The sequence below is a fragment of the Coenobita brevimanus genome, chromosome 64 (assembly GCF_032717465.1).
Source record: "Coenobita brevimanus isolate Jiangsu-jjx chromosome 64, ASM3271746v2, whole genome shotgun sequence".
Taxonomy (NCBI): Eukaryota; Metazoa; Arthropoda; class Malacostraca; order Decapoda; family Coenobitidae; genus Coenobita; species Coenobita brevimanus.
In genome coordinates, this window is record NC_137017.1 from 13,312,697 (window position 1) to 13,384,785 (window position 72,089).

The following is a 72,089-nucleotide window of genomic DNA, read 5'->3' on the forward strand; positions in this document are numbered from 1 at the left end:
CACTGAGGTGGTTTGGCCATGTGGAGAGGATGGAGGGTGAAGGACTGACGAAGAGAGTGTATGTGAGTGAGGTAGAGGGGGGAAGAGGGAGGGGGAGGCCGAGGATGAGATGAAGTGATGGGGTGGAGAGGTATATGAGAGAGGGGTGTGTGAATTGGGAGCAGGGCAGTGAAATGGCAGGGGACAGGGCGACTTGGAGGCGATTTGTTTGTGGCCACCCCAAACGGGATTGAGGCATCTGGCAATAGATAGATAGATAGTAATGCCTTCTACATGGAGCTGAGAATTTTTAAAAGATTGACAGTAAAATAAATGGATGTAAAGCCCATTTTACTCGTTACTCTTCTGTTAAACCTTCCCATTTACCTGCCTCCTTTTATAGTTCTGGATATTTTACATCCTGTGCCAAGGAAAACTATATTTATCTAAGCAGACGCCTTAATCCTGTAAGGGGTGGGCACTGACAAATCACCTACATGTCGACTGCCCTCTGCCCCAAAGAAAACTACACATGGATAATGATACCAATGACTGATAATTGCTACAGAACTGCAAAGCAATACTAACCTTCATTTCACTATGGCTTAACTTGATGTGTAGTACCAACTGCAGATATGTGGTTTAGTCCAGTCATGGATGGCGGCTAACTTGGTGAAGAGGTAGAAATGGCCAGGGTTGAGTCACCAGCAATGGCAATCCTTCTGCTCCTGAAAACCATCCACACCACATTACTCACTAACTCAAGGATACTGTACTTGTCTGTCTACCTATATATCTATTGCCAGACACCATAATTCCGTAATAGGTGGTCGTTTGGCTGCAAGTTAGTTATTTTATATGGAGGGAAACTAACCCACCACCAACCCACTTGCTGACACATAGGGAACATGTATGGGTTGGTTATATAGTTACCACCCAATGTTGTAAATGGTTTCCTGGCATCTAGGAAACTTTTTGGCTTGTCAATCAATGTAAAGCCACCTGAAAAAGAAAACAAGATTAACAAAAAGTGACAGAAAAGATGGCAGAAATAGGAAGAGATGAGGACAGACACAAAAAAATGAGAGAAAATGTCGCAGTCAAGCTCACCTGGCAACACACGTTTATATACGGTACTGTGATCCCTTGGTTATCATGCATAACTGGTACAAGGCTTGGTGTGTTATAAAGAACTTGCACAATAACAAAAGCACACTACCTATGGGATTTACCCTATAGTACTGGGCATCCCAAGTGCAATCCCAAATTTTCCCTTTGACAATAACACAAACCAACTAAATACATACATTATGATATGCTGTGTATCAGAAACACACACAGGCACGGTTAGATTAATAGAAAGTGAAGACACAATAAGGAACACACACCATAGAAAGACCTGAGATGGGCTTGAGATAAGGGGTTCTCATACTAAGGGGTGGAGAAGTATCATTACTGGCAGTAGAATGGATTTGGAAGATGTGCAGACTGGTCTGGGAGGAAGGCAGAGTCCCGGAGGATTAGAAGTCAGGTATAATCATTCCCCTGTACAAAGGAAAAGGGGAAAAAGTGTATGGTAGGAGACCTACTGACAGAGTTAGGGAAATAACAGAGGAATTAGTTGAAGAACAGGGAGGTTTTAGGAAGGGATGAGGTTGTGCAGATCAGATATTCATTCTTAGGTCTTTAGTGAAGAAGTTTCTAGAGAACAGACAGAAGTTGTATGTGGCTTCACGGATTTGGAGAAAGCATGTGACAGGGTGGATAGACAAGGAATGTGGAAAGTATTAGGAATACATGGAATAAATGGGAAGTTGTTGAAAGCCATGAAGAGTATGTAAAAGGGTGCTAAGGCTGCAGTGTATGTGGATAGGGAACTGAGTGAATTGTTCTCTTTGAAGGTTGGATTGAAACAGGGACATGTCATGTCTCCATGGTTGTTCAATCTGTATATGGATGGGGTTATAAAAGAGATACAAGGTAGGACAGCAGATGTTGGAGCAGCCCTAATGACAGAGGGCAGTGTGTGGAAACTCCCTGTACTGTTGTTTGCAGATGATATTGTGTTGTTAAGTGAAGATGAAGGGGAGCTGCTAGGCTTGTTGGATGAGTTTGGGGAAGTGTGGAAGAAACGGAATCTAAAGGTGAATGTAGGGAAGAGTAAAGTGATGGTCTTTGAGAGAAGTGAAGTCAGTGAATGCAGAGTGAGATTGGATGAGGAGGAAATGGAAAATGTGCGTGCATTTAAGTACCTGGGTAGTGTGATGAGTAAAGATGGAAGTTTGGAGGATGAAGTACTTGAAAGGGTACAACAAGGAAGAAAGGTTGCAGGTTCTTTGAGGGCAGTGATAAAAAACAGGGAAGTGAGCATGGAGGTGAAAAAGATACTGCATGACAGTACTGTGATAACAACTAACATATGGAAGTGAAGCTTGGACCTTGTTGGAAGGACACAAGTCAAGAGAGAGGGCAATGGAAATGAGTTATTTGAGAGGAGCATGTGGAGTCACATGGAGAGACAGACTGACAAATGAGGATGTGAAGGAGCATTGTGGTGTAGATGGGATAGGAAGCGTCACGAGAAGCAATCTGAGGTGGTTTGGTCATGTGGAGAAGATGGAGAGTGACACTGACGAGGAGTGTGTGTGTGAGTGAGGTGGAGGGAGGGCAAGGCCAAGGATGAGATGGTGAGAAGGAGTGGAGAGGTACATGAGAACGGGGTGTGTAAGCTGGGAGCATGGCACTGGACAGGGCAACATAGAGGCAATTTGTTTGTGGCCATCCCTTATGGGCTTAAGGTGTCTGGCAATAGATAGACAGACAGAGCAGCAGTAGCTGGTAAATTATTTTTTTCAGTTTTACAATCCTTTATTATAGCACATATTCTCACATTCATGCATCTTTGGAGTTTATATGATATCATACAAATACTGTGTGTTCTTCATTACTTCTGATAGTTAATGCAATTATTATATGCATTCTGTAACCAGGATTTGCAACACATTTCCTGTCACTATTGTATTTGTCACTATTATATTTGATTTCTGTATTTTCAACGATGTTTTTATTACGTTTCCAGGTGTCAAAAACACAATAATTGTGTTATGATTTTATGGAACTTCATAATTAACATCTGCACTTCTGGCAAACTCTGAATATCATTTAAACTCCTGTCTGTCAAAAAAAAAAATAATAATAATAATAATAAAAAATAATAATAATAATAATAATAATAATAATAATAAAATAAAAAAATAATAATAATCACAATAATACTTTCAGTATGAAATATTAAATTTTGCGCTTATTTACAGTTTCCAAGCATTTTCAGTGTTTGATATTGAAATTTCATTGACAGGTCAACTTGGGAAATATCAAGAAATAGGACCCCCTTTCCCACCCTAGGGCATAGTGCGGAGTGGCAACGTCCAGACAGCCCAAATTTGCCCAATCCAGTGGGTTATACTTCCACACGTTCATCATTCAAGCCCCCAGAATCCTGGCTCTATCTGATACGCTAAAAACATTCACCATGTTCTGTAGCTTCACACAAACGTATCCAACAGAGTCAATCCAGACGATACCACGCTAAAAAGGGGTGCCAAATCCCTGATCATGCACTTCTCCTCACAACATCCATCCAGCCAGCTCGATCTCTTGTCAGTTCCCTAGCCTCACAGACTTCCAAACCTCTCTTCCTCACACTCATCCACCATATCTCTCCACCTTCTCCTTGGCCTACCTCACCTCCTCCCTCCTTCAAATTCACTCAGCTATACCTTTCACCACTCTATTGTTATCCATTCTCTCCACTCAGTACACTCTCTTCGATTCTGGTGTCCACCGACTTCCTCACACCACATCTTTCACGAATCACATTATTTCATATCCATCCACCTTCGGTGCTCCACACACATTTCTTAGCAGTCTCATCTTAGTTGCTCTCACTCTTGACTTTTAATTTTCATGCCACATTGCAGTCTCATGTTAAAGTTGGCACTAACACTCCTTCATGTATGCCTCATGCAGCTGCAACTCTCAATCCTCTGTTTTTTATCAAGGCCTTCATTGTACCAGCTACTTTTCCTTGTCACCCTACTTTCAACTTCTTTTGGACATTTTCCTCTCTTTTCTATCACTGTACCCAAGTAACTGAACTCTTTCACCAATTCCAGTCTCTCTTGATTCACTGCAACATAGCACTGGGAGTAACCTTCTCTCTCAATAACCATCACTTTTCTCTTTTCTACATCTACACTCAAGGTGCAATGCTCACAGTCCATGATTCCAGTTGTTTCCTACCGTCAACAACATAACTTTTTGACCATTATTACAAACATGATGGTCACAAATGTGTTGTCTCCAGCATTATTATTAAGCTTGCTACCACTACACCATAATATCAATAAGAGTTCTGTCTTCTTTCCCATACACTGTCACTGAGAGTACCTTGTTCCTAGGGTTCTCAACAAGCACCCCAAGTTTGTAAATTTAAAGCTTTCCTTATATAAAGCCCTTCATCTTTCCAGTGATTAACACAGCTGCTTTATGTACCTAGTTCCTGTTGCCATTAAAGACGACAACGCAGTGACCTGGCTCATGTATTCCTCTACAAGAGTAGACAGAACAGTCGCAGACTCTTGTGTCTCTGCAAACAAAGGAAAAGTTCCCATCTGGAGGGAAGAACTACTGCTTAGATCGAAAATATCTGATTCTCCAATATCTGCCATGCTGCTTTGCGTCGTCAGCTGACCGGGGTGTTTGTTTACATTCGTCAGTACAGCTCGAGTACTGTTTTTGCGGGGCCACTTTGGCTTAACCCAAAGAGCGAAGCCAGGCTTGAGCCTCAGGCCTCACAAAAACGCTCCTTTAGTATCATCACTGATCACCGGTCCCTCCGGTGGCTGCAGCAGTCTGACACCCACAATGCCCAGCTCATCTGATGGTGCGAAACCCTGGAGGTCAACTATGAAATCTTGTACCCCCCCCGGCAAACTCCACACCAACCCGGATGCTCTCTTTCGGCTCCCCATCAATGCCGCCCAGCCAGAACCCAATCTCCTCCAGCAGTGGCATTGTAAGGAATGACCCCACTGGTTTCCCCAGCAACTATTCAAGACACTGTATTGCCAGGGCGACCACCTGCTTACTCCATCCGGGCATATCATCCTAGTCTCCAATGCCCTCCAACACCTGGACACTCACAACGGCATTCACCTGAGCATGAAAAAACTCCTGCAGGTCTTTAATGACACCTACTGGGCACCCAATACCCTCCACCCTCACCAAGGAGATTATCCGATTATCCAATGTTGCTGAGCGTGTGCCCTCAGAAAGGACATAACCGGTACCGCCGGTTTATCAGGTTGTATTAATGCCCACAAACCTCCGCAGTTATTGGTGATCGACATAGTGGGACCCTTACCCCCGAAATCAGGCTATAGGTACATGATCACGTTCACTGATACGTACTCCAAATTCGTCATAGCCTGCCCAGTGAAAGAACACCACGCTGTCGCAGTAGCTGACACCCTGATTCGGGAAGTATTTCCGTACTTCTGTATCCCACAAGCAATCCACTCCGATAATGCACCAGAGTTCACCAGTAAAATCTGGGAGGAGCTGGCCCACATATTTGGCAATAACATCTCACACTCGTCCCCTTCCTGGCCCAAAGGAAATGCCATATGTGAGCGAAGCCATCGTACATTAATGAATCAACTCCACACCCAAATAGAAGCCACCAAAGACGACGACTGGCCTGCCCATGTAAAAACTGTGCAATGGGGCATCAACTCCTGCCCCCGAGAGGATGGAAGTTCGCAGTATGAGCGAGTGTTTGGAGAAACACCCCTCCTCCTACCCCTTTGGCAGCACTTACAACCTCCCACTTCTACTCCCACATCTGACCCACTACACCATCTCAAACGACGACTAACCTACCTTTGAAACAACCTGGACCTCCGCCCCAACACCGCCACCAACCCCAACAAGCCAGGCGACACTGTTATGATGGCGCAGCTCCCCACATCCCACAAGCTCGCTTTGCGCATCACGGGGCCCCATATCATTATCCGCGTCCCTAACCCCTACCAGGTGACAGTCGAATATCATGGCACTTCCCGCACTCTCAAAAACCATCATGTACGCCCTTTTCACGTTCCTGCCTCCCCTGCCTCGGCCCCGTGCCCTGCCCCACCCATTACCCCCGTGCCACTTACCTCTTCCTCCTATGACTGCTACATCTCCCTCTTGCCATCTCTCTCTCCCTTCCCTTCCCCCGCCGCCTCCACCTCACCTCCTGCCACGCCGCCTCACACCTCACCTGACAACTCGCCAATGCCACCAACTCCTCGCCTCTCCACCCACCTCCTCACCACCCATCACACCGTCCCGCATGCCCAGCACTGCATGTCCCGTGCACGCCCCCACACCCCCTCAACCCACCACACCCCCATTCCAGCCATCGCCCACCACTGTCCCCAAATCTCCCCACCCGTCACTCACACACGCCCTCTCAACCCCGCCTACCCTGTCCCACACCTCTGACTCCACCTGCGCCGCCCACGCTCCAACATCCACTACCCTACCTTGTACCTCTTTTATTACCCCATCCATGTACAGATTGAACAACCATGGAGACATGACACATCCCTGTTTCAACCCAACCTTCAAAGAGAAAAATCCACTTAGTTCACCATCCACACGCACTGCAGCCATACATACATACATCATACATACTCTTCACAGCATTCAACAACTTCCCATCTACTCCATATATTCTTAATACTTTCCACAATCCTTGTCTATCCATCCTGTCATATGCTTTCTCCAAATCCATGAAATCCATATACAACTTCTTTCCCTTCTCTAGAAACTTTTCCACTAAAGATCTATGAATGAATATCTGATCTACACAACCTCTTCCCTTCCTAAAGCCTCCCTGTTCTTCTCCAACTAATTCCTCTGTTTTTTCTCTAACTCTGTCAATAAGTATCCTACCATACACTTTTCCTATTATACTTAGAAAACAAATGCCCCTATGATTACCACACACTTCTTTTTCCCCTTTTCCTTTGTACAAGGGAAAAATTAATTATACCTGACTTCCAATCCTCCGGGACTCTACCTTCCTCCCAGGCCAATCTGCACATCTTCCACATCCATTTTACTACTATCTCTCCCCCATGCTTCAGCATTTCACCACACACTCCATCAATTCCTGGGGCTTTCCCCAATTTAACTTTCTTCATTGCTTCCACAACTTCTATCCTACTGATTTCTTCCTGTCTTCTCACCTCCCTCCTTCTCCAAGCCATTCCCCAGCCACTTATACTCGCATTACTTCCATCCTGTATGTTCAACAATTCCTTAAAGTGTTCTCTCCATCTGCTCACTTTTTCTCCCTTCTCCACTAGTAATCTACCATTTTTATCTTTCACTCCCCTGCTAACTTCACTTCCACCCTGTCTTACTCTCTTCACCTCTTTCCAGAACATTTTCTTACAATCCCTCCACTTTACACTCAAATTCCTTCCAAATTCCTCATCCACTCTCTTCTTACTCTCTCTTACTAATCTTTTCACCTCTCTCTTTCTTTCTGCATATAACTCTCTCTTCCGCCTCTCAACTTCTTCCACACCCCTATTTCTCATCCATTCATTGTATACTTTCTTCTTTTGTGCCACAGCCTGTCTCACCTCTTCAGTCCACCATGCTGTTCCTTGCACCCCCCTCTGTCTTCTCTTCCTCCCACACACCACATCTCATCCATTCATTGTATGCTTTCTTCTTTTGTGCCACAGCCTGTCTCACCTCTTCAGTCCACCACACTGTTCCTTGCACCCCCCTCTGTCTTCTCTTCCTCCCACACACCACATCACATGCTGCATATATTTCTTCTGTAAATATCCTGCACACACCTTCCACGTCCCCCATCTGCTCCAATTCATATTTGCCCAATCGTTCCTCGACTTCTCTCTTATACTCTGCCTTTTTCTCATCCTCTTGTAACCTTTCCACTCTCCTTGCAACTACTCCTTCCTCTCGTATTTCCCTTCTTCTTTTCCTCCATCTTACTTGGATCCTAATTCTGGCCACCATCAAGTAGTGGTCAGAAAGTCCACTCCCCCAACCTCTATAAGCTCTTGCATCCATTACACATCTTCGCATCCTTTCATCTACACGCACATAATCAATCATTGCCTTCCTTTCATTCAGTTCACCACCCACCCTTCTCATCACTCACCATCTATACCTGTGGATCATTTTATGCCTGAAGAAGGTATTGGCTATCACCAACCCCCTCCCAGCACAAATGTCCACTAATGCACTGCCATTCTCATCTATCTCAGCAGGCACACCCCACTCACCAACTATTCCATCCACCTTCACATTTCCTACTTTACCATTCATATCACCGATCAAAAACACTCTCTCATTCCTTCCAAACTCTTCTACGCACACTTCCACATTTGTCCAGAACTCTTCTCTTACTCTGCTAGCACGATCTTGCGTTGGCGCATACACACACACAATTGCCCACATTTGTATTCCAACTTTCAACTTTACCCACACAATCCTTGACCCAACTGATCCATACTGTCTTATGCTCTTCTTCCATCTTTTACTCACAACTATACATACTCCTTCCTTTGCCCTCTCATTCTCACCTACTCCTGCACATATACCCCACCCATACTCCCATTCTCTCACACTTTCTCCTCTCCATTTTGTTTCAGTTATTCCACATACATCCACTTTCGCACCCTCAAGCACCTGGACAATCTCTCTCTCTTCACCTCATCATTCGCTTCTCTTACATTCCATGTAGTCATCGTTAGGTCAGTCCTTGTCCGAGGCTTCTTGTTTGTTTTTTTAGTTAGTTGTTTTCCGGGGAGAGGCACTAACCCTCCGCCAACCCTTTTAGTCGCCTTTTACAACAAGCAGGGATACTGGGGGAGTATTCTTGAAAAACCTCCCTACCCCTAGGGGAGTAGAGGAATTCTATCTATCTATCTATTGCCAGACGCCACAATCCCGTAAGGGGTGGCCATTTGACTTTGAGTTATTTGTTTTATGGGGAGGGGCACTAATCCTCCACCAACCCACTTGTTGACACGTAGGAAACATGATGTTATTCATCATGTGACCAACCAGACGGGGCTTTTGCTTGAAATTCTGGAGTCAGATGAAAGGGTAGCCGTACCAATGTTGTTGGACACAAGGTAAAATTGTTAAAATCCTCATGACCCTCTAGCATCAGGGAAAAACAACAGTAAAATTGTTCTGGGACCTACGGCTATGCTCTTGTTTCAAACAGTTTACTGTAAATGTAACTAGCCATGTCAAGTAACCTTATATGGGATCACTTTTATGCCTCGATAGGCTTAAATGAAAAACTTTACTAAAGTTGCTGCTAGATGGTGCCACCACAGGTATCAGCTGACAGCAAATTTTGATCTTCATTTCAAATGAACTTGTATGGGACCACATTTATGTCTCAATTGGCCACAAGCTCTTTCTTCTTCTCAATTGAGTTTGGGTTTGTTTACAAAATGGAAAGTCAATATCAGTCTAAAATGCAATATAGTGCCACAGGGGGTGACCTAACACCCCCAAAAGGAGCCCACAGAGGAGCAATGACAGCACGCCGGGACTCAGGGCGACAACGACATAAGTCCGCCCAGGCAGCGCACCCCTATGACCCGGAGCTCGCCCCCCGCCACCATAGCAGGAGTACAAGACTACCTTCTGGACGAGCTTTCCCCAACCAACATCGGGGTGGAGCTGTTACTCCAGCTCCAGTCAGCACCCCTGAGACAGCCGGTAGCTGCTCAACCCTCCTGAAGGAGACGGCCTGTAGCCGCTCTGAGGGAAAACAGATGGCCTGTAGCCGCTCCCGCCTTCATCAGGAGACGGCCTGTAGCCGCTCTGAAGGTGTCCTTCCCGAGACGGCCGGTAGCCGCTCTGAGGGAAAACAGGAGACGGCCTGTAGCTGCTCTGAAGGTGCCCTTCCCGAGACAGTCTGTAGCCGCTCTGAGGGAAATCAGGAGACGGCCTGTAGCCACTCCCACCTTCGTCAGGAGATGGCCTGTAGCCTCTCTGAAGGTGCCCCTGAGTCGGCTTGTAGCTGCTCCCTTCCCCAGGCCATGGCCAGTAGCCGGGCCTTAGCGACGGCCTGTAGCTGCGCCCATAGAAGGCCATGGCTAGTAGCCGGGCCCTACAGCAGGAGATGGCCTGTAGCTGCTATTCCGTCAGGTGCTGATTCCTGTTCAACCTAAGACTCCGAGGGAGTCCCCAGCCTGGAGGAGTACTGGAGAGGTCCCGTGACTTCCCCTGGCCTCTTCTCCCTGCAGCCGGATCTGGAGAGGACTCAGCTGACGGACCCCAATGTAGGCCAGCGCCGCAGCCCCTTCCTGACAGCGCCACCGAGCACCTGGGACCGCAGCCTTCGGGACCCCCAGACTGCCCCAAGGACCCCCAGGCAGGACCTCCCTACACCCAGATGCCAGAGAACTTCGTCCTCCATCAGGCGCCTGAGCAAGAAGTACAGGCAGTTATTCGGCCCCAGCCCTGAGGGCTGTACTCCCATCCCAAGTCCTGAAAGCGCGGGGTCATTCACCACCCGCAGCCCCAGACGAGAGAGGACGCCCCTACGCATGATCCCGTGGCCCCTGAACAAAGAGGCCCCTGGCAGAACCCAGCCCCGTCAGTAGTGAGGCTGGGTCACCTCTGCCGCCCTTGTACCTGACCACCACGATGCCCAGACCCGAAAGGAGTGACAGTGAAAGCACAGTGTCTGTGACCTAGTAACGTGAAGGCAGAACAGTGAATTAACCATATAAAGGAAGTCAGTGATATAGCAGGACTCACGTACGTTTGCGGCTGTGGTGTGGTCTGCACCTGTGTACAGTGTTGCCACGTTTTCTATACCGTTATCTCTCTCTCTCTTTCTCTCTCTCTCTCTCCTGGCGGGAAATGTGAGCCACCCTGAGTACTTTTGATTCTTTTATAAGTTATTTATAATTGTGCTTTCATTTGTTAATTTGGTTTTGTTATATTTAGTGATGCCGACAATGCATTCAATGCATGCCCCTCTCCTGCCTCTCTCTCTCTTTCTCTCTCTCTCTCTCTCTCTCTCTCACCGACTGGGTGTGGAAGTGTTGCCGCTCGGGAGTGAATAATTTTTTTTTTTTTTACTTCGGTATTGGCATATGCCTACTATTTTGTCCTACATATTAGCTTATGATCATAAATGTGATTATTCCTCGCCCTTAAAATTATGGTAAAAGCCAGTAAATGTGAGCATTTTTCCCTAGCAACACCTGTACAAGCTATGGTTGGGTCTACGGAGGGGTACGTACTTTATCTTAGGCCAGATGGGTGTGTAAGTGTTGCCACTCACAAGAATTACATGAATTATTTCTTTTACTTTGGATATTGGCATATTTCTTCTTTTTTCAGGCTCATTATCTTATATCCATAACTGTGATATTATTACCCACCCTAAAACTACGCTAAAAACCATTAAAAGTGACTACAATTTCTTTTGGCAACACTGTACAATATGTATGCCATGTTTCTGTGTTACTGTATAAATATTTTATGCATAATAAGATTACTGTTGATTCATCCATCAAAATACACAAGTGTAAGTTTTATTCATCTGAATTTATCGAATTTGTGATGCCTTGTACATAAATAGCTTCCGTTTCACATCGCAAGTTGGGGAAACGTGGCACCATTGTACACAGGTGCGGGCCACACCACAGCCGCAAACGTACGCGAGTCCTACTATAGAAGCACCAGTGACAATATAAAAGTGGTGGAGTGAATAAAAGTAACAGTGAAACTGTGAACACAGCCAAGCACTGAAATACGGGTCTATTACAGCGAATACCCTACCATCTGATAACGCTGCATCATACTAACATCATACACAGACCCCAGTGTTAAAGTAATAATTAGCAACAGTGAAACAGTACCACCCACTCCACAAATATATAAAACTTGGACTTTCTCAAATAATAGTATATAAACCTCTGCCCTAAGTGCTATTCACCTTGCCCAACCTTGACCAAGGCCTTGACCCGGATAGTATCCTACGCGATACTAATAACCCATATCTAGGCCTAAGAATTATAATTGCCCAGCGTATCTGTACTCGTGACATCTACCCGTTCCACTGTAGAATTTAGTAATACACGTGTAAGGTTGTTGCCTTGAGTTTTTGTGTCCTGCTTCTCTCCTATTTGTCTAAGCTCCGGTCTAGAATGAGAGCCCAGCTACAAACTAGGTGTTAGAGGGACGAGAAGCTGACTCTAAAACACCTAGCATAACATGTCAAAATACCTCAGGAGGAACACTGACTAACCATGACTAGTCATGCTCAAAATTCAAACTCGTCTTGACTTTTGGTGCTCACGAAAATGGGTATCAGCACGATAGTCAATATACGATATCAAGATTAGCTAAAATACATTGTGACTTTTAGGCCCCTTGCACACAGGCCACATTTCAGTGGACAGTGGCTGGCACTTTCTTGTGGCGAGAAATAAAACGCACGTGTTTCTATGGAAGCCCACACACGAGCCAATTTTTAGTGGCAGCTGCAAAAAAATGGTAACCGGGTCCATTTTACCCGCCATGCCACGGTGGCTTGCCACCGGTGACCGATGATGGCCACTTGGCGGTGGCACTGGCGGACGGACTGGCATTGTTGACACTCCATTTCCTATCCAAAGTCATGTGTCTACCCCAGGTCCTTTCCCTAACAAAGGCCATCTTGCTTCCCAAGGTTACCTGCATACACAAGATCATTCCCAAAATAAAAGTTACACCACACTTCAAAGTCGTTCAGAACGTGAAAGTCGACAGTTTATACCAGGTAACGTTATCAGTGTGTCCTCCCCAGTGCCAGACACAATGTCAAGTATTCCAAGCGAAGCTGAACAGTCTGAGTGATTCATTTATATATTTCGTTTATTGGTAACATGGTGGATTTTTCCTAGCACACAGTTTTTGATAAATCAGTGTTGCATGTTTTAATATCAACATGTTTGCCACTAGGTTTCATTTTCAGAAGGGCAAAACATGATGCTATTTTCTTAACCCGCGCCGTCCCGGCGACATGAATTAACATAGCAACATTGCAAGGTCCCTAATTTGCACAATTTTCAATTTTCACGAGTGATTTTTGGCACGTATACACAGGACACCTTCCTCTATTCCTCTACAAGATGCCAAGCAGGAACAATGTCTTACACCGCATAACCTCTCCCCCCCCCTGCACGCCATTGTCTCGGCAATTCACCAGTTACCAGTGACCTGGCCAATAAAGACAATCAGGGCCAGAGTGATTCCCCAATCGATGACAATGTGGAGGACAAAGTTTACATAGCATTAGAGGAAGAAACAGTCAGAAATGATGATCAGGTAATGTGGGAAAAAAAAGGTCATGAATGGTGATGCGTTAGTGAGTGAAACAATGCTTATAATGCCTATATTACTGTTTGAAAACCAATATATTCTTGTACTACATATAAATTCGTACCAAGTAAATAAATAAATACTGTTTATGAGTGGATAAAATAGTTACCCTCCCATAGAACTCGTTTTCTTTGGTGCCAGCCTGTTAGAAAACCCAGTCAGGTAAGGAAGTACTCGTACCTAAATCAGGTATTTTAAACCTCAGGTGAGCGATTTCTCTATGAATTTTCGATGTTTCTCACCAAAAGCGGATGTTTGAGCAAAAAAAAAAAAAAAAAAAAAAAGGTCCAAAAATGTTGGGATGGGGCGGGTTAAATATATGTAGAACGTATTTCTGTGTTATAAAGTTTATTTCATTGTAACACAGTGGCGTATATAGGTCTGTGGAAAGGGGGGGGGGCACAGGGGTGAATCCAGAATTTTGTTAAGGTGGGGGGGGGGCAAGCAAAGCGAGCCTCTACAGCTGGGGGGTCTGGGGGGGCGGTGTAAGCCGCCCCAGGAAATTTTTTGGAAATCAAGCACTATTAGGGGCATTTTGAGGCCTCAGGAGGGATACATTGCACTAATCTGATATTCAATGGCAAAACAATATAAGGAAGTTTAAGTATCTTGGCTGAAACAAAAATGAGCTGTTTGAAAAATATTTAAATAGGGAATTCTACAATACCCGGAATGTATAAAAAAAAAAAAAAAAAAAAACTGGTAGATCATATGCAACTGTTGATTCCTACATTCCTGGAAGCTGCAATGTTCATTTTTATATGAAACATTTAAATAATTAAACCAAAACTCGCATTAATGACTTAGAGAGAGATAGAGAGTACGGTATATGAAACATTGAGCAAATTAAACTATAACTCACAAGAATGAAGTTGAGAGAGAGAGAGAGAGAGAGAGAGAGCTTACTAAAGTCGTGTGGAAGTTGATCATTTGAAATCAATCTATCTATCTCTATCTATCTATAGCCCGACGCCCTAATCCCGCAAAGGGTGGCCGCAGACAAAACGCCTCCAAGTCACTGTCACCCACCATTTGACTCCCCTCCCCCCAACTCACCCCCCCCTCCCTCATATACCTCTCAACTCCATCCCTCCACCTCATCCTCGGTCTACCCCTCCCTCTCCCTCCCTCCACCTCACCTACATACACCCTCTTAGTCAGTCTTTCATTCTCCATTCTCTCCACATGTCCAAACCACCTCAGTGTATTTCTCCTAATCTTTTCAACCACATCCACATCTACCCCACAACGTTCCTTCACTTCTTCATTCGTCAACCTGTCCCTCCACGTCACTCCACATGCTCCTCTCAAGTAACTTATTTCCACTGCTCTCACTCTTGACTTGTTCCCCTCTTGCAATGTCCACGCCTCGCTTCCATACATCAGGGTAGGGATCACAATACCATCATGCAGTGACTTCTTAACTTCCATACTCACCTCCCTATTTCTCATCACTGCTTTCAGTGTACCAACAACCTTTCTTCCCTGCTGTACCCTTTCACGTACTTCATCCCCCAAAGTTCCATCCTTACTCATCACACTACCCAAGTACTTGAATGCACTCACATTCTCCATATCCGCACCATCCAACCTCACTGCACACTCTGTGACTTCATTCCTCTCAAACACCATAACTTTACTTTTGTTTACATTAACTTTCATCTTCCTCCTCCTACACACTGTCCCAAATTCATTCACCAAACCTTGCAACTCCCATTCATCTTCACTCAACAATACTGTATCATCAGCAAACAGCAACACCGGAAGCTTCCAAATCTCACCCTCATTCATTAGGGCCACCCCCACATCCACTGCCCTACCTTATACCTCCTTTACAACCCCATCCATATATATATTAAACAGCCATGGAGACATTACACACCCCTGTTTCAGTCCCACATTGAGATCAAATGACTCACTCAGCTCACCATCCACTCGCACCGTAGCCCTAGCTCCCTCTTACATACTCTTCACAGCACTCAACAATTTCCCCTCCACTCCATTTATTCTTAATACCTTCCACATACCTTGCTTATCTATTCTGTCATAAGCTTTCTCCAAGTCCATGAAGGCAGCATACACTTTCCTTCCCTTCTCTAGATACTTCTCCACTAAACATCTTAGAACAAATATCTGATCTACACACCCTTTTCCCTTCCTAAATCCCCCTTGTTCTTCTCCAACTAGCTCCTCTGTCATATGCCTAACCCTATCAATGAGTATTCTACCATATATTTTACCAGTCACACTAAGAAGGCAAATACCCCTATGGTTATCACATACTTCTCTCTCCCCTTTTCCTTTGTACAGAGGAACAATTATACCTGATTTCCAGTCCTCTGGAACCCTTCCCTCTTCCCAAGCCAATCTACACAACTTCCATATCCACTCCACAACAATCTCACCCCCATACCTAAGCATTTCACCACACACTCCATCAATTCCTGGGGCCTTTCCCAGCTTAATCTTCTTCATCGCTTCCACTACTTCCGACCTACTGATCTCTTCCTCCCTCCTCTCATCTCTTCTTCTCCCAGCCATTCCCCAACCACTTATACTCACACTGCTCTCACTCTCTACATTCAACAAATCCTCAAAGTGCTCCTTCCATCTCCTCAATTTCTCTCTCTTCTCCACCAACAATCTATTATTCCTATCTTTCACTCCCCTACTATTTCTCCTTTCACACTGCCTTACTTTCTTTACCTCCTTCCAAAACAATTTCTTACTCTCCCTCCATTTCACTCAGATTCCTCCCAAACTCTTCATCCACTTTCTTCTTACTCTCCTTCACCAGTCTCTTAACCTCCCTTCTCCTGCTCACATATACCTCTCTCTTCTCTCTCTCATCTTCTCCCCTACCTCTACTCGCCAGCCATTCACCATATGCCTTCTTCTTTTGTTCCACAGCTCGTTTCACCTCATCATTCCACCATGCTGTCCCTTGCACACCCTTGCATCTCCTCCTCACTCCACAAACCGCCTCACACGCTACGCTTATCTCCTGTGAATATCTTACATACTTCTTCCACCCCTTCCATCTGCTCTAGCTCATACCTTCCCAATCTTTCTTCCACTATGCTCTTATACTCTGTCCTTGAAATTAAGCAGCCTATTTTTAAGGCTGAATTCATTGATTACTTTTATATGTATTTAGATCTGCAGATATGTAGGCCTACTGGGACAAAAGGGGGGGGCCATGGCCGAGTGCCCCCCCCCCTATATACGCCACTGTTGTAACATCTTTACACTTGCAAAAATACAATGTCTCATTTATTTTATGAAATGTGGTTAATTTACTCACAAGTTTTCTCATTAAAATTCTTGCGCAATGTGTATGTTCACCTTAAGATAACTGCAAGTCTTTCTTCTGTTGGTACACACTTCTTCATGTTTGTGTTCAGACGAAAAACTGAAGGCCCAGTTGCAGTCAGCAGGTAATAATAAAAAAAAGCACAGGTCATTCTAAAACAGTTTGTAACTTCTCTGGGTATGCTTTTAAGTCTTCAAATAGGGTATAAAATTGACCCCTGATAAGCCTATGGCTGATTATTGGATGCACCCAGTACTTTCTTCTACGTCTTTCTTTTCTTATTTTGAGAAGCACAGCGATGACACATGCCACCTCCTGCCTGTGGCTGCCACGAAAAAGTGGTCCGTGTGCAGGATGTCATAGCATCCCTCTCCACTTTTTAGTGGCGCCACGAAAAAGTGGCAGCACTGTCCAACGAAAAGTGTCCCGTAGGCGGGGGGCCTGAGGCACCCCACGCACGGGCCACATTTCAGTGGACGGTGGCTGCCACTTTTTCGTGGCGAGAAATAGAATGCACGTGTCTCTATGGCCCCCCGCACACGGGCCACTTTTCAGTGGATGGTGGCTGCCACTTATTTGTGGCGAGAAATAAAACGCACGTGTTTCTATGGAAGCCCGCACATGAGCCAATTTTTAGTGGCAGCCGCAAAAAAATGGTAACCGGGTCCATTTTACCCGCAACGCCACGGTGGCTCACCACTGGTGACCGATGGTGGATGCCGTTAATTCAAATAGCAGCTCGCACACGGGCCACTTTGTGGTGGCACTGGCGGACGGACTGACATTGTTGACGGTCCATTCCCTACCCAAGGTAATGTGTCTACGCCAGGTGCTCTCCCTAACCAAGGTCATCTTCCTTCCCAGGGTTACATGCATACACAAGATAGTTCCCAAAATAAAAGTTATACCACACTACAAAGTCGTTCAGAGCTTGAAGTTAGCGAAAGTCTAAAGTTTATACCAGGTAACGTTGGCAATGTGTCCTCCCCAGTGCCAGGCACAATGTCAGGTATTCCAAGCGAAGCTGAACAATCTGATTCATTTAAATATTTTGTTTATTGGTAGCATGTTGGTGGATTTTTCCTAGCAGTGACACAGTTCTATCAGTGTTGCATGTTTTGTTAATATCAATATGTTTGCCACTAGGTTTCATCATTGTCAGAAAAGCAAAACATTATGCCATTTTCTTAAATATCTGGGGAACGTATTTCTGCGTTATTAGTTTATATCAGTGTAATATCTTTACACTTGCAAAAATACGTCTCATTTATTTTATAAAATGCTAATTTACTCACAAGTTTTCTCAATCAAATTCTTGCGCAACATGTATGTCTATCTATCTGTCTATTGCCAGACGCCTTAATCCCATACGGGGTGGCCACAAACAAATCGCCTCCACATCACCCTGTCCCCTGTCATTTCACTGCCCTGCTCCCACTTCACATCCCCCTCTCTCATATACCTTTCCACTCCATTCCTCCATCTCATCCTTGGCCTTCCCCTCCCTCTCTCCCCCTCCACCTCACTCACATACACTCTCCTCATCAGTCTCTCACTCTTCATCTCTCCACATGGCCAGATCACCTCAGTGTGTTTCTCCTAACACTTCCTATCACATCCACATCCACACCACAACACTCCTTCACTTCTTCATTTGTTAGACTGTCTCTCCAGGTGACTCCACAGGCTCCTCTCATCTAACTCATTTCCACTGCTCTCACTCTTGACTTGTGTCCTTCCAACAAGGTCCAAGCTTCACTTCCATACGTTAGAGTTGATATCACAATACTGTCATCTAGTAACTTTTTCACTTCCATGCTCACTTTCCTGTTTCTTATCACTGCCTTCAAGGAACCAGCAACCTTTCTTCCTTGTTGTATCCCTTCAACCACTTCACCCTCCAAACTTCCATCCTTACTCATCACACGACCCAAGTACTTATGTATCGGTACATGGCTAGCACTAAATATCGTGCCACCGCTAGCACCAATAAAATGTATCGTCGCACTGCTGGCCACCAATTTAATGTGGCCGTTATGGAGTAGCAGTTGACTACATATTAAGTGTTCTGCTGTTTAGTATAACTAGACCACCGTGTTGGATCGACGACACTGTCTGTAGCACACGTCAGCTACTCACCGTCACTGCCCGACACTTCCCACCAAAGGTCCTCTGCCACGAGAAGGTGGAAGCTGGTCTGTTATTAAGTGGTAGCGTAAGGTGACAGAAATGAGCAGATTAAATCTCTCTTTATTGGGTACAGAATAATATAACTGCGACCCGAGAGATATGTAAGAGCGATACAACCTCCCTTTAAAACTGTAAAATGGCCTCTGACGCTGTACACTCACCGAGCCGACTAGGGCGTGGTGCTGAGGTCAGCTAAAAAGTGAGGTGCCGAGCATTACATATACTCTGGGCTTATGCAAAAAGTAGAGATAAATGACAACTCTACTAGCACATTATACACCTCTATAAAATGGCATTAAGTACATTCACATATGCCAACATAATACATGGTTCCCCAGGACTTTACACTTACGCACTATTCATATATCTTTTCACTTCTCCTAACCTTCATTTTATAATTGAAACAGGGTGGCACTTGTGGTCTGCCATCCACCTTCTTCTATACCACAGCTAACAGCGAAATGATATTTGGTTGTTCATCATTCACACTTCATTACACACTGTTAATTATGACTAAACAGCTTTAAAAATTATTATGTAAAATGTGTGATACTACAACTTCATATGGAAAAAGATGTTGACACCAGAACACTTAAACGTACTCACATTTTCCTTTTCTTTATCATCCAACCTCAATGTACATTCACTGACACCTCTCTCGAAGACCATAACTTTACTCTTCTCTACATTCACTTTTAGATTCCGTTTCTTACATTCATTCATTGCCAGACGCCATGTATCCCAAACGGGGTGACCAAGGGCTTAGAGTTAATTGTTTTACAGGGAGGGGCACTAATCCTCCACCAACCCCACACACGTAGGGAGAACGTTATGCCAACAGCATCTGGTGTTCCCAGGTGGTCACCCATCCAAGTACTAACCAGACCCAACGTTGCTTAACTTCGCTGATCGGACGGGAAGCGGTGTACTCAACGTGGTATCTCCCGAATTTATCCACCAAGCCTTGCAGCTCCCCTTCGTCTTCACTTAACAACACAGCATCATCTGCAAACAGCAGTACAGGGAGTTTCCAAACACTGCCCTCTCTCATTAGGGCCACTCCAGCATCCACTGCCCTACCTAGTATCTCTTTTATAACCCCATCTATATACAGATTGAACAGCCATGGAGACATGACACATCCCTGTTTCAACCCAACCTTCAAATAGAAAAACTCACTCAGTTCACTATCCACATGCACTGCAGCCTTAGCACCATCATACATACTCTTCACAGCATTCAACAACTTCCCATCTACTCCATATATTCTTAATACTTTCCACAATCCTTGTCTATCCACCCCGTCATAAGCTTTCTCTTAATCCATGAATGCCGCATACAACTTCTTTCCCTTCTCTAAAAACCTTTCCACTAAAGATCTAAGAATGAATATCTAATCTACACAACCTCTTCTCTTCCTAAAGCCTGCCTGTTCTCCAACTAATTTCTCTGTTAATTCCCTAACTCTGTCAATAAGTATCCTACCGTATACTTTTCCTATTACACTAAGAAGACAAATGCCCCTATGATTACCACATACTTCTCTTTCCCTTTTTCCTTTGTACAAGGGAATAATTATACCTGACTTCCAATCCTCTGGGACTCTACCTTCCTCCCAGGCCAATCTACACATCTTCCACATCCATTCTACTACTATCTCTCCCCCATGCTTCAACATTTCACCACACACTCCATCAATTCCTGGGGCCTTCCCCATTTTGACTTTCTTCATTGCTTCCACAACTTCCATCCTACTAATTTCCTCCTGTCTTCTCGTCTCCCTCCTTCTCTTAGCCATTACCTAGCCCTTTATACTCGCATTACTTTCATTCTCTATGTTCAACAATTCATTAACCCGTCACGTCCCGCGCTATTTCTCACCTCTGACACCCCCCAATCCTAAGGTATTTTCAATTTTTTTTTTTTTTTTGGCTAAAACCTCCGCTTTTGGTGAGAAACATCGAAAATTCATAGAGAAATCACTCACCTGAGGTTTAAAATACTCGATCCAGGTAGGAGTACCTCCTTACCAGACTGGGTTTTCTAACAGACTGGCACCAAAGAAAACGAGTTCTATGTAAGGGTAACTATTTCACACAACTCATAAACGGCATTTATTTATTTACTTGGTACGAATTTATATGTAGTATGAGAGTATATTGGTTTTCAAGCAGTAATATAGGCATTATAAGCATTGTTTCACTCACTAACTCATCATCATACCTGATCTTCTTTTGCCACATTACCTGATCATTATTTCTGACTGTTTCTTCTTCTAATGCTATGTAAACTTTGTCCTCCACATTGTCATCGATTGGGGAATCACTCTGACCCTGAATATCTTTACTGGCCACGTCACTGGTAACAGGTGAATTGCCAAGACAATGGCATGAGGGGGGGAGGGGGGAGGTTATGCGGTGTAAGGCATTGTCCCTGCTTGGCTTCTTGTAGAGGAATAGAGGAAGGTGTCCCTTGCATACGTACGAAAAATCACGCGCGAATATTGTGCAAATTAGGGACCTTGCAATTGCACGACGTACCAGTATGTCGCCGGGACTGGCAAATGCAAAATGTTGCAACGTACCCATACGTCGACGGGACGGGGCGGGTTAAAGTGTTCTCTCCATCTGCTCACTTTTTCTCCCTTCTCAACTAGTAATTTGTTTCGTTTTTACCTTTCACTTCTCTACTAACTTCACTGCCATCCTGTCTGACTCTCTTTACCTCTTTCCACACCATTTTCTTACATTCCCTCCACTTGACACTCAAATTCCTTCCAAATTCCTCATCCACTCTCTTCTTATTCTTTTTTACTAATCTTTTCACCTCTCTTCCTTTCTACATATAACTCTCTTCCATCTCTCAACTTCTTCCACGCCTCTGTTTCTCATCCATTCATTATATGCTTTATTCTTTTGTGCCACAGCCTGTCTCACCTCTTCATTCCACCACGCTGTTCCTTGTACCCCCTTTCGTCTTCTCTTCACCCCATACACCACCTCAGAGGCTGCACATATTTCTTCTGTGAATATCTTGCACACACCTTCCACGTCCCATATCTGCTCCAGTTCATATTTACCCAATCGTTCCTCCACTTCTCTCTCATATTTGCCTTTTTCTCATCCTCTTGTAACCTTTCCACTCTCCTTACATTTACTTCTTCCTCCCGCACTTCCCTTCTTCTATTTCTCCGTTATACTTGGACCTTGATTCTGACGTGTATGTGCTTTTTTATATTTACCTTAAGATAACTGCAAGTCTTTCTTCTGGTGGTGCACACTTCCTCATGTTTGTGTTCAGACGTGAAACTGAAAGCCCAATTGCAGTCAGTAGGTCAACAAAAGAAGCATAGGTCATTCTAAAATAGTTTGTAACTTCTCTGGGTATAAAATTGACCCCTGATAAGCCTATGGCTGATTATTGGATGCACACAGTACTTTCTTGTACATCTTTCTTTTCTTATTTTGAGGAGCACAGCGATGACACATGCCACCTCCTCAACATCTATGATGGAACTGCCTGTGGTTGCCAAGAAAAAGTGGCCCGTGTGCGGGATATCATAGCATCCCTCTCCACTTTTTAGTGGCGCCACGAATAACTGGCAGCCACCATCCACTGAAATGTGGCCCGTGTGCGGGGGGCCTATGGAAGCCCGCACACGAGCCAATTTTTAGTGGCAGACGCAAAAAAATGGTAACCGGGACCATTTTACCCGCCACGCCACGGTGGCTTGCCACTGGTGACCAATGATGGATGCCGTTAATTCAAATGGCAGCCCGCATACGGGCCACTTTGCGGTGGCACTGGCGGACGGACTGGCATTGTTGACACTCCATTTCCTATCCAAAGTCATGTGTCTACTCCAGGCCCTCTCCCTAACCAAGGCCATCTTCCTTCCCAAGGTTGCATGCGTACACAAGATCATTCCCAAAATTAAAGTTACACTATACTACAAAGTCGTTCAGAGCTTGAAGTTCGCAAAAGTCTACAGTTTGTACCAGGTAACGTTATCAATGTGTCCTCCCCAGTACCAGACAGAATGTCAGGTATTCCAAGCAAAACTGAACAATCTGACTTACTCATTTATATATTTTGTTGATTGGTAGCATGCTGGTGGATTTTTCCTAGCTGTGGCAGTTCTTTAATAAATCAGTGTTCCATGTTTTGTTAATATCAATATGTTTGCCAATAGGTTTTATCATTTTCAGAAAAGCAAAACATTATACCATATTCTTAAATATCTATCTATCTATTCCCAGACGCCTTAATCCCGTAAGGGGTGGTCACAAACATATCGCCTCCATGTCGCCCTGTCCCTAGCCATTTCATTGCCCTGCTCCCAGTTCACACCCCCCTCTCTCATAAACCTCTCCACTCCAACCCTCCATTTCAACCTTGGCCTCCCCCTCCCTCTCCCCCCTCCACCTCACTCACATTCACTCTCCTCATCAGTCTCTCATTCTCCATCCTCTCCAAATGTCCAAATCACCTCAGTGTGTTTCTCTAACGCTTCTTATCACATCTACATCCACACCACAATGCTCCTTCACTTCCTCATTTGTCAGTCTGTCTCTCCATGTGACTCCACATGCTCCTCTCAAGTAACTCATTTCCACTGCTCTCACTCTTGACTTGTGTCCCTCCAATAAAGACCAAGCTTCACTTCCATACGTTAGAGTTGTTACCACAATACTGCAGGGTTGGCAAAAAAAAAAAAAACACTTTTTTTTTTAAAGCCCAACCCACCTGGGTTTTTTCGTTTTTTTTTTTCACAAAATACCCCCCAAAAAACAGGGAAAAGTTTTTTTTTTTTTTTTTTCAAAGTTTACGGTAAGGTACCTTAAATTCAAATAAAATAATGTTTCCGCTATACATAATTATGAATTGCCCAATAAAATCTTATTTTTCACACAGTTCTTTGAATGAAGGAAATGAACACAATCATGTTTTGACCTGTTTGGCTGTTATCCTTGGGCTGCCTGCTACACAGCAAAACATGCTTCAACATGAGAGGCTTGACAGCACTGTACAACTCAGGAGCTGGCAAAGATCAGTCCACACTACACAATAGTACAAGAAGGAGTCATTTGCCCTGCTACTCTCCTTTCTTTGGTAATTATATTCTTGCATTTCTCAATCGTCTAAATAATTGTTACGGTATTGAAAATTCTGTTGCATACGTGATTTCACACATTATCTTAACAGTAATAATAGCTTTTGGTAACCAAATACCTAAGCCTATAAAATACTGTACATCTATTTTAAACAGAAAACAATGTTTATAATCTATTTCAATAGAATAATTGATATTTGGTAATGATACGAGACAACATAAATTATAGTATAAGTTAATTCCAGTAATGGTTACTGTTATATAACAAATTTACCCCACTCCTTAATAAAACTAAAAACAACATCTATCAACAACAAATTTACTCTTAGTTTTAAAACTTTCAAAATTAGAGACAGGTAGTGCTGGCTGTAGTTTGTATTCACCACATTACATGTGGACGTGTAAAAACTGAATCTGCTGAGAAGGAAAGCAATGTAAAAATTATCTTAAGATGAAGAAAATTTTGGCCTAATTTTTTGATATTGCAGTAAGGAATACTGTTATTATTCTTCAGGAAATATTATTATTTCATGCTGGTAAGTCATTTAGATGTGAAGTGTCATTTTTATTTTATCACTGAGGCAAAGACTTGCATTTTTATTTGAAAAAAAAAAAAAAAAATTGTTATAATGGTTGGGTAACATGACATGAACCATAATTTACTTTGACACAAAAGTATTATCATTTAAAAAGAAAAGGATATTGGTTATAAAAGCTATTAGAAGATAAAAGTATTATGAATAGTTTTGAAAAAATCAAAGAACAACATTCATATTTGCAAAGAGCATGTTTTACTAATGTTGGTGATGAGCAATGTAATAAGCTTTTTTTTTTTTTTTTTAAATGCTTCCAAAATATTATAAATACTTGGTGATGTTGTGGGGGCACTCACCAACCACTCACTCGATGTAGTGCTGCTGTCGAGTGTCTGCCCTTTCCTCTCCTTCATCCTTCTTTCCTTCCATCCTCTTCTGTCTTCCTTTCCTTCATTCTTTCCTTGTCATTCTGCCTACAGGTAACTTTACACTCCCTCTTCATTCTTTTTCATTCTTTCCTCTTCCTTCTGCCTGTGGGTGACTCTACACTGAGTGACAAGCCAAATTGTTTCCTGTACACCAGGAAACCATTTACTGTGCTGGGTGGTGGTAACTATATAACCAAATTTTGGCACCTGGTGGTTTAGTGGGTAATTATTGCGCTCCAATCGGATTAAGCCGGTGATGGTTTATATACAAGAGATGGTTGGGGTTGATTGCTCATGTAATGCCACTCAGGGATGGGTGAGGCTGGTCACTCTCATCTTGAATGTCAGAACCAACTGCCTAGCCCCGGGTTCCTACGCTCTTCTTGGGACAATGTGGGATTGGATAATGGATTGTAATGTTACCGGTGTGTTTTTGTAACCAGTGAAACACAATATGATTAATATGATTAAATAGCTATTATTTACTTCTGATATTGTGTGCAAAAATACTACCAATTAGGCCTAATAAAATAAAACTGAATTTGGTATTAAATACATTATTTTAAAAAAAAAAAACGTAAAGTGAGTAAAATAGTGTTTTTTTTTCAAGTGGGTTTTACTGAAAAAACCCGGGTGGGTAAAACCGGGTTACTCACTTTGGTGCCAACTCTGCAATACTGTCACGTAGTAGCTTTTTCACTGCCATGCTTACAGCCCTATTTCTTATCATTGCTTTCAAGGTATCAGCAACCTTCCTTCTCTGTTGCACTTTTTCAAGCACTTCACCCTCAAAACTTCCATCCTTATTCATCACACTCCCCAAGTACTTAAACACACTCACATTTTCATTTTCCTCCTCATCCAGCCTCAATGTTCATTCACGACTTCACCTCTCTCGAATATCTGTGGAACGTATTTCTGTTAAACAGTTTACTTCACTGTAACATCTTTACAATTGGCAAAATACAGTGTCTTACTTATTTTATGGCATGTGGTTAATTTACTCAAATTTCCTCATCAAAATTCTTGCGCAACGCGTGTTATTCTGTATTGACCTAAAGATAACTGCAAGTCTTTCTTCTGTTGGTACACACTTCCTCATGTTTGTGTTCAGACGTGAAACTGAAGGCCCAATTGCAGTCAGTAGGTCATCAAAGCACAGGTCAGTCTAAAATAGCTTGTAACTTCTCTGTGCACGCTTTTAAGTCTTCAAATAGGGTATAAAATTGACCCCTGATATGCCTATGGCAGATTATTGGATGCACCCAGTACTTTCTTGTACGTCTTTCTTTTCTTATTTTGAGGAGCACAGCGATGACACATGCCACCTCCTCGACATCCATGATGGAACTGTTTGTGGTTGCCACGAAAAAGTGGCCCCTATGCGGGATGTCATAGCATCCCTCTCCACTTTTTTGTGGCGCCTCGAAAAAGTGGGAGCCACCGTCCACTGAAAAGTGGCCCGTGTGTGGGTGGCCTTAAGGTCGCGAAAATGCGGCTCAAGCTTAGGTTTTTAAGTTATGCACTCCTTACCCAAATGAATTGGTTGAATTGACAGCTGCTGCAATTCTTCAATACCTAGAAATGTAACTATGGAGTCTTATGGAGGCCGCAGGCATAAAAATTGCAAAAAAGAAATTCCTAAGATACATATAACAAGTTATAAAACAAAGTAATCACCTACCGCCTACTTCCCTTCTTCTCCGATTGTAAACAATACGTTTTCTAGCACTCAAAAGGCATAAAATTATAATAATAATAACTGATTGTCTTGTGTCTGTTATATAGGAAATTACCAGTAATAAAACCATTGTTTTATCAAATAATTATTCGGGTGACCAATTATCTAAAATATCAAAGATAACGAAATACAGCATTCGCCTTTGTATACAAGAAGATTATGGTAACTAAAGAAAACTATCCCGACCGTATTACAGGGGTAACTATTTAATTTTCTAAGAAATACTCCATTGCGTGTTCTTTCATTACTTACTGTTATGATAGGGGTTATTAGGGAGGCTTCCCGTTCTTTTCAAGACCGGGCCTATACCTCAAATATAGGAGGAACAGGGCATAAAAACTCAAGGCAAACACCTGACACGTATATTCACTAATCTTACGCTAAATAGGGCACTAGGATGTCTCACAATATTTCTGACTCATCAATTCTTGGGCTTCTGAAAATGGGTAGGAGTATCTCGCAGGATACGTGATAGACACAGTTCACAATTCAGGGTGGTACAGTTCACAATTCAGAGTGGTACAGTTCACACTATGAATCTGGGTGCCTCGGGACTATAATTTGTACAGTCTCTAAGATTAGTGGTTCCTGGTCACATGAGAGTTCTTATGTTCAACCTTGTTACAATCACTGGGGGGTAGGGGTGCACTGACTTGCTCTTGTTGCTGGGAACAAAAGGAGGTGGGGAAGGGGAAAATCTAGGTTGACACAGGTGCAAAGGAGAGGGAGGGGGGACGTGCTGAGCAATAATAATCACCACTTCGGGTGCGGGAGCCTTACTTTTATAACACTGCACTTTAACCAAATGACTTCAACTTACCTCACACACAAAAAAAAGTTTATAAAACCATAATGAATGCTAAAACCTCTCAGCACACCCCACTTATGAGTCGATGTGGTTTAGAAATTTTCATGCCCACATGAGGATTGCAGGCCTCGGCACATAAGCTATATCAACAGGGTCACTACCTCAACGCAAACAAGCAACCTACAGTCAAATACAGTAGTATACTTACTGGTGTCCCCCACGCCCCGACCTTGGACGACACACAGTACTCGTCACAACACACAACAGCCACTATGAAGACGTGGAGTGACTACGGAGTACGGTCTCAACAATTCGAGTATTAACTATTTGTTCTTTATAACTGATACTGATCAGTTTATAATATATATATATATATATATATATATATATATATATATATATATATATATATATATATATATATATATATAAGTTTTGGAAATAGTTTATCGAGTTTGTTCATTTACATATTATGATAACTATCCAAAGACCCCAATTCTTACTGTACTTTTAAGAAACACACACACACAAAGAGAGAGAAAGAGAGAGAGAGACCATAAGCAGCACATCAGAAAGGGGACTTACGGTATACAGGTCCCATCTGTTCATTCCCCCTCCCTCCTGGAATGTTCAGATTTCCACCAGGAGGGGAACTGCCTCCAATTTGAGAACCCCTGCATTAGACCCAAAGCTGATACATAATCATCAGTTTTTCTCTCTCATCCGTACTCTTCAACAAAGCACCTCCCTCTCTACTTCTGCAACCTATTCATGCATGACCGTATGCTACACCTTGCGATTATTTTTTTTTACAGAGGAATATGCAGATGTTCTGTCATTTAACCACTTCAATCCCAAGACGTACTTTTTATTTGATACGTGGTACTGTACTTTTGTGTCAGATGTTTCTCCTCAACTTAGCAGAGCCCTAGTAGAAAAGGATAAATAAATGATGCATTCCATCCATCATCCAATCCTCCTTTTCCAAAGTCTCCCCAAAGCTCAGTAAAACTGGACATTGGATGAAAGAACCTACACATACCAACATGGTTAATGATCTCAGCTAGTAAATGCTACTGGACTATAATGGATAACAGTTTTATACTTAGGGGATGGGAGGTTTTATGTCTGCCCAATAATGCTGCAATCAATCTTGAACCTACTGTGGCACAACATAGAGGCTTACTTTCCCTTCTGGCATGTGTTCCTCAAGAGATCTGACTCTTGCTAGTAAACTTACCTCATGCAGTGTAAAAAAAAAAAAAAAAAAAAAAAAGCTAAAATGATGAAATTATAACACTGACCCAATTGTGTATTGCTCATTGTATACCTAGCTAACTACACTAAATTCATTCACATTTCAGTAATTAGACAATTTCATTTTTCCTGCATGACAGTATTCATATAGTTTAATCACTGATAACCCCTACAATCTGATGAAGTAGTCATTTTTATTTTTGCAATGTTTTGTCTGTCTTTGCCAACGGCCATACCACGTTGAGTACACCGCTTCCCGTTCGATCAGCGAAGTTAAGCAACGTTGGATCTGGTTAGTACTTGGATGGGTGACCGCCGCCTGGAAATACCAGATGCTGTTGGCATCCCTACGTCAAGTGGGGTTGGTGGAGGATTAGTGCCCCTCCCTGTAAAAACTCTAAGCCCTTGGCCACCCTGACTGGGATACATGGCATCTGGCAATGTAATGTGCTGTCTGTCTTTTTAGTTGTTTTCCAGGAAGCACTAACCCTTTGCCAACCCACTTGTTCACATGTAGGGATTGGTTAGTTGTAAGGTCACCACCCAGCATATTAAATTAATTCCTGACTTACAGGAAATCATTTGGCTTGTCACTCAATGTAGAGTCACCCAGGAGTAGAGTAGCACTACATTGGGCAACCCAATGACCACAGGTGCTCTATGTGGTACAAGGTGTTAGCCTCTGGCTCAGAAATGATATTCACATGGAACCCTCCTCCACATCAGCCTACAAGGAAGTCTCTCTCAGTTAGTTGCAACTACAGTACCACCAAGATCGCCACCGGTGGCGAATCCAGTCCAGCTCAAACTGAAACCTTCAATGCTCACCATTGCACCCTCCTACCCACTGGTGAAGTCTGTTGCACTTAAAGGGTTTATGAAGGTTATTTCTGACTCCTGCAGTTTGAAGAGTCTCTCCAAACTTGAGCAAAGTGCATGGTGATAGCAAATAATACAAAAGATGTCACTGTAATGAGGGTACCAGTATGAATTAAAACTTGGTTTTTTTAACTATCATCATCATCCAGACCTCTTTTTTTCCCAGCAAAGGGTGAGTGAGATTAGGGTCCAGAGGACATGAAAAAATCTGATGGAGGGAAGTAAACTATACCGTGTTCACTCAGCTCTGATAGCTGAAGCCAAGAAATGTTTGAATTAAGGCCGCTCATTGGTTAATGCAACACTGAGGAGTGTGGTAAATTTACAGCTCTTCTTAACACATGTATATTTATAATTGCAAATTGCTTGCAACATAAGCTGGCAGTTTAAATAATTTCCAAAGCTCAAGAGGTCAAAAATAGCTAGAAAAGTTTACCGTTATCAAAGAAAATTAAAGTTGGTTATACAGTTTTATAAAACTATGAGCGACGTTTGACGTACATGCAGGAATGTATTATAGTGCAACATGCAGACATAGGTGTACACCATGGGTAGATGCAGTGGAACATGTGGATGTAGATGTACACCCAATGCAGGCATGTATTACAGTGCAACAAGCTGACACTGGTGTACACCATGGGTAGATGTAGTACAACATGCACTGGATGCTTATACTGCAAGAAATTTACAAATATAAACATACTGTATAGCGTTTTGTTTTGTTTTGTTTTTAAAGGCTCCAACATGCTTGCATGCGTCGGCCTTGGTCACCTATTGGCGGCTCTCCATGTTGCACGATCCATTGCAGCCTCCCTGTTCAGTGCCTTAACCCCGAGGTCACACTTAATGACCTCGTCCCATGTCTTTCTCGGTCTACCTCTCATAACCCCACCCCCAATATTAACACGTCTCACCTTCCTCACCCTATTATCGTCCCCCATCCTCTCCACATGTCCAAACCATCTCAATCTACCTCTCCTCATCACAACACCAATACACTCCAGCGCCATCCTACCTCTCAACTCTTCCATCGTGAACCCAGCCCCCCCAGACCTTGCACGCAGGGACGCACTACACATCCACCCAATCATTGTCATTTCTGTACGTCTGAGCTGGTGAATATCCTCCTCCTTCACTGCCCAGGTCTTACTACCATACAGCATTACACTATGTGTTAAAATAAGGAGAGCTGTTTTTACCATGCCCCTCAGTGTTGCATTAACCAATGAGCAGCCTTAATGCAAATGTTTCTTAGCTATCAGAGCTAGGTAACCACGGTATATCAACAATATTTCCAATTAAATGGGCCATACTCTTACTCACCATTCAAGCTTCCACAATCTTCATTTCATTGCACAAACAAAATGAGAAGTACATGCTAAATACTTCATGGTAAATGAAAAGTCTGAAGTTCTCTTTAATATATATGTATACATAATTATGTATATATTTACACTGTACAAGATGGGACATATATATAAGTAGATTCTCAAACTGTTTACATAAATACTTGCAAGCTGCATTGGATGTAATAAAATCATTTTTAATGGTTCACATACAAAGTCATAGAAAACTTAACTTACTAACTCAAAAAGTGTACCATACAAAATAAATTGGTTTAATTCATCAATATAGCTACACATTCCTAGTTAAAAGACAAGGAACATTTATGCTGATTATGTCAGGAATGTCAAATGGGTATTGCAATGGAAACAGTCATTTTGTCAGGTACTTTAAAAAATTAAACATAAAATCAGTACTATACGGTACTATACAGGAAAATAATTTGACTGACTCATAATTGCCTATCCTGTAAATTAAAAATGTTATACTAAAATTCTGAAACATATGCATTAATGATTTTCATAATCTTCTTGAAACATACTTTTAAAATATATAAAGGCAAAACCTGGATCACATATACGCACAAGAGAGGTGTTAACATCATGAAACAATATCAGTACAATAACTTGGCTGCAAGCATTAAGGCCACTTGCTGAGGTGGAGCAAACTTTTAGGTTCTGAAGCACACCTGCTTTGGTCTAGATAATCTTGGCAAACTGTTGCCCAAGGTTATATATATCATATAATTACTGGTACTTGTAATTCTGTGATGATTCTGGATGATATATATATATATATATATATATATATATATATATATATATATATATATATATATATATATATATATATATATAATGAATTGTAAATTATAATATACCAGCAAATTCTTTTAGGTAAGAACTACAATAATAACATGGTCTCAGAGGTCAATATATGGCTGATGTAGTAAAAGGTAAAATATTGCAAATAACTTATTCAATATTCTTTCCTTAACATATGAGAGTAGTTCCATAATATGTCAACAAGCCCTAGCATTACCAATCATCTGAAAATAGCACATATACAGCCTTGATAAACAATGGACTGATTTGTGTACCACACTGTAAAGACATGCTCTATAATGCTGCAATAATGCTTCTGTCATAGGAATATATTCTACTAAAGGTACATGTCAGCTGCAAAGTCTAACATTCTCCATTACATACTGTGCATTACTAATAGAAATCATCCCTATGAGCCCTCTGATAATAGCAAATTCAATTTCCACCAAGATACTGCACATGGTATCATGCAAACCTCACTAAAATATTCTGGAAAATGCTCACACTCTTGATATTCTTCCACAGTTTCACAACATATTTACAAACAAAGTATTAAGCTTTAGTCACCAGTAAACAATAAATAAATACTGAATATAAAAAATCACCACAAAACTGATCTACAAAGGAAAAAATCCATCAAAACACTCTTACACTGGTATGAACTATCATATTGCAACAACTTGCCCACAACAAGACCATGACTTAAAAGATGGTATGGGTGGAGTATATCAGGTATACAGTATTGTAACCATTCTGCAGGAACAACCAACATAATTTTACTAACACAGCACATACCTCACAGAAATGACAAAAGAATCTATTCAGTACATTACAATACTACAGATATTATTTCTAGAAGACATTACTCACTAATGATTTAGCAGCCAAGAATAATCAGTTATCATATGCCCATATTATCTATGAGGATGGTTTGGCAGTCATCATGAGACACTCTCTGTAAAGGTTCCTGTCCCTTCCTAATCCTTCGACTAGAGAAATTTATATACATATACAATAATCTGTCACTCCCACTGTAATCTTCAAAACAGCAGTGCTACCATATTCTTTTTAAAATACATTAGAAACAAACACTGTAGTGAATCATCACTGTCTTAATAATTTTTCCTTCCAAAAGATGTAGTGAAACAGCAAAAATACTTCTCTCAACCAACATCAATATTAATTCCTGTGAAATTTGTCCAAAGTCGTTCCTGGATCACAACTACGCCCGTAATGGGTTTCATGCTGTGCTCATGGGGGCACTGTGCTCTGAATCAAAGTGGAAGTCTAGATATGCAACATACATACTGTCCTGTGTTAACTTCAAGTCCACCTTACCTACTGGAAGTGATATCTTCTGCAGGTACATCTAGCCCTCATTTATGTTAGGCTACATTCAGTAATAAGTCATAACATCAGTGCTAAATGGAGACAAAACTGAGGCTATTATTATGAGATGACAAATTCATTAAGGTATATTAACAAGTGAAATAGAATACTGATATTCAAATGTTTCCATATGAGCACTTAATGTGCTCTGCTTTACCATACTAGTATAAGATAAATTAAAATTATAATTTAAAATGTTTAACCAAAATATAAGAATTCCTATAAGAAGTGATGAGTGAAGTTGCTTTAAGTACCAATTCCACGAAAGACTTAAGTGTCACTGGGGCTTTGCCCAACTACAGGAAAACTCGAAAACTAATCTGTTATCACTAAAATTTTTTTTATGAAACTGACTGCCAGTGTCAGGTTTAGCAGAGTACTCAATACTAGTCAAAGGGACAAGGTACCTGAGAGTACTAACAGAATCATCCTACCTCTAATACCCACTTATAAAAAAAAAAAAAAAAAAAAAGTCATGGTACATATGTTCTGCTTAATAAACCTGATAATGTCGGCTCCAATAAGTATATTAAATTAGATTTTGGTACACTGTATTACATAATATGACACTTGTTACATTATATTAAACTGATTTAATCTGTTTAAATTTTGAGATCCTATCAATTGTATATGCTTAAAAATGGTACAGTACAGTACAATAGTATATAAGAGTAAATATTGTACAGCCTACAAATAATAAGCAGTAAGAATATTTCTTGTAACAAGAGTCTATCATGAGTTCTATTCCAGCCCAACTACAGCATCAAATCCAAAATTACAACAACCTCCAGTTTGATGACCGTAATGTTCTATCATTATGGGTCACTGCTGTTACTGTACAAGGTAAATTTGTCCTTGGAACAGATGCTAGATGGGATGGCATTGAAACTTAAGAATCATCACACGACACTGTCTTAAACTACCTTTTTCTAAGTTCACTTGTGCATTGTTGTCCTTGTCAGTATACAGTATGCATTCACTATGATTCTTTCCCTTTCAAAATGATAGCAAGCCATTCTCAGTGTCCCTTTCCCTTTGAATCACAAATATATACATTTTTCATCAAATGCAATACCATATATGAAAGTCTTTCAAAATTATTCCAAGATGTATGCATTCACCCTCACTGTTCATTTTACCATCACAAACATATGGCTGATATTCTCTTCTTTCCTCACCTCACATTTTACACACTGTACATCACAGTACCATCTCAAAGTTTCCCATACAAAAGTGTATTATCACATATTTACTACTCTGTCATCATCATTTTCATACTCCTCTGCAGCAGCTACATTTCAGCACACCATCTGCATTTCTTTGCACCAAAACCTTGTCAGGCACTGCACTGACAACTGAGCACCAAAGAAAGGGGTTCAAATTGGCACATGAGGTTGGGGGGACTAATGCAGTTACTAAGCACTAGACAGATCCCATTACCTGGTATTAACACTCCAACCCACAGTTGTATCATTCATTTTCTTCTTGCTAGCTTCAAATTATTTAATTCAACTGGAGAAAATATTCAAACTGGAGAGTCAGATAAGGTACAGCCAGTACAGTCTTCAATAACGCCTCCACAATTTCATTCTTTTCCTAGTTAAACAAAACTTCAAGGAGGTAGCAAGAGTGAAATGTAAAATACACCAGTGGACTGATGGAACTAAAGTTGCTGACTACACAGTGTACTGAGCCCACTGCTCAAAAAATGCTCTGTAGTTTTCATACGAGATCATTCTATGAGCTCCCACTATACACTGGCTATTAAGACAGGAAAGTTCACTGCCCATAACACCTTCAATATCAATAAACTCTTTACACCTGCTTGACAGGAGTAGAGTTGTTTGGTGGCCTTTCTACCACTGTGTGAGGCTGGACATGGGGAGGACTCTTATTTTTTGAGAAAGCCTGGAGTGAAAAGAACCTGCCCTTGTCACAGGCTTCAACAGTGGTAACATGCTGAAAGTTACAGGGTGTGGAGATGTCAGTTTTCTTTGGAGGCTTATACTTGGCAACCTTTTCCTTCACTTTGTTCTTCTTCTTGCTGGGGCCAGAGAGGGAGATGTTGGCTGGATCGGCAGTCAGGCGCTCAATGTGACTCAAGAACTCACTAGCTGGGCGTGCATCATTGAAAGAGAAGCCCATGCGACGGCGGTGGTCTGATGAGAGGTACAGTGTGTGGAACTGTGGCTCTTGTGCACGATAGGAAGTCAGGTTATCCACCACGTCCCGCCACAGAGCAAATCCCGTCCCCTTCTCTGCAAGAATGAGCTGCAGTCGGCGCTTGTCCCTTGATCGTGTTTCACCCTGGTCAAGCAGCAAGAGAGGGACCCCTGTGTACTTGAGTTCCCACTGGCCATGTGTGGTCCCAGCTCCACCCTCACTGTAGAGGTTGGCCATTGTGCGACATACCCACAGCTGTGTCTTGTGGCCCCGGAAGAATGTCTCGATGCGCTGCACATCCTCTTCTGTCACAGCCAAGGGGTCCTCGAGTTCCTCTCGACGGTCAGTCAGTGCACGCAGGGAATCGTATTTTTCAGTGATCCGCTGCACCGCCTCGGCCTGTAATGCAGTCGTTTGTTAGCTACTAGTATACATCAGTTTACTTAGAGTTAGCCCTTTCATTCTGATGCTATTTCACATTTTGAACTAACTCCATGAGATTCTATCCAGCTCAGGAGAGACTTTTAGAACAAGATACTGTACTGTCTTCATTAAACCATTTATAATGAAAAATCTTCCCAACCGTGAATAAAACTGACTGGAGGTAACAAGAATAAATCAAACACTACTGTACAGTATGTCCCTGGATTAAGAACTGATACTTTCTTGGGTAAGGACAAGCTGAACAGATATATTCTGGCTGACACCAAATGACTTTCACAGCTGAGAAATGCTAGCAGTTCAAGAGTTAAAAATGATGATTCACTCCCAATTAAACAAACAAAATTAATGCCTTTGTTCATGCTAATAATGGGCATTTTTTTTTTTTTTAAAGAAAAATACATTAGCCTATATACTGTAATAAAGGATGCTGTTGTTGCTTAAGCCTGGTCTGTCTGGCTGAGCAGATTCACAGCAATAATGGGCAATTTTTGAGAAATGTAAAAGGCCAAGGGTTATATATTGTAACAGGCTATTGTTGTAGCTTAAACCTAGTCTGTTTGGCTGAGAAGACTCATCAACCACAGGTAAGTAACTGCTTCTGTGGGGCCACTGGTACGGTAGGCTACAGTACAGAACATATACGGTACAGTGTACCATAGGTAAAAGGTGTCCCCTTTTGGTAGACAGTACCTTGCCAGGGCCAGACTATATGCTCCTTCTCCACTGCAAGGTGCAGGGAAATATGAGGTCTGGCTCCTGGGTGGACACCACAGCTGCTTCACTCCACCTAGGATACACAGTGCCACCACAAGTGGGCTCCTCATCAGTGCCAGATAATAGTTAATACATCACTGTGAACAGTCATCACAGTACTGAGTTTACTTGCATGCACAGTGTGGTAGTTAATCCCATCACTGTGAGAGGTCCTCCCTAAACTAGATAAAATCATCTAGTGGCAGTAAGAATAATTATCATCATTGAAGTGAAGGGGTTAATGAGAACTGTTTTTAACCCACTCACAACAAGAGGTCTCCCTAAGTTTAATTACAGTGTCTGAATGTAGCAAGAATAAATTATAAATGATGTAATTTTGTACTGATGTGATTAATGGTCTGTTTGGTATCAAGATGAAATACAGTATTGCTATGGTGTACAAAATAATGTTGGGTACTGTTCCACTGTATGTGGGGACTGATTTCAATCTCTTCTATCCAATGATCCATTTTCTACAGTGTTCTTGCTATCTCCAGATGATTAAATTCAGTATGGGATAGACTTGTCAAAATTAGGGAAGTTAGATGCTGCCTTCAGTAACTCCAATACTATAACAAGGAGGCTCTCCTAATTACAATAAATACATCTGGAGTGAGCAATTGAGCAATGATAAAATATAATTATGTCATGAGAGATAGCAAGGATAAATCATACATCATCAGACTGGAGGGGTTAATGTTAGAGATGGTATAGAATCAGCGACAGACATGGCAGAAAATCAATGGCAAACACGGTCAATGGCGTGGTATCTGGTATGACGTGTACATTGCTCTTTTTATGCTAACACTGCCTAAAATTGTCATATCTCCAATGTTCCAAATGCGTGGGGAAGGAGTGAGAGTCTGACAGCCTCAAATATGATGAAGACCCATGGAAATACACTATGCAGGAGGGTCCAACATGGACCATAAACAAACTCTCTTAATAAGATGTATTCATTAATATTATGAGATATATATTTATTTCACATTTCTGATAGCCTAATTCAGAATGTGAATAAAAATGTAGTCTGTACTATTTTCAAAGCCGGAAGAAAGTGCAGTTTACTTGCAACCTATTGGCAAATGGTAGGTGGTGACGACCATCATCCGTTCACTTGATGTAGTGTTGCCTACTTTCTGCATCAACTCTATCATTTTGTTTCGGTGTCTGCTCTCATCTCTTCCTACTTCTCCCTTTCCTTCCTGTCACTTTTTATTCCTCCTCTTTGCAATTTAGGTGGCTCTACACTGAGTGACAAGCCAAATGGTTTCGCGCTAACAAAGGTATTATTTAAAACACTGGGTTGCAGCATTACAGGGTAATGCTCCTGTTAACTGGGTGGAGGTGCAAATGCTGCATCCACCCACGAATCAAACCTCAACACTTTTCCCCACGCCGTTGGCAAGGTTCTGTCAACCACAAGGGAACATCAGTTCAATGCACGGGACATCTGCCTGCTTTGTGGCTAATGGATCTGAGACAGGTTGATCGACAACAAGCCACAACCTGTTAACGATGTTCAACACACTGTGACTTTGACAAAGTTGCTCTAAGCTCGTAATGTTGTCCCAGTATTTATCACAAGATAACTTTTCACCACCCCAGATTTAGTGATCCGTGGTGGCGACCATCATCCACTCACCTGATGTAGTGCTGCCTACTTCTTCCTTTGCCTTTAACATTCTTTTTTGTGTCTGACTTCCTCTCTTCCTATTTCTCTCGTCTTTTCTATCACTTCTTATGCTCTTCTTTCCTTGTCAGGTGGTTTTACATTGAGTGACAGAACTAATGGTTTCCTGTAAGGCGTAAGCCAGGAAACCATTTACAGCGCTGGGTGGTAGGTCTAACCATATAACCAACACATTCGTGCTCCCTACATGTCAACAAGTGAGTTGGTGGGGGTTTATGTGTCCCTCCCCGTAAAACAACTACCGGTATACTCAAAGTCAAACGGCCACCCCATACGGAACTACTGCGTCTGGCTATGGACTGATAGACAGACAGACCGACAGATAGATAGCTTCATTATGTAAAGTGGCTTTCTGGAAACACTTAACATTTGCCGAATTTATAATCATTTTTTATTAACACTTTTTATCTTAGGCTATTTGTTTGAAAAATCTGAGATATGCTTCCTATAAGCTGGTGATTTAGGGTAAGCTTTGAAGATGACAAACCATACATAAAAAAAAAAAAAAAAAAAAAGTGACACTGGGAATGCTGCATTTTGGATCTTTCAAACAGAGGTCTGGTATCCATCGCCCACCACATCTCACACACTGGCCTGATTATAAAAATATTTAAGAGAGGAAGCTGACGTGGTTAATGAATGGCAGGCACGTATAAAACCAAAAAATCAATGGCAGGCATGGTACCGTATAAAACAACAAAATCAATGGCAGGCATGGTATAAACAAAATCAATGGCAGGCATGCTATAAAAAAAAATCAATGGGAGGCACGGTATAAAACAAAAAAATCAGTGGAAGCACGGTATAAAACAACCAAATCAATGGCAGGCACGGTATAAAACAACCAAATCAATGGCAGGCACGGTATAAAACAACCAAATCAATGGCAGGCACGGTATAAAACAACCAAATCAATGGCAGGCACGGTATAAAACAACAAAGTCAATGGCAGGCATGGTATTGAACAATAAAATGAATGGTATGGTATTTTAATCAATAGCAGCAAAATACTGAATCAATAACATTATTCGTCAAGGATGGCTTCATCATCTGTGATAGGCGTGGCGGGCTATACAATCAATGGTTGGGATGGAACAGAAACAACGGTAAAATAAGACTGAGTTCTTCACTATGAAACGCTTGCCATACTGTACAGGTCTAACCAGTACCGGTACCTAAGAAAATCGTGCCAAAATGAAGTATCATCGTCACAGTTTTAAATGTATTGATGGGGACAGTTTCCACCCTCTTCAATATGACAGGTCAATCATAACCTTAAAAAAAAAAAAAAAATCTAGTAGCAAGAATTGGATAAAATGAAAACATCGTACTGAATGGGTTTGCCATATGGTACGGGGTTCAAAATTTCAATATTAAGATACTTGAAAACAAATCACAATATAGCATGTAGCCCCGTTAAAATGATGACGCCTATAGGCCTCTATTAACCCCCTCTGTGCAACTTTTCTTCTTTTTCCTCTTAAGCAAACTTTTTTTTTTTTTAAGTTTAGGCTATGATAGACGATTTTTTTTTTTTTTTCCGCAACATTAACGAGAATACTAATCCAGCGTATGAGTTATCTCTCCATGATATCCCCAAGGGACTCATTCACAATCGTTAAACAACGGCATCCCCCTCGTATTACATTCCTTGGTAAGCGCTCCGTGTAAACAAATAATAGCTACCATTTGTTCGTTCGTTCAAAGATTCCCTGCACCTATAGTGCAGGGCGGGCCATACATTAGCCCGGTCAGTGGGGTATGGGCTGGTTAAAAAAACAGTAAGGGGGGAGGACAGGACCTGGGGATTGCCCAGCACACACGTCCTGCCTCCTGGCTGACTTTGTGGTGTGTGTGATAGCTACCAGTCTGTCTATCCTATATTTACCTATCATCAAACCTGGGTGTGCCGGTCGTGATCTGATGTAAGGGTGGTGTTCCCCCGAGACTTTACAACTTTTGTGCCGTAATTTAAGGGTACTGGCTCCGAAGATTTTTACGATATTCTGCTGACAGTAACTCAGCGTTTCTTAACCTTTTCCGACCTCAGCACCCCCCTTGTAATAAGGTCTCAGTCCAGCACCGCTCTACATCTGGTTACTGGGACTGCAGTTGCTACACTACTGCAGGGTTAAAGTGAAGTACTGCCTGACAGTTTATTTTACAAAAAAAAAAAAAAAAAAAAAAAAATCAAGGATGACAATACTAAGCAAATCCAGTAAGAAAAAAACATAATGCAGCATTTTCCAGCACCCCCTAAAATTGATTTCAGCACCCCCCGGGGGTGCTAGCACCCCAGATTAAGAAACGCTGCTGTAACTCGACACGAGCATCTTCAACAACGCGAGAGGAAATTTTAAGAATGAAAGGGGAAATAAGAAAGTTCGACCAAATTATACTCCTCGCCAGGACTGTCCAACAAGATGCAGTTATAAGAACTGCATGGTACAAGCATTTAAATATAACGTAGTAAAATGGAGCACTAGAGTGGCGTGTGAAGTTCGGATATAATGAGCAACTTCCTAATGACTCAGACGCTGAGAATTAACAATGTTTGCTTATTCGTGCCTGATATCCATTTTTAAAATATCGACTTTTAAAGCCAAAATGAATTATCCGAAGTGTTATAAGACGGAACGAACATGTGGTTATGATAGCCAAATACACATAGCCTAATGTACAGTACAGTAGAGAGAGAGAGGGAGAGAGAGAGCAGGGAGCACTGTCAGATTAGTAGAGTGTAGATTCATAATGTGTAGTAAGGCCTTTATGTACATAGGCCTTACTACATCTAAATCTACACTCTGACATCTGACAATGATCCCTACACTCTAGAATCAAACACCGATTTCTTCATTTAGTTCCCCCCCCCTACAGACAAACATCTCAAAACAGGAAGAGGATGGGGAAAGAAGGGATAGGGAAGGCAAGGTACAGTGTGGAAGGGCAGGGGGAGGAAAGGGGAGGGCAGGAAGGGTGTGATATGGGAAGGAAATGAGGGAGTAGAATGAGAATGGAGGAAACGGAAGGGAGAGAAGCGGTTGAGGGGGAGGAGGAAATGGGGATGGGATAAAAGAAAACAGAAAGGAGTGAGGGCGACTGGGAAGGCAGGAGAGAGACCTGAGATCGAAAAAGAAAAATAAGCAGGGAGACAGAAGATGGGGAAACAGGAAGATATGGGCGTAAGGTAAACAAATGCCAAGAAAAAAAAATTAGTAGCCAGGTTCGAGGATATGGAAAACACGAGAGAGAGAGAGAGAGAGAGAGAGAGAGAGAGAGAGAGAGAGAGAGAGAGAGAGAGAGAGAGAGAGAGAGAGAGAGAGAGAGAGAGAGAGAATAATGTGTACAAAAGGAAGGACAGTAAGACAGAAAAAAATGGGTGGAGGAATGGACGATATGAAATACGAGTAAGCTTGATTCGGAAAAATTAGAAATGAAGGGAGGATTGAAATAAGGCATTATACACCCGATAAATAACACAGAGAAAACAAGCGAAAAATGTGAAAAACGAGGGGGGAGGGGGAAAGGGAAGTGAGAGAGAGAAAAAAAAGTTAAAGACACCATTAAGGAGGGAAGATGTTAAGGGACACAAAGAACTGGCTGCTGGGCGAGGAAGGTAGGAAGTGTGTGTGGACTTTTGCCCTTTGGAAGAAATGAGGTACGAGACAAGGTGAGGGAAGGAGAGCGCCCTTGCATTTTGAAACCACCGCCAACATATTATTACTTTCCACAGTACGAATTTGACTGGAATGTACATTATATGCAAGACAGTAAAGTAAACCTGGTAAATGACGTATAAGACAGAGGAATAGCGCCCTTGTATTTTTTAAAACCGTACTGCCAACACGCCATTTTAATTTCTGACAAGATCATTTCAAACAAGTGTAGCGGGACATGAAACACAAACGGTTCACTATGCAGGACAATTAGACAAATCCAGTGCTTGTGGTGAGAGGGTGCAGGAACGGAGGAATTCGTCTATCTTTGAAACTGTCAACATATTATACTGTCAACATATTATTTTTATTTTCTGCAAAACTGAATAGACATGAAAACAAAGGTAAGTGCGACAGACCATTATAAGGGGCAAATTTCGGGACAGGTAATGCTAGCATTTTCTACACTCATTGTTACTCCTTGCAACAGAAGTCCATTGTTTGGGGAAGTAAATATAAATCACAGTACCCAATCGTGTAACATATACCCAAATCATAGTACTCAATCCTGTATTATAATGTATACCTTAATCACAGTACCCAATCCTGTATTCTGCTCTATAGACTACCTAAATTATAGTACCCAATCCTATGCTTAATATATACCCAAATCACAGTACCCATTCCCATGTTATAATGTATACCTAAATCACAGTATTCAATTCTAACCGATCCTAACACTGGCGTATGTCTCAGCCTCTGAATATCAACACTATTTTCTGATATATATATTTTTTCCACTACTGAGTAATTGTATTCAAATAAGGAGACCCTTCGTAATACGGGGTTTAATGGAGACTGTTTTTACTGTCTTCACAACATGCGTTCTCGCCTAAGCTGAATAAAATCGTCAGAGAAAAATAGTAATGACGTGATTGTACATACTAAATGGGTTCACACTAAAACAAGTTCAATGTTGTGGTCAAAAGGAGAGACTTTGAAGGATCTCGATATATGCTAAGTTTGAGAGAGAGAGAGAGAGAGAGAGAGAGAGAGAGAGAGAGAGGGGGGGGGGCGTGCTATAAACATTAACAAGAGTGATGTTGTAACGTCGTATTATCACTGAGTTGCTTTGGGAACTTCCTAACGGCTCTTGCTCAGCTTAGATTTCTAAACATCTCCCTCCTGCTTAGATTACGTAACACATCTTCCTCTCCGAATTACTTTTCGCATTACACTTCAGTACCTTCTTTGGTGTTGCTGGAGCAATTCGATACGACGGAATCTTTTTATTTATTTGATGATGATTATTATTATTATTATTATTATTATTATTATTAATGGACCTCCATACAACTGAGCTTAGAGAATTTTTGAGCTGGGGGTTAGTTGTAACCTTTGTTAACCCGTTCACTAGGGTGATCTTAAATGAATAAATGTAGTCTCATGAGAGAGAGAGAGAGAGAGAGAGAGAGAGAGAGAGAGAGAGAGAGAGAGAGAGAGAGAGGTCCTCGGGCTTAAAAAGGTAAACACCAACTTACAATCAGAGTGAAGTATGCAAAATTACTAAAGAAGTCTCCTACACAACCAAGGCTATTCTGATAATCATGATAACTATTATTACTACTACTGGAACACCAGTGAAGGTCATCGTCCCTACAATATACAACAGTTTCTCGTCTGCGGTGTTCAGGCAGACAGGAAGAACTATCCACTACACAACACCTAAATCTTCCATAAAAAAATAAAAATAAAACTTACTTCCTTACTGCCAGCCGCTAAGGAAATGTAAACTTTTTTTTTTTTTTTTTTTTTTTTTTTTTTTTTTTTTGAGGAAGGAGGAAGGGAGGCTTAAAAAACCGTACTTCCTCAGTTATATTACGTTGTTTTGTTAAACATTACTGATCAATTTAGCGCTGTCATCTATTTATCTACGTATTTTTTCTATAAGAAGGGATGAGATATCCTACTTCTTTAGAGACTGCCACTTCTGACAGACAATACCACATTTGATATATTATCAAGCTTTTGAAAAAAAAAAAAATCCCTCCTAGGCAACCACTACAGTATATTAAATCATTACCAATATGCAGTTAATAATACTAGTAATAATAATAATAATAATAATAATAATAATAATAATGTTATTATTATTATTATTATTATTAAGAACTTCAAGTTCAGTGTTCTTATTGTAGATAATTGTTTTGGGGAGGGAGGGGGATCTAGAAGTCTGGCATTCCAAGACAGTTCGAGACAGGGACCTGAAATTTTCAGGAGTGATATATCTTGGCTGCAGGCTTCTGTTGGCACTCCCCCCCCCCCAACACTAATGCCGCATTCGCGTCCTTTATGTTATTTTTTTCAATTTTTTCTCTCTTGGGAAAGAAAAACTATGGATTCGATTGCTTTGCAAATGATCCAGTATGTGGTCGTCAACATAGGCTGTACTAGTGCACCTGGGTACTGATATATACTGGGTTCCAACAAATACTTTCCGAGATACTGAGGAAAATCAAAATGGCCACCTCATGGCTGTAAGTGCTAACTCGGAAAGTATTTGACCGATTTTGACCAAACTCGGTGGAAATGTAGTCGGTCATGAGAGAACATGATCTGCATTGTATGAATGACCTTTACCTTGATCTCAAGGTCATAGGTCAGAGTTCGTAAAAAAAAATTCATACCAAAAGTCCCGTAATATTTGGTACACAATGATAAAATTATTTTGTCTGGAATGTGAAGTTATTTTCATACTGCTTCAGCAATTTCAGAATTCTAGTTATTTTTACTATTATTACCGGTATTATTATTATTATTATTATTATTATTATTATTAGTGTTTATTCTACTGCTACTACTATTGATAATAATATTACGTAAACACTCACTTCCTTGGAGGCAGCCACTTTTCGTATGTCAATGGCTGAGGAGTAGATTGGCTCCTTCGGGTCTTTGGGGGCGTGGTCCACTTCGTCCTCGTCCTCTGCTGCCTGGTACACGAAGAGGTGTGGCGTGGAGGCGTAGTGCGGCACCTGACGAACGACACTCACCTCGTTCAGGTTAGACCCGCCCTTCACGCCGCCCATGGTCATGCTTTTACGATTGTTGGCGGTGGTGCTGGTGGTGTTAGTCTTGTTGTTGTTGGTGGTGGTGGTGGTTGTATTTCCGCCCTGGCACATCCTACACGTAGGTTCACGATTTTCCTTTAATGTTCCTTTTCTGTTGTTTGGACTTTTTCGAACACAACTATATATCTTTACGAACAAGCACTTTTTACATGCTACTTACTGAGCAACCTGTTTATTCAGTGGGTTTACATTACATCATTTTTGGATGCCTTATTTCTCTGAATGCGGAACACTTCCCGCACATGAAATTTGGAAGTTTGGCTTTAAGTAATGATGTTTTCAGTTTATTATCTGATCTTCAAACAACTGCACTTTAATTGTGTAATCTTACTTAACCGCAGTTTATCTAATTGTACAGATGAACACAATTTTCAGGCCTGCTTTGGTCAGCACCTGTCGCGGCGGTCAGAATCCCTCGCTGATACCACACAATCTCTTCCTTTTCCTGGTTTGTTAATTCCTCAAAGGCTTCCAACACTCCTCAGACACCGAACAGTATTCCTTCGTTACGGTTGACACTTTTAATCCTCTCAGTTTAGACGGCGGGCAAAATGCAGGTGCACTGTCTTGAAGTGTATGTATCCTTGGCGGCACAGATCCTCCCTCCGTAACTGCCTCTCCATCAATGAACGCCCAGTCTTCGAAGTCCAAGCGACGTACACACACACACACACACGGTGACGTCACGGATTCGTTGGGCCAGTGGAGGGGTGGCCCGCTTTCAGGGAACCGTATTTATAATGTTTATCAAGCTAAAATTGTGGATAAATTTACTTGTGTATACGTTTGCCTTCACCTGTACATTCATCAAACACTTCACAGCCAAGTCAGAGTGAACCAGAGAGAATATCAATGAGAGAGATACAATAAAAATTAATAATTTCAAAAAATATATACTGCTACGGAAACTTGTTTATCGTAGAAAATGACTTCACTACGGCCCCAGGTTCCTTAGCGTCACACCCCGATCTGGCCAATGACGGCAAGGCAGGCTGACGTCACTTCCCACGGACCAATCACGGCGCGCCCAGCTTCTACGTCATGACCGGCTGAGCCAATGGTGAGCCTGGAAAGGAGAGGGGGGAGGGTGAGTCAGAGGATAAACATAGCAGTGAGTGCGTGGTAGTGCCCGTAGGCAGAATACTAGAATGGGATTGTAAGGTAGGGCTGAACCTCAATGCTATAATGTGCTTACTAGGAACATGAGTCACCTATCTGTCTTTACTCAACCATCTCTCTGTCTGTTTGCGTGTCTGTCTCATTTTCTAACGGGTATCACATGAGTTTCTATTTTCTTACCAACATCCACTTTACTACTCTCCTAATTCTCTCTCTCTCTTTGAAACTGAGACAGAGAGAGAGCGCCATTTCCAAGACCCCCTCAAGGGCTTCCGCCTATTCTCCGCAAATATTTTCTTACTCAACTGCAGTCTGGTCATCTTGTCCAATTTCTCCCTTTCCACCAACTTTCTAGGTCACGGAAAGAAATATCTGATGTTAATGCTGGTCAGCGATGGCCTTACACTTCGGGGGGGTCCCTGGACAGCAGTCACTGGAGGCCCCCCAGTTTTTCGTATCTTGGCATTAAAATACCAGTAGCTATTTTACAGAACAGTTCAGGTTCTAAAGTATTTTTCTTACCTGTAATGCTAATATATATATATATATATATATATATATATATATATATATATATATATATATATATATATATATATATAATTTCGTCAGAAGTGTTCTACAGCTTTAACTTTATTAGTCATTAACAAGAAAACAAACACGGATGTTACAATAAGAGAATAAAGGTTAATTAAAACAATACGCACAAAAATCTAAAGAGTGATCTAAGCCCAAACAGCCACTGCAAGTCAGATCATTTCCGAGAAAATTCTTAAGTGCAGAATAACCATACATCCACTAAGTGGAACAAAACATTAGTTACTGCATCCTCGAAGTGGGAAAAACATAATACATATCAAACTTCCTCGTTGACTGTAGACGTAGATAACATGAGAACAAATTAAACATAAAGTCCACACCGGAAACTGGGTCAGGCACAACAAAACACAACCTAAACGCACCGGCACACAGACGCGAGGGGAAGACCGGTAGATGACGTCACTAGATGGCCACCTTTAATCTGAGGGCAGTGGGATGTTACGAAAGCGTCAAGGATACGGTCAGTCGCTTCAAGTAGATACCGGTAATGTTGCAACCCGAACTAGTTATATGCAGGTAGATAACAGAGAAAGGATGTGGAGAGAAGGAAAGGCGGTGGAGGTAAAAATGAGAGAAAATCAGGAGAGGTAGACAGAATAGAATAACAAGTTTCAGATGACGTCATGAGTTGGCCGCGTTAACGATGAGCAGAGGCGTTACGGGGAAGTCAGGGAAAGCTCAGGTAAATCATGATACAATTGAACTAGTGAGAAATGTACTAGAAAGCGGTCAGGAAAGAACGCAGGCATCATCATCATCATCATCATCAACAACAACAACATACCAATATTTCGTATTAACAGATGAAATATGGACAGGATTTAGTGCACAAGAAAAATGGAGGGAAGAGAAAAAAAAGATGGAGGGAAGGCTAACTATACGTGTCAAAACTAAAATCAAATAAGAACAATACAAGATGAAACGAAAAGAAAAAAACAGGACAGAGAACGACAGCGTGAGAGGAGGCACTAGGGGATACGGAGCACTGGGGAAGAGGAAAAAAAAAAAAGGCGATTACGTGAATGAAAAACAGAACAAAGAAGACAAAACTGAAGGAGTGAAAAGGAAATGATCAAACAAAACGCAACAAGAAAAACGGAAGGAAAAACTGTTAAAGAAAAAAAGAAACAAAATCGGGATAAAAGAAGTAAGCGAGACACGAGAACCCGTATGATGAATGAAATACAATAATAATAATAATAATAATAATAATAATAATAATAATAAAGGCAAGAGCAGGAAAATGAAAGAGGAAAACAACTGCGTTAAAGAACAGAACGCCAAAAAAAAGATGGGGAAAAAAGGAAGAAAGGAGAAAAGCCAAAGGATTTCGTGAAAGAGAAAGAATGGAGAGATGCGGGCGACAGAAATAAATGAGAGAGAGAGAGAGAGAACGCCGAACGATTGCGTGAAAGAAAAACATCTCCATCCATCAACATTCGAAACAATAACCCAAACAACAAACAAACAAATAAACAAGAAGCTTTACGGAGCTAAACCCTTTACTGGCACCATTATCCAGGTTAAAATCTCTCTCTCTCTTTCTCTCGTAATAAGGACAGAATTTCTCTCCAAGGTTCCTCTCTATCTCTCTCTACAATGTGTAATACGGATAGGATTTTTCCAAGGTTCCCTCCCTCCTTCCCTCTCTCTCTCTCTCTCTCTCTCTCTCTCTCTCTCAGGTGTACTAAGGATAGGATTTCGCCAAGGTCCCCCCCCCCTCTCTCTCTCTTCAGGTAAGGGTACGCGAGATTCCTGAGGTTTAGTGAACATGTGTGTCGGCAGTGAGAAGGGCTTAGCAGTTGAATTTAGTACCTCCTCGAGCTAAGCTGTAACTCGTTTTCTATTCATTTTTCTTCGTATATTTACATTTCTAAGCATTGCCTTATTCGTCCTTATAATATTAATGATGTTTTTCATAATCTTTAATGTAAATTTATCTCTATGTTTATCTATAGTTATTAGTTATCATTAGCTCCTCCTCGTTTTCTTTCCTGCGCCTACTTATTTCAATTCTCGAATAATCCCCCCCCTTCTCTCAGGAATAACTGTCTCGTTTTCCATTTGCGTTTTCTCTTTATAAATCACTTTTTTCTTTGCCTCTTATGTTTAATTATTTCCTGTTATTATACTTGACTGTGTCTGATTCTACCTGCATTGTTTATCATTATCTCCAAGTTTGCTCTTTGCACATTCTCTGTAATATATATATATATATATATATATATATATATATATATATATATATATATATATATATATATATATATATATAATTGTGTGTGTGTGTGTGTGTGTGTGTTTCCCATTCTTCGCCTATCCCCTCTCTCTGCTCTCGCCCAGGACCCATATACATACAGGGTCTGACCATATCGACCCAAAAACGCGTCGCGTTTGCGCATGACGTCATGGCGAAGACACCAGGTGAGATCTTCCGAGAAGGGGTTGCCATATAGTGAGAAGTAGACTCAGTTGCTCAGAGGTCACGGCGCCAAACAGGTCACCTCTGTCACCTGCACTTTATTCCATTGTATGTGCCCAGTGAAATAATGCCTACCAATTGTGCATTGTTTGGCTGTAACTCTTTACTGAAGAAAGGTGGGGATATAACTTTCCATATTTTCCCCAAAGATGAAGAGATTAGACGTAAGTGGATTCATCTGTACAAGAGGAAAGACACAATTAATCCGAATACTGCTCGCATCTGCAGCCTTCACTTTGATCAAAGTGCGTATAAAAGAAATCTAAAATATGAACTTCTCAAACTGCCTATTCCAAAAAATCAAATACACCTTGAAGAGCACGCCCTGCCAACGCTGAATCTACCATAAGCTTCATTAAATGTTAAGTCCCTTCCTCTCTCTCTCTCTCTGCGTAGGTGCATATCACTGTATATGGTGGGCTTTGCTCTTTCTAAGCTGTACAGTATATCTTCCCTCACGGGGTTAGTGCTTGCAGAAATGTGGAAAAGCACGTGGTGCATTGCATTTACCAGCCCAGGTAAAATAAATCGAGGCAACTGGCCACCGCACTAGTATGAGTTGCTAGTATTCATATTTACCCACCATTATTTTGTTCTACCCACGTACTGTAGGTAACCATTACTGAGTACCCTAGCAAGAAAGCAGTAGTGTTGAATATTAAGTACGGTATATCGCAGAATGTATTTGTTTAAAGCAGGTTCGTAACGTAGTAACTCCATCTGCAAGCGTTCGGCAAGAAGTATGTTATCACCCCCCCCTTCCCTCCCTCCCTCCCTCCCTTCCAGGTCGTAAAAACAACGGTGCCAGGTCGTTGGAAATGATTTATACAGCCACTTTTCGTTCTCAAAGAGTGAATATTTCGTAAAAACTATATAGCGTTTTATGTACATGAAGCCACAAAGAGTATATGAAATACATTCACATATATTTAGCAGCTCGGATTAAGAGATTTGTTATTTATAATTAACGATTTGGTATCTACGCAGTCTCTCTCTCTCTCTCTCTGTCTCTGTCTCCATGATATATGCGGAATACATACATTTGACATACTGTGGTTTAAAACCAGCATAAAACCTAAGCCTTACCAACGGTAATCTAAAAGAGAATTGGCAAGGCATTGTCAGTACTAATATATAGGCATGTGTCTCTTCCTATTTTTACCTTAATGACCAGGGGCTCCGGCCCCAATGGTCGATAGGGAAAAAAAAAAAAAAAAAAAAATACTGAAGCCTTTTTGTTCGATACCGAGTATTTTTCAGGATGCGGGTATTAAACAGAAGTTTGGCTAACTCGACACGAAAGCTGCAGAGTAAGATGTCGAAGTTAAGGAAATGAAGCCTGCATAGTAACATAGTCAATACTGTTAGCAGTACCAATAAATATCCGGTATCATTTATAACAAGATGATATCCATGTATCCTAATAAGTGTCACTATTAGAGTATGTTGTGTTTCTTTGTAAATAATGTACCTTTAAATATGAGAAGGGAGAGGTTAAACAATCATTTGAATTAAGGAAATGTGTGTGGGGAACAGAGTTGTGTAAAGGAAGCAAGGTGGGAGGGGTGGGTATGGAGGATGACAGACAGCTGCACCTCACCGCGACTTGAGGCCTCCCTCTGAGGTCCCAAGGGAGATGGTGGGTGGGGAGAAATGGGGGGAGTGCCCTGTCTCAAGCGTGACGTCAGTAAATCTGCGTAGTGGAAAGGTGTGAGAAGACCCTGTATGTATATGGGTCCTGCTCTCGCCCCTTCACGTTCCCTGCCACCTATCCTCCTATCACACCTACTCGTTCCACGTACGCTACATAAGGCCATGTAACTATCTGTCTTCCACCCTTCCATCCATCCACACCACTGAGCATCCCGTCTTCATCTTTAATGTTCATTACCCTTGCACCCCCCCCACCTCCACCCCACCCCGTCTCGCTCTTTGCCACGATCCGTACCTGAACTATTTGTACCCAAATCATCAAAACTCACCACCTGCACTCCTAGACCATCTACACTTCAACCATCCAATCACTATTAAGACACAAATAACCATCCATATCACGAAATGTAACTAACCAATCATCTATAACATAAAGATTCATACACCAATCACTCAGCTAACCCCACCATAATCACCACCACAACCACCACAACTACTATCATCACCACCACAAATATTAGCTTGTAACCACCTCTTCAGTACGATGACGTTTTATTTTGGCTATCACCAGGCGAATTTTTTACACTGAAACCCGCCCAACTGAACGGTTGAAATCTATCTCAGTTATTGGCTGCAATGAAATGAATTTTTCTTTTTTTTTTTTCTTCCTTCCTTCCCTCCTCCTCCTACTTTTTCTTACCCTCATTGATCCACAGGTGACTCCGACCTTCCACAACCTCCCTTGAACCGATCTGGTAGTATTATACAAATGATGATGATGATGATGATGATGATGATGAAAATAATAATAATAATAATAATAATAATAATAATAATAATAAAATACATCATCGGAAGCAAGAGGTTAACCATCCACCACACCATCCCCTGCTGAACCATCCACATCTGCTGACCTCTCCGTATCCTGCCATATTCTGTCCTGCTCTTCTTCCTACCTTACGTTCTCTCTCTCTCTCTCTCTCTCTCTCTCTCTGCGTTTTTGTCTGTCTGTATGCATGTTTGCACGTGTATGTATGTATGCATGTATGTGATGTATATAAAAAATGTGTATATGTACGAGTGAATGTACAGTATGTGTTATGCACGTACGTAAACTGTACGCAGACGTGTGTGTGTGTGTGTGTGTGTGTGTGTGTGTGTGTGTGTGTGTGTGTGTGTGTGTGTGTGTGTGTGTGTGTGTGTGTGCCAATCGGGAAAAACACTGACAGACACAGGATGTGAGTGAGAATGGCGGTTTGTTCTGTAGGAAAGACTTGAACGCCACCACGCTATAAAACACTAATCTTGTATATGTGACAAGACAAATTTATCCTACAGCTTACCACTCTCCAGGTCTATCTGTCTGTCTGTCTCTCTCACATCCATATTCCACCATACTGACCTTCCTCCTCCTCCCTCTTCCATCTGGCTACCATCATCTTATCCTACTCCTCCTCCTCTACTTTTTCTTCTGTCTGCTCCTCCTGCCCTACTCTCTGCCTCCCCTTCCTCCTCCTCCATCCTTTCTCTTTCCTATCCTTTATGTATCTTCCTCCTTCCTGTCTCCCCATCCCTCCTGTCTCCCCCTCCTCTCTCCCCTCCCCCCTTTACCCTTGACCTTATGCCTGGGTTTTCTCTTCTCGCTGTCCTCTTCCTCCTTCCTTCCCCCGTTCCTCCCTGTTTCCATCCCACACCTCCCTCTCTTTCCTCCCCCTCACTCTCCTCTCCCTCCTTATCTCTTCCTCTTTCTCCCCATTTCCCTCTTTCTCTTCTTCCCTTCCCCTCCCGTTCTTTTTTCCTGCTGCTCCCCCTCACCTCCATCCTTCCTCTCCTCCCAACACCCATCTCCTTCCTCTACCCCTTCCCCTCTTCCCTTCATTGCTTCCATTATTGCTTCCATTATTTTTCTCCTTTCTTTCCATCTTCAAAAAAGGTAAAGTGAAAGGATGGTTGACAGGAGGGTAAGGACACGCAAGGCACAGACAGTGAAACAGAAGATATGGGTGGCAGACGATGGCATAGTAGGAGAGGTGTACAGGGCATAAACGTGATAGTGGAGGCAATGAGTGGTGTGATAGGAGAGATACATGGCACACAGGGTAATGGTAACAGTGGTGTGGTACGTGATACACATTACGAGACGCTAAAAGTATATGAGAGAGACATTAGACAACGGTATGATGGACCCTTTTGTATCTGACTGTTGGGGACAGGCGTTGACTTGTGAATGTCCACCTCTATGGTCCACCCCACACCTCAATGACAAGCCTTCCCTCCCACCTCTCCACCCTCTCCTCTCTCTTCATCTTCCCTCTCCCCTCGTACAGTCTTCCCTCCTTCTCTCTGACTTCGTGCTCATCCCTCCCTCTTCTCTTTCTTTTCATCACTTCTCTCCCCTCTCACTCCATCCTCATTTTCCCTTCTCCTCTCTCTCTTATTTCTCATTCATATTTTACATTTAACTACATCCTCAGTCCTCCCTCTCCCTCCCCATCTTCTCTCTGTCCCCATCCTCTCTCCTCTCGCCACCGTCCCCTCTCCCACCTCCCATTTTAATCCTCATTCCTCCCTCCTCGACCTCTCTCCCTCCCTTTCCTCAGCTCCATGTCTCCTCTCCCTCCCCCCTTTCCCTCCAGGCTCTGACCCCTCCAAGGTTACCACACTCGGGTTACCAAACCTACCACTACCGCCACCATAACCACCACAATCACCACAGTTACTACAAATATGGCTCCATTATCGCTGCCACCACCACAACTACCACAATCACCACCATTACCATAACTACGGCACTACTATCACTATCTTTACCACAACTACCATACCAACACCAAAACCGCCACTACAGCTACCACATTCGCCACCACACCTACCACAGTTACTGCCATTCTCTCGCCCTTTCTTATAAAATTTCCACCTCAGTTTTTCTATACGGCGTGGTGTTCCTTCTCACTGTTTCCTGCCAGTTTCAACTGGATTTGGTGGGCTGGGGAGAGCCATCTTCTTTGCTATCCTTGTCTTATTCTACTGTTTAGCCACATCGTTCAAAGAGCTTCAGTTATCCTTTTTTCTTATATCCTTGTGTCCTAAATACAGCTTTACTCCCAATATCACCATCAAACTCTACTACTCCTCAATATTATCACCACAACTACCACTATCACCATCACATCCTGCCACTAGGATCACGACTACTACAAACACCGCCACTGCTTACCACCACAACTACAAAAATCACCACCATTACTACGACGCACCACACTTTACCATTATCACCACATCAACCATGACTCACCCTACCATTACTGTCAATACGACTACCACCATCACCACCACCATCGCCACCACCACCACCATCACCACCACCACCATCGCCACCAACATCACCATCACCACCATCGCCACCACTACCACAACACACACCGGGAAAGATAAGATTATGTAGGCTACACCGTCGAAATTACCATCCATAATTTCTCTTATTATGGTCTCTCTCTCTCTCTCTCTCTCTCTCTCTCTCCCTCTCTCTTTTGCCTCCTCCTTCAATTTCTTCTTTTTCCCTATCACTCCTCCTTCTCCATCATTCTCCCTCTCTTCACTCGCCTTCCTCCTCCATCAAACCCACATCACTCTTACCTCTCTCCACCTCCCCCCCTTCCCCTCCTCCTTTGACGTCACCTCCACCTCCAGCCACTCCCTTCCTCCGCCTAGGCATCCGCAGAGAAAAGAGGGGGGGGGGAGACGGGAGAGAGGGGGAAGGGGAAGGGGAAAGGAAGGGAGAGGAAGGAGGGGAGGGAAAGGGTGGAAAGGAAGGGAGAGGGAAGAGGGAACGGAAGGGGCGGGGAGAAGGGAGAGGGAGGAGGGGAGGGGGAAATGAAGAGGGAGGTAGTGACAGCCCTTCTTTATTCAACTTAGTCATTCTTTCAGCCTGGTGTCACTTACACACACGCACACACACACACACACACACACACACACACACACACACACACGAATGTCAAGGCCGCTACATTACATATTCTAGGCTCTCAAAATAGCAGTTTATTAATGTCAGAAGGGGAAGTAGTAGTCTAAATAAGATTCTAACCTTTTTCTGCTAGACTGGTACACATCTAACCAAACCGAATCTAATATAACTTAACCTAGCACGAATTTCACCTTACCCAATTTAAACCAAACCTAACCTGTTGTTGTTTGCTTTCCTTCCTCTACCTAACATTACCAAACTACATATTCTAACAGCCTAGTCAAACCCAACCTCACCAAACAAACTTACTCTAAATAACCCTGCCATAAACCCAACGTAACCAGATCTAGCTCAATCTAAACTAACCTAATCTAGCCTAACCTAATTCTACCTTACCAAACAAACTAATCCTAACCAAACTACCTTTACCCAATTTACCCAGCCTAACCTAACCTATCCTAACCTAACCAAACCTAACTTAACTAACCCCTCTGCTGCAGGAATCGTCTGTCTCGTGTTCCAGTATCTAACGTCTACCAACACACTCGTCTCCGTCAACCGCGATTAACCCTGGGTTGCTCATTCGTACATCGTCACTCCTAAACACTTCACCTCCATGATTAGCTTTTATTTCATTCTTACGTTATTCTTTTATTTTAGACGATACCTTCGAACTGGAAGGGGTTAAATACAGTCTTTATTAATTAGGTCAGTACTCCAGTCAGTTTGTTTTCACCTGACAAAGATCCCTAACCCCTTTCACTCAGTTGATGGCCAGATGCAGTCACCTTACAGGACAGATGTAACAAGTAACCAAGGAGACTCATTCCAACTTCGTAACTAAGAGTTATTGAATTCCATGCAACCAGAACTTAGTACTTAGGTTGTGGGAGTGGCCTAGTTCCGCCAGATGAAAAAAAAAATGACTACAGGGTGTTCTAAATAAATAAATAAAATGACGTCAGGCAGAACAACCTGAAACACTATGTCACCGGGCAGTCATTTAGAACCAAGGCAAAAATCATCGTTTATGACGGCTTCTTCCCGGAACACCCTCTTCTCTGTGATGTTTGTTTCTCTGCTCCACGCGCCTCTCTCTCTCTCCACGCGCCGACACAGGAGACGGCATTTCCTGGAATTCTTCTTCCTCGTACCCACGCTATTTGCCTCTATTCTCTACCGCTTCGACCCAAGGACGCATCTTTTATTCTAGCTACAGTTGTGTGGTTTTATTCAGCTTAGGAATGACTTCTCAAATTGTATGGATTAGCTAGGGTCCTCACTAACCTGGAGGGGGGCACCTTCACGTCATGGCACCGATATGACCGATATTCCTCTGCCTGATTTTTTTTTTTTTAATAACAGAACGGAGGAAGGAAAAACAAATGAATTAAAAAAAAATCCATACACCAGATTACTGGTGTCCTCTGTTCATAAAATATCTGTAACAGTTAGACTTGAACAGCTGTGGGCTGAAATTTGGAGGGAAACAACTCTGGGGAAGCGAGTTCCAGAGAGATGCAGTTCGGGGAATGAAAGAATTCTGATAGGCAGAAGTTCTGCAATATAGCTAAGTGACACTCCAGTCACGAGCGCTACCAGATGTCCGCGCAGCACGAGGGAAGGCATGGATAAGTAGCATCATGGACGCAACTTCGTCTCAGCACCTGCCAAAAAAATATCTGTATGCAAGGGAGGCAACATTCCCTCTTACTTGCAGAGGAGGTAGTTTATTTGCAATGGCAGGGCTGTTAATAATTCTAACAGCCTTGTTCTGAATTTTGTCCAGTTGTTTCAATGCAACCCCTCCACATCCACTCCACAAGGGTGAGCAATATTCAAGCTGAGAGCGCACATGACTCTTATAACTACAGTTAACTGCTCATCAGCGAAGAAGTTACGGACCCTGTACAATAATCCAAGTTTCCCTGAGGCGGCCATAGCAAGTGATCCATCATGAGAGATCCAGTTGAGGGCATTGATAAGTGAGACGCCAAGAATTTCAATACTTTTGGAGATGGGAATATTAGTAGCACTGAAGGCAACGTACGAATCCGGCAATATCTGTGTATTAGTAAATTGTATATATTTAGTTTTACTAACATTAAAAGAGGCAAGGTTGCTTTGTCCCCATTCACTGATCATAGTTAGGTCTTGATTTAAGGAGATGGCTGTACTGAGTTGAGAGGTAGAGATATTAGACTTTGTAAAAGGGTGTCTGAGTGTGAATGAACTATGTAGTGTTGAGTCATCTGCGCATGAGTGGACGGGATTGTGGGTGACAGATAAGAGATTATTAATATGAACCTGGAACAGGGCTGGCCCCAGAACTGACCCCTGCGGCACGCCGGCGCCAACTGATGATACAAACAGCCCTTAACTCTCTCCCTGTCGCCCGAAAGGAGGATGGTGGGCTGTGGGAGTAGAGCAACTTTGGCCGTCAGTCCTCTGTATTCACGCTTCAGGTGAAGCTAGGACTACTACTACTACTACTACTACTAATTATTATTATTATTATTATTGTTATTATAAAGAAATAAACAATTCATAGTGATTAATTGGCATTAACATGACAGTAATGTTAACGATGCAGCCGATGCCATTTAGTTCCTTCCCTAAACTCTTTTAATTTTTAGTTTACTCTCGCTACAGTACCCTCCATACGGTTTTATTCTGCCTAGGATGGAACGCTGAAGGTGAAATGGCTACTGGAAGCTAAGGCTATATCCAACCCCTTTAGCCCAAAAAGTCTCTCCAAACCCGAATGAAATCGTCTGGAGATAGCAATAATAAAAATCAAATGACATTCTCTGACAGAAGGGGTTAACGTTTTCACAGAGACTGATATTTCCAAATGTTTCGTACGATTTTCATCTGTAATGTCCTTAAAAATAAATTTGCGGAAAACAATACGACTGGCGCTCCTCAGACTGCTTTCCATATGTCAGTAACACCAAAATCGTCTGCGAGGTATCTCCAGGTGACACATTCCTTACGTTAGTCACTTAGCACCACATAACACCTTCAACGTACCAAACCATCCATAACCTTCAATATACCAAACCACACAGAACCATCCACAACCTTCAATGTACCAAACCACACAGAACCATCCACAACCTTCAATGTACCAAACCACACAGAACCATCCATAACCTTCAATGTACCAAACCACACAGAACCATCCATAACCTTCAATATACCAAACCATACAGAACCATCCATAACTTTCAGTATACCAAACCATACAGAACCATCCATAACCTTCAATGTACCAAACCATACAGAACCATTCACAACCTTCATTACACTGAACCACACAGAACCCTCCATAACCTTCATTACACTGAACCATACAGAACCCTCCATAACCTTCATTACACTGAACCACACAGAACCCTCCATAACCTTCATTACACTGAACCATACACATTCAAACCCTCCACAACCTTCATTTATACCGATGCCGAGTCCTCCACAACCCTCATTACACAGAACCCTAAATAACCGGACCCTCCAGAAGATACCATTTTGTTTGTCCTTTCACATTTCCTGGAACGCACAGACGAATGCCATCTCGTTCTCGTATTCTTTCTCAGTGTTGTCAAGTTGTGGCCAGCGGTGCAGCGGTTTGCTTTTTCAACCCAAGCGCTTGCAGAGATTTGCCCGTATTCTCCTTTACCTAGATTACGTTTGCATATATCTGACTGTATTTCCTTTATTCATTTATTTATTTTTTTAGTGTCTTCCGCTGCGATTTATTTTGTGCATTATGGCTTAATACTCAAGCTCTTATGACTCACTCTCAGCTGGGGAAAATCGTCTGTCATTGGTTGGAACAGAATGCTTGAGCTGCTCCAACAACGAAAACGTTATTGGTGATTCAGTCCTTAAGTTATTCCGGCAACGGTTAAAAATAACAGTGGTAGCCCTATCAGATTCCTTTAACTCAACGTCGCCTACATTAAATCACCTGCCGTTAGCTGTGATACAATACTAGAGGTGCTTCGACCGTGACAGGGTTAATATCCTCTTGCATGTTACTGATGGAATGTATGTCGATGTAGGATGGCAAGTACAATGCAGTGGGATACTAATGCGAAATATGGAAAATAACTCGCTAAGGAAGAGATGTTACGAAGCCTCCTGTGGCCATGAGAATACGACTGATCATGTGGTATTTCCTGGATACACTGCAGACGGATGGACATGAACACCTGCAGAGGATACGTCACTTTTATATGTTCTTCCCAAGACGGATTTTCCTTGTGTGCTTTCGGCTGATGGAATGTTTGTTTTATTTATCATTCACTCATACAGACGATTTTTTTTTTTTTCCTTCGAGTTCTGGCACAGCTATTCATTTTCAATTCGATTTTCCTTTTTAAACATCGACATTTATATTAACGTTTGGCTGAAAGTTTGTTTTCTTTCTCAACGTTCTCTGATAAAGGATGCTTACATGAACCCATTTTTTTTTTTTTTTAGCTGACGTTCATATAGCGTGGACACTGCCAAAGATTATGACTGATGCTGCTTGTGTGTGTGTGTGTGTGTGTGTGTGTGTGTGTGTGTGTGTGTGTGTGTGTGTGTGTGTGTGTGTGTGTGTGTGTGTGTGTGTGTGTGTGTGTGTGTGTGTGTGTGTGTGTGCTTATTATTTTTTTAACCCCCCTCACTACACAGCAGTTGATCCCGAGGTAAATATAATCACCTATAATTCACTCACTTTAACTTCAACGGGATTTTTGTCCTTTTGCAGCCCATTTCCCGTTGCAGAAAAAGGAAATACAGCAATTCTCCATCTCTTCCATGACACTTCTTCGTGACTGGTACAATATTCTAGTATTCTCTTGCTACGGCTCAGCATTCAAGCTAGAGACGGCAATTTTACGCCTAGTTGATGTGAACAGAGTATAGTGGTTATGAGTGAATGAGACGTCCTCGTGCTGAAAAGGTAAAGGAGAGTTTTTAACATCCCACTAACACGGGGGTCTGTCCTGATCCTCGTGAACTTATTTTATTATTTATTTTTAAAGTATTTTGTACAAATTATATAACACGCTCGACTGACGCTCATATGTAGTCTTTCAAACGTTCTTTGATAAGGATTCACGCATCCTCCCCTTTGCCTGATGCTATATTGTTTTTGTTTTCAGATCTTTCGGAGACGGATTTTCCACGAACGCATCCTGCAGACGGACGTATACATTTCTTTCTTTCACACTTTCTTTCTTTTCTCTTTCCTTTTACTTTTCCTTATTGTCTGACATGTGGTATACAGACGTGTTTATTCCTCATTTTATTTATACTCTGATTAGGATTTTTTAATAGAAGGCTCCACTTGAGGCTAATTTGTTTGCGTTTCCCCTTGTTTATGTGTGGAGGCAGGGTACGATGATATGATTTCCTTGCGTGTGTTTTTTCCACGTGTTTGAAGAGAGGGTGGTTCTTGAATAAAGGATGGCTTATTATGAGAGAGAGAGAGAGAGAGAGAGAGAGAGAGAGAGACACACACACACACACACACACACAGTTTTAATAATTATATCCACGTTCCCACACAACTATACACACAAGGGCACAAGCCTACTTCAGCAAGCACACTTTACATACACACGTGCACATGTTGCATTCAAACGATCCTTCTCTCTCTCTCTCTACAAAGGCGGTACTGTAGTGATGGTGGCAGTCAACCCCAAACACCACATAAAACATGATAACTGTGTGTTTTCACAACCACACTTATTATTACTATCACACACACACACACACACACACACACACACACACACACACACACACACACACACACACACACACACACACACACACACACACACACACACACACACACACACACACACACACACACACACACACACACACGGCTGCATATTGTAACGATCACACTCACACAAGGCGACATACATACATACATACACCGCACACTCTAGAACTGTCTTCCTCAGCCTGTCATTCCCTCTGACTATGATCTCAAGTCTCAAGAATGCAATGCGTCAAGACATCTCAACATGAATGGCTACTGCATTTCTTCTACTTAACTCTCCTTAGAGGGAAAAACTTCTTCTGTCTGCCTGTCTCTTTCTTGCACACTAAAAAGAGGAAAAATCATATTCGCACACGGATATCCGAACGCCCAAACGGAAGTGATAACACAAACACATGCACAAACACAGAGGAAGAAACACACACACACACACACACACACACACACACACACACACTCATTACACCCTTCACCACGAGAGTTCTCCCCCAAACAAACGCCTGGCGATGGCAAGAATAAAACGTCACTGTCCTCAACAGCGTAATGGAAAATGACTTAAGGTTCTATTCTCAATGGTCCTTGAGACTTTGTAACCCCTCTTCCTTAGCGATTTAGTGTACATATTGCACGTTACTATCTTTCTGTATGATGCAAACTACCGTATGTCGATCTTTTAAGAATACAGATAACATACAAGAGAATATTAAGTTGTAATAAGCAAAATCGCAAGTGAAGAAGTGTTACGAAGCTTACTGTGCCACTTATAATAAATCCCTGTACCCCATCACGACGAAAAGTCTCTCTTAAACTGAATATAAACGTCTGAATGCAGAGAGAGAGAGAAAGAGAGAGAGAGAAAGAGAGAGAGAGAGAGAGAGAGAGAGAGAGAGAGAGAGAGAGAGAGAGAGAGAGAGAGAGAGAGAGAGAAATTAATGAAAGAAAATGATAAAGACTCAGAGCAATGCCTGTTGACTGTATGCATTTTTCTATAACTTGGCGTAAAATTACTTCCTATACAAATGAACTGTAACAAGAGATTAGCACGAGTTGATGATGCTAGTCATGAAGAAGTGCCATGAAAAAGGATGTACAGCCATAGCTTTGTCTTATTCTGCCGTTGCCCTACGTGAGATAAACTGTAAAAGGACGAAAACCTGAACCAAATTAATGTGAAAGAACGACATACCACCGTCATTAGGGCAAATAATAACCTTTTTGGTGTTCATATTTTACACCATAGTATAGTCCGCAACAAGCAGTCTTCTATCCAGGTCCCTAATTATACTCTGGTACTGAGTTAATGGCGAGTATCAATAAGCGTTTCACCAACAGAAGTCTCCCACAGCCTGAATATAATCGCCTGGCAAAAGCAACAATAAAACAGAAAGGACGCCATCGGACTGAAGGGGTGAGCGGAGCTTCTTGTTATAGTAGGTTTGTTTTCATTTGATGGAACTGGGCCACACGTGCAGCTTGAATGCTATGCCGTTGTTGCATGACTTTCGAAGCATGAGCTGGGAATGAGTGTCCTTTGTTACTAGTCAAACCAGTTCTAAAATCTCACTGCTAGACCAGCAACTGAGCTGAAAGGAATTACATCTCTCCCTCTCTCTCATCCAGTGCTAGGGGTGGACATGGTAGTGGGGGGGAGGGGGGGCAGAGCTACATGGCGTCTGGGTCGTGGTGGGTGGGGAGATACGGGCATGAACTGCGTCAGCGGTGGAGTGGCCGGGCATCAGAATCACCACTTGACCACTCACCACTCTAACCTTCACTGGGGGTTTCCTTGGGGCTATGATTACACACACACACACACACACACACACACACACACACACACACACACACACACACACAATCACCCCTTCTATGTGGGTTTTTCTTAAGAGTAATATTAGGCAGAGTAAATCCACTTATACACATTCTCTCTCTCTCTCGGCACCCTAGAATGGTGTCTCCTCGAGGGCTATATTACGCAGGATGCATACTTCTGTACTCCCCCCCCCAACACACACACACTTAACTACACACACACACACACACACACACACACACACATTTAACAGTTTACCACCAAATAAAAGGTTCTTGTCAAAATAAACAACATTTTAATATTCATAAGGGAAATTAACAATTATATCCTTCAGAATTCTTAGCAGCTCTATTTTTACATTTATGTATTGCTCTGTAAAATCAATTGCTATTCATTTTGATTATGTTACCACATAATTCATGTTATAAAATTGAATGTAAGTATTTTTGTTAACTCTTTTCATAATATTGTACTGTATACCTCCTAAGCAATCACTTCCACTAATACCTTTTGATATTAGACTTTTATTATTTATAGAATTCTGTAAAAACTTAAAGTTACTTAAAAGCAGAGCACAGGCACGCTGAAAGCATTTACATTAAATTGGTATCTGCCTGTCAGGGAGATTCGGCTCGACAGACGGGCGCTACCATATTGTAAAACTTAAATTTTGTATACGAGTATATGTATATAAAAATGGCAATATTTACTTACTTACATACTTATTTAAACACTACACACACACACACACACACACACACACACACACACACACACACACACACAATTATTCTTTTCCTAAACACGCACAATTATTTTTCCTAAACACACACACACACACACACACACACACACACACACACACACACACACACACACACACACACAATTACCCTTTTTCTAGATACATCCCCCCTCCCTCACACACACACTTCTACAGACCTAATCTCGCAACACGCAAAATATCCTGTCCTGAGCATACCCACCTTCACCCACACCCTCACCCTAACTCACACTCACTCACATACTCGCCCCGTCACTCACTCGCCTTACTCATCTCTCTGCACTCCCCTTCCGTCCCCCATCCACACAATGGCCCTCACCCTCCCTCTCCCACCTTCCCATCCTACGTCCCTGTTACCACACTCTCTCACTCACCACTCTCACCCTCATTCCCACACTCTCACCCTCATTCACACACCCTCCCTCTCCTCGTTCCTCCTTCCATGCACTCTCACTTATGCCTGGGGGGAAAAATAACGCAAAATCAAGGTAAGAAATGGAAATCTCGCAATGACAGGCGAAGAATGTGAAAAGCAATACACAGGAAGACAAACAGCAACAGATCGGTGATTCTTTGGAGGACGTCTGTAACAAGAGTGCATAAAATCATAAGTGAGGATAACTGCAGTAGGTCAATTGGTCCATGCAAGGCAGCTTCTACAAGAGTGTGACTAGACTACTGAAATAAGACAAGGATAACAAAGACGAAAGCTCTCTCCCACCTACCAAACCCTCTAGCCGAAGCCAGCAAGAAAAGGTCAGAAAAGGTGAGAGGGGCTATAACTGTGATATCTATTTTATGAGTGAGAGGTACCCAGAGTATAGCAAGAATAATAAAGAAGGACAGGCAGGCAATATAGTAAAAATATAAGGATAGTAAAGCATGAAAAGAGATGGATCACCAGGAAATGTAGAAAAAATAAGATAAGGATAGTAAAGCAAGAGAAAGTGATACAGACCACCAGATTTAGGAAAAATAAGGCAATGATAGTAAAGCAAGAAGACAAAAATGAGAAGGATCTCCAGACAACACACAAAAGTAAGCATTAAAAAAAAAAAAAAAAAAAAAAAAAAAAAAAAAGATAGTGAAGCAAAACTGAAAAAGTAAAAACCATACGGTAACATAAAAAATACAACAAAACAAGATAAAAATGATAAACAAGAATAAAATGAGACGGACCATCAGAAAACACAGAAAAAAATGAGGACAGTAAAGCAAGAAAAAAATGAGACTGACCACCATCCAATAAACTGTACTATAGTAAAAGATCAAGGAAACTTCATCAGAAAGGCTGAATGGAAAAATTATTCTACACTATCTTAGTCTGCATCAGAAATCAAGTGAATACGTAACTAAACTGCGTTGTGGCTGCGTCTCTCTCTCTCTTTTACTGAACCACAAATGTGTTTAGCTGGAGATCAGAAACAGTTTAGTCTCACACAGTGGGTTTTCTCCTCACACTCTCGCTCGCCCCACTCTCACTCTCCCTCCCCCTCACACACACACTACCCCCTCCCGCCCCACCCCCCCACACACGCAGTGTAAAGCATGTTGAGTGGGGTGATGAGTGAGGTGGGTGGGGTAGGGGGTAGAGTGCGGAGGAGGTGGAGGGAGGGGTGGGGAAATGAAGGGGGGCAGGGGATGGGCAGGGGAGGGGAAAGGAAGATGGGCGGGAATATGAACAGGCAACAGTTCTATAATTAAACACAAGCATCTCTCTCTCTCTCTCTCTCTCTCTCCTTCGAAGTCTCCTACATTGAATAAAATCGTCTGGTATTGGCAATAATAAATCATAATACGACACCTTTATACAGAAGGAGTTACTAGGCGAAAAAAAAAAAAAAACTGTACAAAACATTACTAAATTCTTCTCAGAGATTTTATGTAAAGTAAATCGTGATGTCATTTAATTAGAAAAGGAAGGAGAGCACGCAAGTCTAGGCTACTGGGAACCGTGTCAGGCTGATTACCTAGAAATTTTATATGGACGGGATATGAATCACACACACACACACACACACACACACACACACACTCCCCCCAGCCTCACACACACACACACACACACACACACACACACACACTCCCCCCAGCCTCACACACACACACACACACACACACACACACACACACACACACACACACACACACACACACACTCCCCCCAGCCTCCCACCCACAGGAAACCAAAAACTCCAAAAAGAAAGATAAATAATACCAAACACAGACTGCTTTGGACGCCACCCCCAAGAAGGCGTGACGGTGCTCGTGTCCGGGCCTTCCTATTGGCTGTTGTGGCGTGACGAACTACGGGGCCTTGTTAGAGTGTTAGACAGGAAATTGTTTTAGAGGGAATGACACCAGATGATAATATTTTGCCATTCGTATTATTGGGGGGAAGAATAGAAGTGGATTTTGTTAAACTGGTAATATCATCACCTCCCCCCCCCTCTCTCTCTCCTGACTAGAATAGGTCATAGTTAGTTTCCTGGTCAGTCCTTCAACTACTTAATCAGGCGATACAGTTGACTATTGTTTCTATAAATGTTTAAAAATTTGCCTGCGTATTTTTCTTAGCGTGAGGTTTTGTTTGTTAATCTCCCTCTCCCTCTTTTTAACAATTTACCGCTTTAGGGTCCGACGCCTGGTAATGGTCTGTGTATCCTGATTTGCGTCCAGTTTAATATATCCAATTTTCTTCACAGCTACTATTTTGGGAAAGGACGTTTGGTAATCGGACAGGCAGACAGTTCAATAAACACACTGACTGGGAGCGACCTTCTCCGATGATTCTCAGTTATATCTGCCAGTTACTCTTACTCTTTGATATTAGGGTGCAAGCAGTCTCAGAGCTACAGCACAAGAAGTGTGAACCGAGGAATGTACTTTATTCAACAATTTCCTTGTTGAAGTGCAGTTTTCTGTACTCCCGCATGAACATTTACATCAACACGATAGCGAGGTCTTGAGAACACTGACTAGACCTTGCACGTGTCCAAGGTGCGAGTTAATGTCCACAGTAACACTCTACAGGGACAGGAATGGGAGGTGCTGGAAGTCACATGTGCAAAAAATAAGATTAAAAAAAAAAAAAAGACTATATACCACGCAATCTGGTACTGAAATACGGAAGCCACTGTAGTTCGTCCACCTTAACTTGGCGGAAATTGTCTTCATTTTGCAGCTTTATTTCACTTAGCTCAGTGACAGAATTAGACAATACCATGGCTCTAAATCCTCTCCACAGCATTTCTTTGTGATCTGTACCAAATTCTAGTGCAAATCTCTTAATGCAGCCAAGCACTGAAGAAGAGAAGGCAGTTTAGGCCAAGTTAAAATGGACAGAGTATGGTTAACACACAAAAGTCATTCCCTTATTAATCCCTAAAACATGTACGTGGCAATTTAGTTGTTATGCCACCTACAGTTCTTTAATCTCAACTTGATTTTCGTCCTTTTGCAGCTTATTTCACGTAGTTCAGTGGCAGAAAAAGACAGTACTATGGCTCTACATCCTTTCAACAGTACTTCATCGTTACTTGCACCATAGTCTAGTAATGAAATATTATTGCGACTCAACATTCACGATGGGGATGGCAATTTTAAACCACGTCAGAATAAAAAAGAAAAGAAGGAGGGGGGTTATACCAACATATTAGTTTACTGTGCTGAATAAATCACACACTGTCATTCTCTGCTAGCCACTGCGGTGGTCAGCTGGTGCAACGTAAATCATTCAGTCAGTTCGTTACTGATGTGGTTTATCTGTGGGAGGAGGAGTTAGTGAGTTAGTGTTGTGGCAGCTGAGGACACACTGATAGCGCGCGCGCGAGCACGCACGCACGCGCACGCACACGCACACACACACACACACACACACACACACACACACACACACAGTATCGCTCACTCACCAGGACAGCTGCACCCTACCACCACTACACCTACCCCACAATGTAAACAATCATAGCAGTTGCATCAGACTGGATTTCCACCACATAACACCATCCACACCACATTACACACTACACCATACCACACCACAGCACTCACTAGGACAGCTGCACCCACCATCACTACACCTGCACCACAATATAAGCAATCATGGTGTTTACATCTGACTGGAATCATCACTGCAACCCATCCTAAAGTTTAACAAGTGTTGTGCCTCCTCCTGAAATCCATCCTAAGTGGTTCATCTTAAGTTTCACCATAATGTAATCAGTTCAGTAATCTAGCTTCATCGTAAATTACACTGTACTGTCCACCGTATCCTACATTACACTGTACTCTCCACTGTAATTAGTCCTACAGCTTTATCAGTACAGTGCTCATCATTGCAGCCAAACATAAAGCTTCACCTTACTCACCTTGCACGACATTATCATCTTGTACTAATTACTGGAATGTGCTAAAAGATGGCTTGCCTGATTTTACACTACCATACCAAACCTTCCACTTCTTCACCGTACAGCCACACCACACTACATCACCTACCACATCACATTACCTCCACTGCACCACACTATACTATCGACCATACTATATTATCACACACACACACACACACACACACACACACACACACACACATTCATACCAGACCTTCTACATCACACTAAACACCATTATTATCAATGATACCAAACCACACCACACCACACTACCCATCCCACCACATTATCTAGTACACACACACACACACACACACACACACACACACACACACACACGCACACGCACACACACACACAACCGCGACCTCCAGTACCAGGAAAGGGAAACAGCGCAACCTTTTCCTCATCCTCTCCTCTCCATTCTCTCTCCTCCCTTACACTCTCCTCTCCATCCTCTTTTCTCCCTTGCACTCTCCTCTCCAGCCTCCCTCCTCCCTTGCACTCTCCTCTCCATCCTCTCTCCTCCCTTGCACTCTCCTCTCCATCCTCTCTCCTCCCTTGCACTCTCCTCTCCATCCTCTCTCCTCCCTTGAACTCTCCTTTCTATCCTCTCTCCTCCCTTGCCGCCTCTTACATGTCCAGGGATATCGGCCAAACACTGCTAATACAAGACACGAGAATGTTTCAAGTTCTGATGAAGAAGGATGCACAGATGACAAAATGAAAAAGAAATCGTAAAGAAAGAAATCCAATCCTCAGTTTGTCAGCCACTCGGTGATACGTCCTAAAAACAAACAAGAATGATGTGATGATGATGATGATGATGATGATGATGGTGATAAAGGATCCATAAAGCGAAGAATGAAAAGTAAAACAGGAAGTGAGAATTCCCATCCCCTCCTCTCTCGCTCTGTCTGTCAGTTCCTCAAGGGTACTTACCACAGACTACAAACAAAATAACAGCAGTGAGGTTGCAGTGATGATGATGATGATGATGATGATGATGATGATGATGATGATGATAATAAGAAAAGATGCATAACAAAAAAAATGAAAATAGTACAGAATGATTCTCAATTCTCTCAGACACACGAGACTAAAAGATGTATAAAAGAAATAGTGAAAAAAAAAGAAAAAAAAAAAGTTCTATATCTTTTTACAGCAACACAGGGATACAACTGTTAAAAATATATAAACTAATAAGACTAGTGTCCTACAATGATAATGATGATGATGATGCAAAAAATGAAAAACAAAAATAAAGCATAAACACTGGTCACCTTTTCCTCCCCTCTCGCTCTCAGTACAGCCAACCAAACACAGATACGTGTCAGAAACAATTAATAAGAACTGGGTGAGAAAGTTGCATCATAATCTCTCTCTCTCTCTCTCAGCCACACATGGATACTAGTGGTAATCCTTGAAAAAAAAAAAAACATCGAGTATATTGTAATGTGCTGTAGTGATGATGATGATGATGATGATGATGATGATGATGATGATGATGAAAAATAAAATGAAATGTGAAAAATAAACTATACAGACACTTCCTCTCTCACCTCCTCTCCCTCCCTCAGTATCTTACCTACTCAACGAAACGAGCGCCAGAAATTCGATACAAAAGTAAATACATAAATAAACAAAATAATAAACGTGATGGTGATGAAATGCGTGAGGAAGAAAAAATGAAGATGAAACAGGAAGCAAATCTTGATCCTCTTCCTTTAGTCCTCCGTCTGTCAGCTGGGCAAGGATACGTGCCTGACACTCTGTACATAACAAGAGTGATATATTGCCAGGAGGATGAAGAGGAGGAGAAAGATTAACTAAAAAAAAAAAGAACAAAAGAAATTATCCTGTGTAGTTATGATGATGATGATGATAAAAGTAAATAAAAAAATAAAAACTAATGAGCACAAAGACGATAGTAATGAAAAAGAAGTAAAGAGGAAAGAAGGAAAATTATATACACCTAATCTGTATGATGACGATGATGATGATGAAGGGAATATTAAGTAAAAAATGAAAAAAATAAAGTTAGATCGAAAAATTAAACTAAAATTGAGGAAACTGACGATCCTATATTAAAGTAAAGGAAAAAAATGAAAAACCTAAAGAGGCGAAAGAGGTAACTGAAAAAATCTTGTGTGTGTGTGTGTGTGTGTGTGTGTGTGTGTGTGTGTGTGTGTGTGTGTGTGTGTTGCCATCTCGCAGTGACTTCCTTCCCCCTGCGATACGTTATGACGCACGAATAATCCCTTATCTTACCATTGCGATTATATATACAACGGATGCTGATTCTCTCTTTCTCGAGGCCGCCGGATGAGTACCTAGGATGTTACGTCAGTATATACTGCGTATATATATATATATATATATATATATATATATATATATATATATATATATATATATATATATATTGTGGTAGGTGGGGGCGCTCACCATCCACTCACTCAATGTAGTGCTGCTCTCGGGTGTTTGCCCTGTCCTCTCCTCCATCTTTCTTTCCTTCCAACTTCTTCTATCTTTCTTTCCTTCATTCTTTCCTCGTCCTTCTGCCTACGGGTGACTTTACACTCCCTCTTCTGTCTTTCATTCCTTCATTCTTTCCTCTTCCTTCTGCCTATGGGTGACTCTACACTGTGTGACAAGCCAAATGGTTTCCTGTACACCAGAAAACTATTTACTACGCTGGGTGGTAACCATATAACCAAATTTTGGCGCCTGGTGGCTTAGTGGGTAATTATTGTGCTGCAATCGGATTGAGCCTGTGCAGGTTTATATCCAAGGGGTCGCTGGGGTTTATTGCTCACATAATGCCACTCAGGGATGAGTGAGGTTAGTCACTCTAATCTTAAATGTCAGGACCAACTGCCTAGCCTCGGGCTCCTACGCTCCTAATGGGGCAACGTAGGATTGGATGATGGATATATATATATATATATATATATATATATATATATATATATATATATATATATATATATATATAACATTTTTATACACATATTCACATATATACATACATATAACCCTGTGTCCAGAAAGTATCCAGCCTTAGGGTCAAAAACAAAAACAGTTAACCGGTTGAGCTACGGCACTAATCCCTCTCAAAGTAGGCCCCTTCTGACCAAGCCCATACACCAGCGTTCTTTCCACTGCCTGAAACATTTTTCAGATACGGTTTTCGATATCTCGTGCTGGTGCTTCGTTGCATTCGTCATGATCTCTTCTCTCGGATAAATGTTGCTCAAGACATGTTGGAGTGTCCAAATCGCGACCCAGACTTTCTGAAGGCTGTTATAAATGGTAATGAGACTTGGGTGTATGTGTACGACCCAGAAACCAAAGGACAGTCGTCCCAGTGGAAGCGCGCAGGGTCACCTCGGCCAAAAAAACAAAAACAAAAAAGCACGACAGATCCGCAGCAAGGTACACTCGCGTTTTTTTTTTTTCCCCGACTACCGTGGTGTTGTGCATCACAAATACACACCAGAAGGTCAGACTGTCAATGTCAACAAATATTACTACCTCGACGTTATCCGTCGTCTTCTTGACGCAGTTCGGCGAAAGAGGTCAGGCCTTTGGAAAGCGACAAGTTGGACGCTACACCATGACAACGACCCTACCCATTCTTCTCAAATGACTCAGGAATTTTTGGCCGACCACAGCATCCCGCAGGTCCAGCAGGCTACCTACTCATCAGACATGGCTCCGTGCAGTTTTTGGTAATCCCCACGATAAAACCCCACTGAGGGGTTCCCGATTTGAGACAAAAGAACAGATCATGACGAATGCGACGAACCACCTGTAAGAAATACCGAAAACTGTATCTGAAAAATGTTTCAGGCGAAAGAACGCTGGGCTGTGTGTGTCAAGTCAGAAGGGGCCTACTTTGAGGGGGATTAGTGCCGTAGCTCAACCGCTTAACTATTTCTGTTTTTGAGCCTAAGGCTGGATACTTTCTGGACAGACGTCGTACATATATATACAAAGACATATACATATACATACGTACATACATACATACATACACACACACACACACACACACACACACATATATATATATATATATATATATATATATATATATATATATATATATATATATATATATATATTACACACAGAGGTAGACTTAGATACATAGATAAACAGAGAGAGAGAGAGAGAGAGAGAGAGAGAGAAAGTCACAGATACACCAACACAGTAGGTAAACAGAGACATATATAATTATGGTGCTGCTGATACAGGGACACAGATACATCGTTCAGACAGACAGACAGACAAACAGAGCTAGGCTAGAAAGAGATATACAAGTAGGCAAAAAGAAAAAAAAGAAAAAAGA

At 42.0% G+C, this 72,089-nt stretch overlaps 1 protein-coding gene, 1 non-coding gene and 1 pseudogene across 2 annotated transcripts; 1 reads left to right on the forward strand and 2 right to left on the reverse strand.

Moving 5' to 3' along the window:
- Window positions 1-19,805: 19,805 nt before the first annotated feature.
- LOC145404803 (5S ribosomal RNA) lies at window positions 19,806-19,922 on the reverse strand (annotated as a pseudogene).
- Window positions 19,923-29,078: 9,156 nt separating this feature from the next.
- LOC145404786 (5S ribosomal RNA) lies at window positions 29,079-29,200 on the forward strand. The gene has a single exon (XR_013898241.1). It is a non-coding gene; the product is annotated as a 5S ribosomal RNA (ribosomal RNA).
- A 2,718-nt stretch (window positions 29,201-31,918) lies between these two features.
- On the reverse strand, window positions 31,919-45,434 carry MESR3 (misexpression suppressor of ras 3). Its single transcript, XM_080276209.1, has 2 exons — window positions 44,893-45,434; window positions 31,919-35,854 (listed from the first exon to the last, which is right to left on the reverse strand). The coding sequence occupies exons 1-2, from the start codon at window positions 45,181-45,183 to the stop codon at window positions 35,108-35,110; spliced, it is 1,038 nt and encodes a 345-aa protein (XP_080132335.1). The 5' UTR covers window positions 45,184-45,434; the 3' UTR covers window positions 31,919-35,107.
- Between the last annotated feature and the right edge of the window lie 26,655 nt (window positions 45,435-72,089).

Coding starts and splice junctions, on each gene's coding strand:
- MESR3 (XM_080276209.1), bottom strand. CDS start 45,183: ATGTGCCAGGGCGGAAATACAACCACCACCACCACCAACAACAACAAG. Junction 35,855..44,892: donor AAGTGGCTGCCTCCAAGGAA/GTGAGTGTTTAC, acceptor ACTGCATTACAG/GCCGAGGCGGTGCAGCGGAT.